Below are 60,948 nucleotides of genomic sequence, written 5' to 3'. Positions count from 1 at the left end.
TTTTCACACAGACATAATATGGTTGGTACACATCTTAGTGAAGAAGATTAGGACACATTCTGATGTTCATCAGCATATTCAAGTTTGTTCACTTTTATTAAGAGAAAAAAGCAGGTGGTGTTAGCATATAGTATTTGAAATTCATGTCTACATCACTTTATTTTATTCTTTCTGTATAGAAATATCAAACGGAATTATTTAAATTAAAACATTATAACATTAAATGCTCTTAATTCATACGTCAAGACAAAGTCCTTTCTGGCAAAATTCTCTGCTGCAAGATGGGTAAACTAAATGAGCATACTGGCTGCTTCACTTAGCTGACATCTCTCTAAAGGCTGTATGAGTAAGCCTGACACACTTTATCTCTCATGTTATCATCATCTACATGCTTTTGTTATTGTCTCCCGTGTTAAACTTTACAGCATCTTCAGTCAAAGGAATACGAGTGAAACAAAGTGTGGCACTGTAAATAAACAAAATAACTAGGAGAGAGGTTTAAGAGATGATCATAAAGGTTGTGTGCAGACTGCTTTACTTGCTATAATATCAGTGCACAAGAGCCATGTAATACACTATTTCAGGACCAGTTCTGTATTTGATGCTTGTCCTGAGCTAGGCACAAAGAATTACCAGCTATTCAATATTTCAAAAAGTAGAGTGTTGACACAGATTTGAAGCATCACAATGATTACAAAGTCATGGTGATACTTGAAATAGATACTCAAACATAGCAAGAAAATAGGTTTTAATTTAAGGAACCAGATTTCTTAAGCAAACAATTATAGAAGTTAGAGATTGGAAATATATTTTGTCACCCCATCCTTCTCTTCACTGCAGCAGGATGGTTCTTTATAACACAGTTCTATAGTGTTCTGCAGCAAAATTGTAGGAATGCTTTTTGTGGGGGAGGATATCCGCAGGGAAGTCCCCATACACCTGTCAGTTACACAGGACACTGTCCTAGCAATGGAACAGCACCTACATGAATTTGGATGGAGACCAGAATCCCAGAAGAGGGGAATCCATGACTGAATCACATAATTCAGGATCACACTCACTACCTGAGCACTGCTTGGAACGGGGAGGAATAAACTACAAACCCCAGGTCCCACCCAGTAAATTTCAGCATGGATATATATGATTATATAGAATAAAAACAAATGGCTCTTACATATGTTGTACACTATCAAATATAAAACAGAGATGCTAACTCATGCTAGTACATGAGTATCCTCAGATGAAAGGCTCCAAAAGTGCAGTAATTCTTACATATAAACAAATCTACAGATATTTAGCACTCTGTTTCTAGTTTCTCATGGATTCCCAACAGGGCCTGTTTCCAAATCTTATATATATATATATATTTATTTTTTTTTAATTTATTAGAAGTAAACTATAAAGTTCTAGGCAGATACATAAAAGTTTCTGGCTATGCTGACATAGCAGTAAGAACTGTATTGGGAGCATGTGTCCAGCTGCATACATAGGACAGTCCAGCAGCTGGAAATCAATTTACTATAGACACCTTTCACTACAGAGCTCGCTATTGTTAGTATACGTCTCATGTGATTCCTGCTCCCACTGGCAGCTGCCAAGACTCCAGATTCCTCCCCTGCAATGATCCTTACTGAAGTGTTTTTTTCAGCAAGTAACTTATACCCCAAATGCATAGAATCATAGAATGGTTTGAGTTGGAAAGGCCCTTAAGTTCATCTAGTTCCAACTCCCCTGCTACGGGCAGGGACACCCTCCGCTAGACCACATTGCCCAAAGCCTCATCCAACCTGGCCTTGAACACTTCAGGGAGGGGGCATCCACAACCTCTCTGGGCAACCTGTTCCAGTGCCTCACCACTTTATAACAGTAAAGAATGTCTTTCTAACATCTAATCTAAATCGCCTTCAGCTTAAGCCCATTAGCCCTTGTCCTGTCACTACACTCCCTCATAAACAGTCCCTCACCATCTTTCCTGTAGGCCCCTTCAGGTACTGGTAAGCCGCAATTAGATCTCCCCAGAGCCGCCTTTTCTCCAGGCTGAACAATCCCAACTCCCTCAGCCTGTCCTCACAGGAGAGGTGCTCCAGCCCTCTGATCATCTTCATGGCCCTCCTCTGGACTCACTCCAACAGGTCCATGTCCTTATCTTAAAGCTGGGACACACACAAAAACACAGCTGCAAGGGCATGTGAGTGAAACCACTTAAAAGCACAAACTTGGGCTCGGAGTGGTGGGTGCTGTGGCCAGTGGGCTGCTCCCCACTGGGTACCTGCTGGCTCTGGGTGTCCTGCTGCAAGTCTGGCACTTTCTGACAAAAGTTACCCCTTGTCCTATCACTCCGTGCCCCTGATAAATGCTCCCTCCCCATCTTTCCTTTAGGCCCCTTTTAAGTACTGGAAGGCTGCTACAAGGTCTCTCTGGAGCCTTCTCTTCTCCAGGCTGAACAACCCCAATTGTCTCAGCCTGTCCTCATGGGGGAGGTGCTCCATGTGTCCAGAATGGTGACAAGCTGTACTCAGACAAATGTTGCCCTTCCGTCTGCACCTTTACCTGAGCATCCTGTTCACTTTGACCCTATGCCACCTCCCAGAAGACATAACTGGATGTTTGCTTGATGATATCCTACACCTAAGGTAATCTGAGCTTGATTCTTCTGTGAACAGAAGTTGTAGCTACCATCAGACTCACTAATTACAGCATTCTTTTGTCATCAGTTTGCTACTGGCTTTGGAAAGGCCCCATTTCACCTCATACTAGCAGTTGGTCATTTCTTACAGAGGTCTAACACCAAAATCCCATGCAGTTTCATATAAACATAAGGGTTTCCAAACAAGAGGTGAGATGCCTTGTCCTATGGAGTGAGAGCAATTAGCTGTTTAAACTGAAATCAGACTTCATGTGTTCCAGTAGGCAAGAGTACTAGGAGAAAGGTAGAGCCTTTTTATGCAAAACATTTCCCCACAGCAAAAAAGTTTGATCAGCTCCATCAAAGTAATAAAGAAACACAGCAGCTGGTCTTGCAGTACTTAATCCTCTATTGTTCCTTTGATATCACAAGTATCATTATACTTAGCAGTATGCTGCCATTACAGCAATTTTCTTTTAAAAGCATGGCACTGGCATCAGTTGCCTAATGTATTATGGTGTCTTAAATCACACTTGGGTTAGTAGAGACAGAAGATCAAACACTAAGAAATAAAAAAGAAAACCTTTTAGCTGATCCACAGGTCACGGTAAACAACAAGGGTGTGGTTTATCACACCCTGATAATGCCCAGCTGACAAAAGGGTCCCCTGATACCCAGGGCACCATGAGGAAGATTGAAAGCAGCCTGAGAAGGTTTTAATTTGTGCTGAGAGTAGCCTGACTCATCCTGAATAAAACCTAAACAAATTGATAATCAGGACTATAGATTTTAAAAACTGAGGTAACAAAGTTCCTTATGTAAATGGGGGGTGGGTGTGGTTTTATTCCTTCCTTATCTTTCCTTACTACAATTTTTAAGACTATGCTGGGAGTAGTAGGATTGTTAGGTAAAATATATTCTTTCTCTTGTCTGTTTTAGATAAAAGAATACAACCATGGCTAAAGTATTTCTGCTACCATCTGTATTGTCACAAAATGAAAAATGTTATTTGTTAAAAAGAAAGAAAACTAATATTATACAAGCATTAACTAAAATGGAATTCCTTATGGTGCATTTAATAACGCTTGGGTGGCACATCTGAGAAAAGTGCTGGATGGTGTCAAAACACATTAGGTTCTTCACAAGGGCATAGCAGGTGTACTCTTTATCAATCTTGTCTTTATCAGTAAATTGTGCAACAACAAGAGCTTCTATCTAAAATGAGGGACTTGAGCTTTTGATTTTTCACCAATATCTGAGCTAGGTATGTTGCTGTCTGGTTTTTTTGCTGCTTCTGTCACCTTCTTTCTAATGCTAAATTAATCATGCAGGTGACCTCGCTGGTTTTTATTACGCACAGCAGGCTGTGTGAGCTATTGCTGGAAAAGTGTGACATTGCTCAACTAGTGGGGTCCTGTAATATGTTTTTCACTACCACTTCTAAGTACAGGCTCTATTTCTGCTGTCATGCACAATTTCTTTAATTTTCCATAAATTAAAAATAATTATGCTGTTAGAAGGAAAGTACAGCATAGTAAAATGTTCTGTAACTGCTTATAAGCAAAAGAGCTGGGGGCTTTTTAATCCAGGCCCCTGTTCGCTTTAAAATCTTGTTTTGCCTCAGCTTTCCATGATGCTGAACACATAGGAGGCATAATAATCCAGGTAACTTCCATCCCAAGACACCGAGTGAATGGGTGCATCAAACTGCAATCTGATAACAAGGGATTTGTAAAAATCTAGTCAAGTCTGAAATGGCACTGCATGACTGCAGTGTAGCTGTGTACTGCTACGTGAGTCCAGAGAACGGGCAGGAGGCCATCTGGAAACTCCAAACCTGTTGGTCTGATTCCCTAAATTTGCCGTAACAGTAAGGGGACTGGAGTCAATGAGCCTTTCTAGCTTACATTTTAAGTTCCTCTACATTTGTGGGCAAGAGTATGGCATTTGGGAAGGTAAGGCTACTTCTGCAGCATGGATCTGGCTTTTCATGCTCATGATGGATCTTGCTTAATTATGAATGAATTGTGTCACAAACTCTGTTCTCAACTTATTTTGGGAAGCATAAGTGAACTCTGCTCCTGAGGCCCCTGAAAAGTTCCCCAGTACTGGCTTTACTCTGTTCAGAGATGTAATGACCTGCAGTGGCTCCTCCAACCTAGTGCTAGAGCAGTTCCTGGCAGGCTCAGGAACTGAGAGCAAGGATCTTGGGGGGGGTTGGTAATTCATTGGGATATAGTAATGAGAAAAACCACCATAGTGCAGGAGATGGGAGAAAGAACTACTTTTCTAGTTGCATCAGTGCATGAAATGAAACTTGAAAACTTGAATTGTCAATGTGCAAAACACAAGGCAAATAAGATTTGAGGTAATAAAGCTGCAGTCTGATACCCATAATTTAGTGGGTTCCCTTGAGCATTGGACCTTGGTTGCTAACAGACAGCATGGCCATAGCAGAGGATGCTGAGACCCATCCCTGCCATTCAATCGGTTCTGCAGATTGCCAGCGTCGGCCAGCCAGGTGCAGCATGCTCGTGTCAAGAAGTGGGAGAGGGACTACATAGCTCTACCTAGGAAGGGGATTAAGTAGCAGTCTGCTCTGCCTTGAGTGTAAGACATGAACAGCATTTCCTAGTCGTTAAATGTTTAACTTGGTGACTCTAGTGTTTCCACCGTACTTCTTGAATGTGGCAGTTGATTATGGGATCAAAATGACTGAAAAAGGAGATTTAGAAGAAATTAGACCATGTCCTTTTAAAAGACATGCAGAAAGCTATTTTCAGGTTAGGCATAGAAAACACTTTGAAAAAGAGGTTAATTAGCATTTTCAAAGGACATCTGAAAACCCAAGACTATCCGACGATGTGGAGATGCCAATGCGGCCTGACAGCCTGCTAACAGCTTCAAAGGAACGTCTGGACAGATGCATGCAGCAGTAACAGAAACACAGACTATTTGCCTACCGGCAGTAGTTATAGCACTGGGCAACTTTAAATGATTCTGTGGATGCTTCAGACAACAGTCATTATTCTCTTGGAGGGGAGAGCCAGATAAATAGACCGGCATGCCTCTGATCCTGATGAGCAGATTTTAAACTTTGAAGATCAAAAGCCTTCAGGATACACTGCTGCGGAAGAAGAGGTGCTGATCTCCTTGGCAGGTGGGTGGGATGGGAGATGGAGGCAGGCTGCTGACTCGCTGGATACTACCCTAGCTAGCCGGGACCTTAACCGTACCCCTGTGGCCGGACTCCCATCAAGTGCAGACAGGTATCGCCTTTCCTTGCCGAGTGCGGGGAGGAAAGGTCTCGGAAATCCAGCTTCATTTTGGGTCAAAAAAGGGAGGAGAGGCGCATCCTGTACCGGGGACCGCTGGCAGCCGGCGCGCAGGCACCCAACGCGCCCACGGCGGCTCCCTGCGCGCCGGCTGCCAGCGGTCCCCGGTCCCTTCCCCTCCCCGCGGGGCGGGCTCGGGCCCCGCCGCAGCCTCCCCCCGCGCTCGCCGGTAGGCGGCACCGCCACCCTCCTTCCTCCTCCTCCTCCTCCTCCTCCTCCTCCTCACCTTCGCCAGGCGCCGCGTCGGGTGACCCAGATCGCGGCGGCGGTAGCGCCGCACCCGCCCGGTGAGGAAGGACGGCCCGGGACGGCGGCTGCGCTGCGCCGCGCCATGGGGATGTAGCGGCGCGGAGCGGTGAGTGCACGGCGGCGGCGGCGGGCCCTGCCGGTGGCCCCGCGGGTCGCCTAGCGACGGGAGGCGGCTCCGGGCATCACACCGCAGCCCCCTGCGCTGCCCTCCCCACCCGGCGGTGGGAGCGAAGTTTTGCCCCTTTGAATGCGGGACTCCCCCTAGGAAGACCTTGCGGCGTAAGGAAACTGGGGGGGATGCCGGGTGGTTTGCGTGTTTGGGTTTTTGGTTGTTGTCGTTGATTTTTAAAATTTTTTAATTAATTTATTTTATTTTTTTTTTAACGCCCCCCATCCTTTGTAATTCGCGAAGGGACGGCTGGAGGAGGCCGGCGCTGGGCGGCAGCCAGGCTCACGGCGCTGCGGCTCCGCAGTGTGCTCCGCGCCCTGCCCGGCTGCCCGCCCTGCGCAGGGGGCCGCCGACCTGGCTTGCCCCGCCGCCGCGGTGCGCAGCTGCCCTGAGGTCGGTGGACCTCAGTTACACCGAGATGTGGACATGATAATGATGATTTCTTTTTTTTTTAATTTTTTTTTTTTTTGTCATGGCACTCTCTCTTCTTCCCTACCTCCCTTTCATCCCTCCTCATGGTCATTGTGTGTTGAAGTTACACTTGCTTCTGAGTTAACTCTAGTATTGATGTCTGTGGTCTTTTATGTTTCTCTTTGTCCTCACCGTTTCTGCTTTTGTTACCATTTCCATGAAAATGACTAAAAGAGAGTAGCTAAAGTGTGTGTCAGAATGGGGGCGGGGGGGGGGACGACGACGACGACACCTTTGTCCCAATTCAGTCAACTCAACAGATCACAACAAGCTGGTGTTTATGACAAAGGCGTTTGAAACAAAGGAGCCATTTTAGAAACTGAAAGAAATTTATTTTGTGGCTTGCATGCTTTAGTAAATCCAGGTTTTCATTCTTCTTTCCTCTCGCTATCCTAATTTATCCTAAAATGAAGTAGAATAGAAGAAATGGCATCTCTTAAATCCTACATCATCCCTGTGCACTACAGCAAGCTTACCATTTGCCTTCTGTTTCAAACATTTCATTATGCATTTTTAAAGAACGTTATTTTGTACTGGTAGATCCTTGAATAGTTGAAGCACTTGAGTGTGCTTGTGATAAGAACATCTCGTCTCCCTAAAATGAGAACAGCAAAAGACTCGTTATGTGCAGTAATTTGGTAGGTGTTGCATACTTAGGTCTATTTAGAATTTTTAGCAAAGTGCAAGTACCGAAGAGACTTACTGATTCTTAGGAAAGCATGGTGACTTTCTTAAAAAATGTGGACCACTGTGTTTCCAAACCGAACAGGTGGAATTATATCCAGAAATATCTTTTTACTTGTTCAATTATCATAATTTGCATATGATTTTAAGCAGTATTTCAGCTAAAACTAAGGCAAAACCACATTGCTATAGCAATTGACTTATCACCAAGCCTAATAGATGCTCGGAGACGGGAAGCCTATGATTTTCAGGAGTTAAATCACATGACAGCATCAGATGCTGTATGTATCACTCTAGACAGAAAACCAGCAGAAAATACTTCCAGGAAAGCACTAAACACTGGCAAATCATGTAACAGAATACATTTGTTAACTTTCCTGCTAGTTCACTGATACACAGTAACACGTGTTCTGCCAGTGTAAAAGCCTGCTAGGGCTAAGCACACAACCAAAGTGTCTATGAACGCTTTGCCTGCTCGGCTCTGGAGGCCCGGCTGTATTAGCCATGGGGCAGCATCACATTAGCTGCGCTGACTCTTGTGAACCCAAGAATTTCCTCTGATCAAACATCTTTCTGTCACTCTTATCGGGGAATTGCAGCCCCTTGAGCTAAGCTATACTTAGGAGGGGAAACTTCAGGGCTGTGTTGCATTAGGTGGTTATTTTGTTATCTATCATCTCCCCTGCGCAAACAGAGTCTTGTTGCTGCTTGCAGTGATGAAGCAGAGAAAATGCTGTTGCACAAATGCTGGTGTGTGTAGGGCTCCAAACTGCTGCTAGTATTTAAATCATCTTGTATTTAAAACTGTCCAGAGAACCTGTACTTACAGTTAAGCTGTGATCAGCTATAACCAATGTTAACAAAAATACTGTTTAGTTGTACAGACAGGGCATAAGTGCTATACAGAGCCAGGCAAGCTTTATTTTTCCCAAGGGGTCATTTGAAGTGTTAGCAGAAAATTGCAAGAAGAGCAAGCTTGGGCTGCCTGGAGATCAAATCTTATTGGATTTAATGTCCTCTGGCTCATGAGACTCAAATTTATTTATTTTTTATTAACATCTGCTCAGCCTTCTTGATTGGAAAGCTTGTTTTATTTGACATTCCTTTGAAATCTTTTTCTCGGTGATGAAGGCCAAAAGACTGCATAAAATATGTTACCCTCCTTGAATGCAGGCTTTGAGGAGGAGGTAAGAAGAGTGAACTCCAAGGTAGAGTTTACTGGAATACTGGGAAGGAAGCCAGGTGGTGAGATTCCAGTCAGGAAAGAAGGATAAAATAAGGAAAAAATAAAATGAAAAATGAGGCTGATGTAAAAAGATGTGGAGAATGGTTGTGGTGGTGCAGGACTGAGGCTACGGTATGGGCTTAGCATCCTCAGCATCCGCGTAATGTGGTATGAGCTCAGCCACATAACTGAGCTCGAGTGCTGAACTGTACTGCACCGCAGGATTTGCTAAGCCTGAGCCCAAGGTGGAAACGCTGCAAATGCTGCTTGTTCCTGCCAGGCGGTGGAAGGAGTCGTCTGACAGCAGAGGCTGCGGGAGCAGCTTCCTGAGTCACTTCTCAGTGGTACGTGGGACTGCGTGAGCACTCTGCCTTTTCAAGGCAAAGCAAGCATTTTAGTGGTAAACTGACCTGTTTCACTTTGTCTTGAAACAAATTATGGATACATTTACACTAATGATTTGGCTTACCTCCAGCTTGAGTATCTGACACATCCTCTGCAGACCTTCTCCAGTTGCCTTGTGCTGGTTCAGGTCTCAGAGCAGTGTCGCTGCAGGAGACCTGAACTCTCCCAGTGAAACTAAACCAGGAGTCCTGCACTGGGAACACTTCCAGCTAATTACTGAGTCTTGTGTGAAAGATAGTGGTTTCTTAAAAGTACCTCTCAGCTGTAATTGAGTGAGCAGTTCTCATCCACTTTAGCTTAAAACCAGTGAAGAGCCTCACACCAAGTCTGTTAGCTTCAAAGCCTTCTGGCAGTTTGTTCTGGAGTGCTATGTCCCCTTCTCCTGCAAAACGGGAGCAAACACTTGTCAGCTGAGAGGCCCTTCAAGATAGTTTCCAGCACTTATAGTGGATATAGTACCTGAGTGGAGGCAAGTGGTTGGGTGTGGTGTTTTTAACATGTCCTAATCTATCTGCAGATCCTCAGACTGAGCAATTTGTTCTGGTTCAGCCAGCCACAGTCACAAATGTGCAGAGGAGCCTGGGGAACAGGAGAAATACAGGTGATGCAAAGACTGGAATTAAAAACAATGTGGAGATTGAGCAGATGAAATTGCAACTTGTTAGAGCAGGTTTAGGAGGTACAGGATGCTGTGGTCCTCATGATTGTCTATAGGAAACTGTGTGTACCTGTAAGCACTACCCTCTCTGGTGGTATTGTACCTGCAATTACTTCGCAGGTGGTTTTAGTCTTAATAGACATGTCTACATTAATGTTTTAGCTGAGATGGAGATTGTGGTTTTGAAGCAAATGTCCCCATTGTCCCTGTTTTTTGTTCTTCACCTCACTTTGTGGATGAGTCTTGGAGCACCTGAGAATAAATGAGAGGGTCTGTTTTGGGAGCACACCAACTGCAACCCGGCGTTCAATCCTGGGGACCAGGCTGGAGCTACTCCAGCCACTGTATCAGTTGTTTCATTTAAAAACACTCTTTCCCCCTGCCATCTATATCGTTTGAATTTCAAATGCTTGGCACCATTTTTTCCTCAGCAGACCCACTTCTGTTGGTCTGTGCTATGCACTGATGTAGCTGTAACTCCTGTGTTAGGTATGTATTTTGCTTCTTCAGGGAAGGATGCTCAGGCAGAGGGTTTAAGGGACAGGACCAAACAAAACTAAGAAAATGAGTTATATGAGGTCTCCACAGCTCTCCGTACTGTGCTGCTAATTCAATCACAGTTAACTGGTATCTTCTGAAGGTGTGTGAGGAAGAAAGGCTGTTTCTGTAAAGATCGCTTATTTGAAGTGTGTACAACTGGCTATCAATTTCACAAACGGAAGAGTTATTCCTTAGCCTATGTACCACCTGCCACACAAGCCCATACTGTGTGCCTGTGTCTGCCAAAAGTGAAGTGATAAATTTCACAGGATTCCAAAATTGTGATGCTACTGGGATCAGCATGTAGAGCAAGGGGTCCTGTAGCCAGTTCCAGATTGCACTGATAGCAAACAGAAGTTTAGCCACTGATTTTTAAAAAAAAAAAAAAAAATGTCAGTAGTCTTATTTATATACTTAAAACCAGAAATAAATCCCTACCTTTCCTTGTCCTCCAGCATACTTCGGGTATTGAGACTTGTCCATGGTGTAGCAACAAATTGTTACTGCACTGAAAATCCACAACTGGGTGGGTGTGCAGGTGATAGGAACTGGGCACCTTAATACAAAGCAGTCCTGTGGTCATGGAAACTGTAGTCCTCTTCCATAGCTCAAGTAGGCAGTTATAAGAGCAAATCTCTTATTCCCTCTCCCACTCTGCTTTCACAAAGCCACATGCATATCAACATTGGCTTGGATGTGTGCCATCAAACAGGTTGCGCCTCTGAAACGCTAAGATCAATGTGGGGTTTGTTAAATTTGGGCTTGCTAGGCCTTCACGCTGTCAGTGTTAAAGCAGCCTGAGGAGAACAGATGGATCAAAGGAGGAATGGAGGAGTTCTTGCTGAAGCATTTGCGGAAGGGAGAAGAGTGAGGAAGGTAGAGGAGAGATGGTGCTCCCAGAGGAAGATATGCAAAACAGGACATACCCTGGGCACAAATTAAGAAAATGCCATGCAGTCTGCCCCAACTATTTGGTGGGGGACCACAACGATATCTCCAAGGATCTGAGACAGTCATGTTCTTATCTGAACCTTGTTTGTCCTGAGCACCTACAATATGAGTATTTTGGATTAGGGCTTGTTGGTTTTTATACATATCTTTGGAGTCTTTAGGCACCTATATGCAAATGAGATGCCCAAGAACTGTAGGACTGAGGTTTCCCTTTCAAAGAGAAAAATGTTTCAGCATTAGGGTTTATTCATACTGCAGGCTTTTTTAGCTGCAGTGGCTTTTCTTCCCAGCCCACCCTTATTTATTGCGTTGTAGGGATTATTTGAAACTCTGAGGGATTTTTTTTCTTCCAGAGGGGAAGTTGAGTGGTGCAGCATGAGGGAGTGCTCTTGCTTTTGTGCATCTTGAACATCCAGTTAACATCATATGCAAACCAAGCAATTTGGGACTAGATGAAAGGTGAGATTGTGGTCACTGTTCAGTCCAAAAACCAACCAACCCACAACAAAAAAAAACACTGAAAACAACCAACCCACTGAATCTGGAGAACACTTGGGTCTGCACATTGGGTTACCATCTCAAGGATGAGATCAGTTCATATTACTAAATTATTATGGGTGTGTCTATGGCAAGTGTTCTGGAAACTTGTTTTACTTATTTTCTTTGATAAGTTTTTCTAACTATTGCTTTACATTTATGAGGTAAAGTGTAGGACTATAAAAATGCATGCCCCACTACTCTAAGTAGAAAAAGACGCTGAGGGAAGAAGACACTGTGTTGCATTGTGTTAAGAATAAGTATGTTATTGCAATGCTGCCAGTCATCGTGTCCTAGTTTGTATTCTTCCTGGCTCTGTTTTGTTCTTCTTCCCCCTCGGTAATGGTGTTGCAGGAACAATGGTGGTCTTTTCTCCTCTCTCCTCACATTGTCTTCTCCTCCCTTTCCAATCTTCTACTATCAAATCGCTGCCAGCATCCTTTTCTGTCTGAAAGTCAGACTGGTAGGACCGAGCAGGAATTGGCAGAGGGAAGGAGCACCATGGCAGCTCACCCTTCCCTTGCCACTGACTTTTTTTCCCTACAAGGTTGAGAAAGGGCATCTTGCGCGATTACCACAGAAGGATGGTTCCTGGGCCGTGCCTGACAATGTCTTTTATCAGTCTTGCTTACCAGCTTGTATAACTTTATTGACCTTCAAACCATTCTTTCTGTCTTTACCTTTTGCAGATCTTCATCGCATTTTCCTTTTGCTGTGTCATGTTAGAGGGGTGTTTGTGTTACTGTATCCCTCCTGGCTGTGAATGTCCATGACACCAAACTCCATCCTAGCTTTTCTCCACTACTTACAGAAGCAGTGCTTGCTTTTGGTGCTGATTGGAGTTAACTTTAGCTATAGAAGGGTGAAGTACATCTAAATACAGTCACTTTCACAGTTGTTCACAATCCTTGTTAATGGAAACTAAAATTTAGTAAGATACTTGTGAATCTTCAAGTTGAAGAGTCAACTGGTGGCTGCTGGTACAAAGTCCTGTCTGAACGACAGACTTTGGAAGATGACCCTAAAGTGATTTTTTTTTTTTCTTTTTTTGTCATATTACCATTCAAAACTTTTCCCTAAAGAAGGCTTTAAACCAGTTTCAGCCAAACCATGGAGTTATATTTGCAATATGCAGTATTTATTGTGGCAACTCAAGAAAACTTTCTAGTTTCTATCAGCAAATAGATTCTTTCTTCTACTTCTCACCCCAGATGTTGGTAAAACTAGAGCAAGCTACCCTGCACGTGTTCTTCTGGGCAGCAAGCACATAACCAGAACTTCTAGCAAGGTCATGTACTTGGAACCGTCCTGGTTTTCTGCCCCTTGGGATGCAGAACATCTCATTGAGCAGCAAACAGGAGATGAAATAGTAGGCCATGAAGTTTGCAAAAAACTGCAGTGGGATTTTTAGTTCTCTTGACTGCAGATTAAGTGTGTTGCTCATTTATTGTGGTTCCTCTGCAGATTGCAGGACCTCAGGCAACTAACAGCTGGTGCATAACACTTGCTATAGGATGCTCAGTTTCACAAATGTGGTGCTTCATGACATCATTATTCTTGAACCCGGTCTTAGGGAACAGTGTGCCTGTAGCATTACAGAAGGACATGCAGAAACTGTTATGTACCCTACTCCTGCATGCCTGTCTCAAAGAGCTCCACGGAAATGTTGTCACTTGCATGCCAAAGTAATCTGGATGCACTGATGGGAAAACTGGGCACCACATGAAACAATTTTCTGTTAGATCAGTATGCATTGTGTCTGACATTCACCAAGTTCCTGTGTAAATCAGTTGCTTTATGCTCCTCTAGCCTGAAAGCAGTGTCCAGCCTTTGTCCTGACACATCTGGTGTCCTTGTTTGGTTTTGTTGTTGTTGTTGTCAGTTAACAAAATAAATATGGAAGTCCTTAGTGCTACATGCTTTCAGGCTGATGCTTGGTGTGAGGTTGTGTTGATCTGATGGCTGGATTAACTCTACCTGTTCCAAGCAAATATAACAGATGTTGGAAAGGATAGAGCAAGCATCTCTGGTGTAATTCTACTGACATAGTAGAGATCTGCATGTGACCCATTGATAAGATGATGTTTCTTCCCTATAAACTACTGGGTGTTGGGAATTGGTAGGGCTCTAAAGCAAATCTAGACTTTTGGTAGCAAGTGAATACTTCATCTTTGCCTTTTACCTTGTACCCTCCTCTCATCTAGGCAATGAGGTGGAAACCAAGAAGGGAAGGCAAAAGAGCATCAGTCATTCACATTTGGAAATAATCGTTTTGGTTTTTTTCCATGAAGCTTCTGCAGTAATTAGTCTGGAAGCTAACCAGGCAGCCTCTCTGGATTTTATGCATCCAGTCTCGTAGGATTTATTCTAAACTTGAAGGAATGGTGCTACAAAGTGTGATGTTTTATTTAGAACAGACTTGCTTGCAGTACAAGCTGGTTTACGGTGTGTCTGGAAACAGAGCAAGTAGGCCAGAAACATTGCACCGCAAACCGTGTAGGCACACATGAACCACCTAGATGATACTGCTGTTCTCTTGGGTGTACTCATCAGGGGTCAAGTGAAAGTTCATGAGAAGTGGCTAAAAATTATGCCTTTCTATAATGCATGAAGGGGAAAAAAAAGTCGTGGGTTGAAAGCTGTTTGCAAGCATGAGACTTTATTTTTAGTTGATATACCATCTACTCAAGATTCTTCTGGATAAAATACACTTTCTTCAATAAGTAGAGTAAGCTTGTTAAGGATGGAAACATTATATAGAGAGACAACACTTGGATATTTTGATTCCTGCTGAAGTTAAGCATCTGACTACAGTTTAGAGTAGTCTGGGTGTAGAAAGCTTCCTCTCTGCTTTTTAACTTCGTATTTAGTATTAGAAATAGAATGTACCCAGCGAAGTCTTCACTGGTGGCCTGAAGTGACTTCACACATTTTTTATCCTGAACATCTTTCAACATTGCAATAGAGCAGAGCTAATAGAAGTTGGTAAAAGTAGATTATTACCTCTGCATGCAAAGTATGTCTCCTTTGCTGAATTTTTGGGATATAGTTTGGTTTAAAAAGTCAGGTACAGAACAATAGCTCTTTTCTTTTAAAGGGCAGAGATCAACAATGAACTGTGAAGATGCTTCTACAACGCTGAGTTTGGGGTTGATGTTATCTGCAGCAAACTTGGTTATAAATGGCAAAAATCTACTGAGGAATGGCAGTGCGTAGAGTTAACTGGATGGTGTCAGAGGTAACTTGCCATATGAGATCTGGCAAGTAAGTTTTCTTGAATCCAAATGCAGTCCTACATGACTGCCTGTTACAGGTGTTGTAAGATCCTTTGGATGATTCCTTGTTTCTCTTAGTTCTGTGAGATTATTTATCACTTTAAAGAGGTGGTAGTCAACTGAAGCGCTAAGTTAGGACTACAGAATTAGAAACTTTCAATTCTGAGGGGAGGGGGGTTTTGCGCTCCTTCTGCCCCAAACCCTGCTGTGATTTTAAGTTTTTACTCCGAGTCTTTCTTTGTATTGCTTAATTGTGTTGTGTGTGCTCGTGCTCACAGGTTCTTTTAGAGAGGACTAAAATTCAGTGAATTTTTACTTCATGTCTAGGCTTTCCCTCACTTTCTTAGTGAAATACAGAAACATAAAATGTCAATGTGTAATGGAGATTAGGAGAGGAAAAAAATCTTATTACCTGTGACAGTGTGACTGAAGTCAAGTCTTGCTTATTAGCTTCATCAATCAAGTATGACATTTTGTTCCAAGAATTTCTTCTAAAGAACGCTTGACGCTGAATACAGCCTCATCTCGGGCATACGGAAATGAAAATACCCTTCTGTACTGAGAGGGGAAACTGAACTCACACAAAACAGGCATCTGCTGTTGATCTTTGAGGTGGGTCCTGCCAGTGGATGCATCTGTCTGTGTCAGGCAAAGCCACTTCTGAACCAACACAAAGTGGTTTTGAACTCCATGGAACTGGAGTTTAAGATGACCTGTTCCTGAGAGCCTTTTGGGCAATGGAGCTGTTTCCCAGGATGTGGTCTGACTTGGAGAGGTCTACGCACTGTTCTTGCTATAACGGCAAGGGAGAGGGAAACAATCAACAGCAGTACTGATAACAGATATTCGCAGTGGGTGATAACAGAAAGCAATTCACTTATCTGAGGACCGACTGACTGGATGCTCAGACCGTCCTGGAGCTGCGCTGAACCCGCCGCTCCCCGACTAGCCCCCTTTCATGGTGAGCATGACAGTACATGGTATGGAATAGCCACCTGGCCAGCTTGGCTCGCCTGTCCTGGCTCCCTGTGAAAATTAACCCTATCCTCACCAGAACTGGACCACAAAGGGTCTCCAGCCCAACCTCCTGCTCACAGCAAGGTCAGCTCTGAGGTCAGGCTTCTCAGGGTTTCATTCAGTTGGGGCTTGAAACCTCAAAGGATGGAGGCTGCACAACCTCTCTGGGCCACCTGTGCTACTGCCTGACTGTCCTCTTGGGGAAAAATTTCTGCCTTATATCCACACTGAACCTCTCCTGTTTATGCCTGGTTGGTTTTCACCTTCCTGCCCTACACTGCAGTGAAGAGTCCATCCAAGACTTCTTGATGACCTCCCTGTAGGCACCAGAGGTGCTGTTAGGTCCCCCCAAAGCTGTTTCTGCCCCAGGCTGAACAAGCCTATCTCTCCCTCAGCCTCTCCCCATCATCTGAGTTGTTTCTGCTTAACTGTCTCCAGTCTGTTGGTGTCTATTGTGTATTGTTGGGGCCCAAAACTAGACAGTGTCTAAATATGGTCCAAAGAGTGCTGAGTAGAGGAAGATAATCCCTTCCCTCAATCTACTTACTGGCTCTGCTTGTGTTCATGCAGCCCAGGGTGCTGTGTCTGTCTTTGCATACTGCTGGCTTGTGGCCAGCTTACTGTCCACCAGGACCTCAAGGGACATTTTGTAACGTATATCAGCTATTCTTCCCCTTTCTAATTTTAGTTATTGCAGACTGGTATTCAGGATAGAGAAGCACTAACATCCCCATCAGCAAAATAATGGAATATACAGTAGCAAAACACTCTCGGTGACGTAAGGCTCAAGATTGTTGTTCCTCACAAATAAATGCACATAGGCTTTTGAGGTGACTGAAGGATAGGTGGCAACCCAGGGTGCTACTGGAAAGAGAAGTTGCAACCTGAAATCAACATCATGATGGTAGTTGGTGGCATTCAGCTCAGAAGCACCTACTTTGAAACTGTAACAACTAAACCTAAAAATAAGTGAATGAATGAATGATTTTTTTTTTTTTTCTCTGCACTCAAGGTGACTGATGCAGTTTCAAACATTTGGGGTTTTTGGATGGGATTTTTTTGGTTTGGGGTTTGGGGTTTTTAGGGGTTTTTTTTGTGAAGAAGAAAGTTTGGATGAACTGTAATCTAATGATCCACATAAACAAAGTCCTATATTCAGCCTGCTCATCTTAATGGTTCTGATGATTTGTCTCTTCAGCACAGCTATTCTTTCTTTATAATTAGAATAAAAGCCTTCCAAAGATGTTTGCAACATGCTAGGTGAGTCATTAGCTTGCAAGACAAACATTGTGAAGAAAACTAACTTGGTTTTATATTTTACTGTGCAAATATGGTGATTTATATTAAGTAACACAACTTTTTCCCTCAGCTGTATCTGCAGCTTTCTTGAAGACAAACAAAGCAAACCCTTATCTTCAGATAAAGAGGTGACTTTTATGACTTTTAAGGCTTACTCTTGACTTCTTTCAGCCTCCAGCAACTGTTAACCTTTCAGATTGATCCCTATTTTGCTATACTACTTAAAAGATCATAGAGTCACAAGAATTCAAATACTTAATGTTTATTTAAGGAAAGCTTCATTTATGTTTTGAGACAGATCTTGCAATAGTTTTGCTGTTCTATGTGATTGTAGTAGTAGTGCTTCTCTTCCAAGAAAAGCTGCAGCTAGTTTTAGGAGGGGAAATACCTGTCTGGTTTAAGATAAACTGGATGAAAAAACTGGCAGTGAATAGGTATGTGGGAGTGAGGAGGAGGTTGATTTGTGGAAGTGGTGTGGTATGGGATAAAATCCTGCAAGCTGAGAAACTCGAGTGTATCCTTACTCCATCATCCTCAACCAAGAGCCTTAGAACATGAGTCTTCATGGCAAAGAGCAATCTTTAAACATTGAGCCAAGAGGTTTTCAGTGGTAGATCTGTGGTTTTGGTTTAAGCTACTTGTAGGGAATTAATGAAAGATAGCTAACAAAGTCAAACCTACTTGTCTTTAGGCTTAGTCCAGCTGCATGACTTAAATTAGAAAAGGCTGAAAAGCTGCCTACAAAAGAAGAAGAGGGGAAGTATCTTGCAGGTTCCTCAGTGAGAAAATGTGAGTGTGTGTAAAATCATAGAATGGTTTGGGTTGGAAGGGACCTCAAAGATCATCTAGTTCCAACCCCCCCTGCCATGGGCAGGGAGACCCTCCACTAGACCACATTGCCCAAAGCCCCCATCCAACCTGGCCTGGAACACTTCCAGGGAGAGGACTTCCACAGCTTCTCTGGTCAACCTGTTCCAGTGCCTCACTACCCTCACAGTGAAGAATTTCTTCCTAACATCTAATCTAAATCTACCATCTTTCAGTTTAAAGCCATTATCTCTCATCCTATCTCTACAGGCCCTTGTAAACAGTCCCTCTCCAGCTTTCCTGTAGGCCCCCTTCAGGCACTGGAAGGCTGCCATAAGGTCTCCCCAGAACCTTCTCTTCTCCAGGCTGAACAAGCCCAACTCTCTCAGCCTGTCCTCACAGGACAAGTGCTCCAGCCCTCTGATCATCTTTGTAGCCCTCCTCTGGACTCACTCCAACAGGTCCATGTCCTTATCTTAAAGCTGGGACATTTTCTTTGGCTGCACAAAAACACAGCTGCAAGGGCATGTGAGTGAAACCACTTAAAAGCACAAACTTGGGCTCGGAGTGGTGGGTGCTGTGGCCAGTGGGCTGCTCCCCACTGGGTACCTGCTGGCTCTGGGTGTCCTGCTGCAAGTCTGGCACTTTCTGACAAAAGTACAGGAAGCCAAGTCTTCAGAAACTTGTATTTCAGTCTCTCCAAATCAGTAACTGCTGTCAGCTTCTCAACTATATTGTATAATTGTTGTGCTCTTTCTTTCAAGAAGCTCACAAACATTTATTACCTTGGTTATCTGTCACTTGTAGAAATCTTTTTTCTCCTCTGTGTCTTCCTTTCCCACAAGTGGACCATGAAAGCCTTCCTGATCTGCAGATATCCATCTCTTTCCTAAGAAAACAGGAGGCTGTAAGTGAACTCGCTCTCCCTGACCATAAATGTGGGGGGCGTTTCTAAGCATACCTAATGGCAAGTGACTGAAACTTTTTGGGCAAACCGTGAAGTGGTGTAAATGTAGTCCAAATCTATAGCTGCTCTTCTTGTTCACTGAGATGCTGTAACAACTTTACTGGAAGTAAAATAGAGTACTAGTTTATTTTATATGGGATTTTGTTGCTTTTTTCACTTAAAAGAAATCTATTACATTTTGAGAGGAAAAGAGGTCAGCAGAAATTAGATCTTGTGGCTCTACAGGTTTATGAAAGTTGAACTTACTCAGCTGTTAGTTGTGGTAACAATCTTTTTAAAGAGTTTAAACACTTCACAGAAAATCTTTACTCAACTCCCCTAGAGGATCACCTATGGAGGTGTGTGGAAAAGAGGAATGCTGCTCTCCAGTCCTACTTGTTTGAAGATGACTGTAAATTCTCACTTTCTGATTTGCCTTCCCAGTCTAGCCTGGATGTCCACAGCTTAAAGCTGTGTGTATGTGTGTGCCCACATGTGAATTGTTGCAGAATCACAGAGCATGGTATTAATCCCTATCCCTGTACTTAGCAGATGACAGCATTTACAAAGCCTGTCTGCCAGCCATTGAAGTACAATTTTTACCTTATGAACCAAGACAGCAGCATAGGCTTTCTGTACTTTTGTTTGTTCTGGAAGTCTTGCCTCTAGTCTTGTAGACCTTCTTGGTAGAGTCAGGTAGAACTTGATTGCTTTGTGCTCCAGTGGAGGAAACAGCTTTTGAAGCCATAGCCTTTCTGTTAACCTGGTTACGGGCTGGGTCTGTGCTGTAGGGGATTAGCTGTTGAAGCCTGCAGGGTGAACTGTTCCTCTCTGAGCTGGAGGGCTTTGATGTTGACTTTTGTAGCATCAGGACTTCACCTGTAAAGTTTCTTTCTGGTGACTTGCCCCCACACACACTCCCTTTTAATTAAAAGGGAGAGAGCAAGGAGAATTATTCTTGTAATTCCAAGGGTGGGCACTTAAAGAGATCCAAAACTGTCACTTTTAACCACTTGTCATGCCTTGCTGTGTCAGTTATGCTTTTTCTTTGCAACCAGTGACCTTATTTTGAGTTTAGCTTTCTCGGTAGAAGGCAGGGGTTTATGAACAGCAGTGTTGACTTCTTAAAATACAGCTTTTGAAACAGTCTAGTTTTTAATGAGCATTCAGGATGAATTTATAATTGGCTGTAGCTGGTAACTGTTCTTGAAGGGAGAGTATCTTGAAGCTCCTACTGTGCCACACTTGGATGAACCAATTCTGGAGTTCAGGCAAGTGGAACTTCTCTTTCCTTTAAAGCAGTAGTAAAGAAGCAGCAGCATCTTCAGCAAGGACCTTGATCAGAATCAAGAAGGAGCTGACCTTGGCAGCTGAGGCCGTGCTGGCCTCACTTTTAGAGGGGGTTGATTTGACAGCTTCTGACACTTCTGGCGTGTTCCTTACACTGCTGCCCTTATGGGTCAAATAGTGTGGTGAAGCTTCCTTTGTTCAAGTTGATGCTAAAAAGCTGAGACTCAGCTGTGAGAATCTTTCACAAACTGTATCTCTTAAACAGCGAATTATTAGACTGGAGAAGGGGACCAGGTTACATCCCCTCCAGTTTTTGCCGATCTCCTGTGCTCCCTGTGCTTGCTGTCATCGAAGACCTATCAAAAGCTGTAGCAGGAAGCATTAGGAGCCTGCCTTCTCTGTTCATTAATGAACCAGAGTTTGATGTTAGCATCTCTCTGCCCTTGCGAGCAGGTATCACTGCAGCCAGCACCAATTACAGCTGTATTCAGGGGACAGCAACATGATTCAGCCAGTCAAAAACAATATAAATGAATGAGGCTTTCACAGTTCAGGGATTATATATTTTTAGCAAGCTGTATGTGATGTAATACAACAAGATAGCTGCATTGTTTTGAACTTAAATGCTTGTTCTGTTCCTGTCAGCAGGCAACAGCATACTGTAAAACTTGGACGTTATAAAAGGGAAAGAATATGAGAACAATGTAAGGTTAGAAGATTTTTATCCCATCAGTGCTGGTAGGTTCTGCAAAAGAAAATAGATTTGAGGTTCTCTAGATTTATAACTTTGTGATAAAAGAGGCCAGATTTTGAAGGCATTCAAGTACTTTTCAGCATGCTGCATGCAGCACTAATGAAAAATGGGCTCTGAAATGATTTCTTCACAGCGCAGCTTTCATTCAGGCCTTTGTGTGTGGTTTGTGCTAGTACGGAGCTTGAAAGTGTGGTCTTGTTCCCTTCAAGTCTTGGATTAAGCTGTACCAACAGCAGACATGTGTAACAGTACTCTGTTTTCTGGCAGCAAGTAAAGATGTTTTATTGCCTTTTATAGGATATGAAGTACTGTAATCTGAGAAGTCTACATCTTAGTCAAATATCGCTTGTATGTGAACACTCCATTTTAGAAACCTGAAGTAAAGAGGTGGTGACTGGGGAGAGTCTGCAGTACACGGGCAGAGTTATATTTACGTTGTTTCTTCTGGAATTCTTCCTGTTCCTCTCCTCTACTGGAACTAAATGGTAATCATAATGAAAATTAACTGTAGGACACCAGAACTCAGAACGGATGGGCAACCTTGTCATCTGTATCTATTTTAAGACCTCATATGTATATTTTAATAAAGTTGGTCACCAGGAAAGTTGATTACCTCACATCTATAGTGAATTAAATCAGAGCCCAGTAGTAGCTCTTTGCTTACATGCTACTTTACTCAAGGTCTCAAAGTGCGGTTGCGAATTCTGGGGAACAGGAGGTTTTTAACAGCAGAGCAAGATGAGCGTCTCTTGAAACTGCCACTTGGAAGCTGCTGTGAACCAGACAGGTGCTTGGAGAAGACAAGAAGTGTTTGAAATCGTCTAGATTTTTCTTCAAGCTTTCTCACTTAATTCTGTAGTCTTATTCAAATTCTTGACTTTTCTGAAAAGGCACATGGATAGTATAGTCTGGTCAAAGTATGTACTCAGGCAAAAAAGTGTGAACAAATTATGATTTTTCATTTTGGTTTTATTGACATGAGATTTCTTAACATCTTTCCCATGTATATCGATAGATGTTTGTTTCAAGAGCAATTTAGAAAACTGAAGTACCACTTCTTTTTCTCTGTTAGTAAATAAGTCTCCATTCTATTTCTACAGCACTAATATCACCTGCAAAGAAGAGCTCATCAGTGATCAATAGATTACAGCTCTGGCAACATAAACCAAACCGTCAACATGAAACACTTCCTGAGGTAACTGTTCTGTATTTGTTTCAAAAGTGTTAAATTATTCTAATTACTTCTGTGCTGCAGTGAGTTAAGTGTTTTAGCGGTTACCACTCGTACTGAAGGTGTAAACTAGTTTATACTGGATTGCTTTCTGTTCACCTAGATTTCATTATTTAATTAGAGCTGTATTAATTTAAAATTTCCTTTCCAGTGCTTTATAGAAGCAAATAATGTGGCAACTGTCTTATGGGATTGGAGCAGTGATGCATCAAATCAGTAGTGCCTGATATGTGAGGGGAAAATAAGAGAAACAGCAACAGAGAACAATGCTTGAAAAATGTTGGGGGTTTTGTTCCCATTCTTGTCTCTGCTGTCTGGATTTTTGGAGTATTAGTTGTGAAAGTAGAGAAGGGGAGATGCTTGGTGAAGACGTGCAAATGTATTTGAAGCCAATTGTGCACAATTTGGGGAGAAATGTCTCTTACTTGCTCCTGTGTATGACGTGCATGTTGTTTTTCTATGAACCAGGGGTAGTATGGGGGACTTGCAGACACCAGCTGTAGGTGCAGAAAGCCCATGTTGTCTTTGTTCTGTAGTCAGTGGAGGGAGTTGAGCACTCCTAGAAACTAATACAGATCAAGAGCTTAATTTGTGTATAAACCAAAGAAATCATATTCTGTCTGGATGGGAAAAACGTTTTCAAGAGGGCTGAAACATATGCTTCTGTATAGAGCATCTGTCACTATATTTTTCTCTCTTTTTAGACTGTTTATAGCAAAGAATCTTATACACTATGGATATCAGCATCATTACCTCTAGGCTGATCATCTGTAATGATTTTGCTGCCAAGCCAGCCTTGGCTTAAGTATTTCTGTGGAATGTTTGGGTCTGTTTCTTCAGGTATCTTGGGCCAGCTGCAAAAGGACTCTCTAAGCAGGACATACACAGGTTAAAATTATAAAGCATCATTTATTTGCTAACACCCACAAAAGATGGCTAAGATTTAATGAGCCATTAGGCTGAGCATTAGTGTGCTCACCACCCTGACAGGCACCAGTCAGGAGGGAAAGGAGTGGTCCCTGCAGCTCTGTGGCTCTGATTCTGGATGCTCCCAAGTCTTCCACCAACTCCATTGATACCAGCCCAGTGACTTGATGGTTAACCACTAGCCTGGCTAACATCCCTGCAGTGCTTTTTCCCATTACAATTTTATAACATCCCATGTTGGAGCATTCCTTCTTGGATCCTGCTAATGATTTCCATCTCAGCAGCCCTGCCTCAGTATTTACCTTTCTTTCTCTGTACAGACTTGTTCAGTAGCCTGACCCAAGGTCACAAACTGATGCCATATGGGATCTGGGCTGTGAATCCCGCATAAATGGGACTCTACCATCCTGTGGGTGGGGTGGGAGCCTCCAGCTGGGGCCACAGAGGGTGTTACAGCTTGCCCCCTCAATGGCCTGGTATCTTTGGAGCGTAATGTAATTTTGCTCCCTCCTGATGGAGAAGCTGAGCTGCAGACAACTTCTAAGCTGCCAACTCTTCCCTGACTACAGTAAACGCTTTGCTTCTCCCTTTAAGCTGCCTGTTCTACTCTGCTTTGTTCTGGACCCTTGGTGGTTTTTTCCATGTTGGAGAAAGCATGCTGGTTTGAATATTTGGGTTCCTGAGGCTGTCTTGAACAAACCACTTCCTACTTCTCTTCATGGTGTTTATGAAGTCAGTGAATCGTAAAAGATTTGAGAAGTCTTGGTGGTGTTAGCTTCTCTGAAGTAGCCAAGGTAGATCCTTCTGAAAAGCAATTGCTTATCTAAATAGCACAGTCTAGTACTTTGTTACAGAAAGTCCAGTATTCCAAATGCTGAGCAGAAAGTCAGATTAAGGATGGGGTAGGGGTGGAGGGAGAACACAGAGCACCTCAAACAGGAAAACACTGCTGAAATAGGAAAACTGTTCTGTTTACTTACCAGCATCTGGATTTTCTTATTTTGTCTTAATCCTTTGACATGAACTGAGTACTATACTCCTCATATTTTTTAAATATAGAAGAAATATGGGGACATTAAGAAATAGACTGGGGTCACACTCCAAGAAAAGCACTTACCGGGGATAACGAGTTCTGTTGTATGTGTTCTGGTTGCAGGTTTGTGTGATGGGGAATAAGGCAGTGCAGTTTGGAGCTGCAGGGAGATCTATGTGCAAGACAAGGATATTAAGCCTTCCAGCTTGGAAATCAGCTGGAAAACAAACAAGTTACCATATATTGTGTCCCCTAGTGTTTGTCCGCTACCAACAGCAGCAGCTGCCCAGGAGCTTGCTAAAAGCATCCTTAACTGTTTGTGAAGATCAAATGCAGGGCTGAGTGTTGTGTACTGATGGCGAGGACTGCTCAGTGGCACAGTGTTTTCCTTGATGCACAGCGTGGAACAGACACTAGACTAGCTGATGCTGATGGCATAGATTATCTCTGTGTTTAAAACCAATGAGCTTCGTTAAGTCTACACAAACTGCAAGTCATCTTGTTGACTGCAACATAGAAAATGCCATAAAACAAATGGAAAGCGGAGCAAGGCTTTCATCTGTGAAGTTAAGAGAACCTCAACTGCTCTCTCTGTGTAGTGACAGTAGTTTACCTGCAGCACCTTCATGCAGCAAATATTCTCCTGGAGACCCAAGGAGGACTTTTAACAGTGTAAGAGTAAGAGAAGACTCTCACCTGTAGGCAGGCATGCCACTCAGCTCTGAGTTAGGTTTGTGTACTGGAGGCATGCTGTAGGCTCTGCTGCTACTGTCAAGTCTGCATATGCTGCATCAAGGCTCTATGACTGCTACTGGAGTTTGGCTTCTAAACAAAACAGTGCAGATGTGAGTGCGGATAATGAGGAATTAGTGTAATTTGCATGCTGCTTTTGCTGTGCCTACTACTTATCTGTTGGACTATTGATATGGCTTTTTATAATCAGCTTGACATCTCTTGTCTCTCTCTTGACATATTCTGTTTTGTATTTAATATCAGTGAATTGTCTTCCCCTCCCCCCCCCGGACCTTTCCATTTGAGAAGCCCTATTTAGTCTTCAACCATTCTGTGATCCTGTGGTTAGTGAGGTTGAAAGACAGCTCTGGAAATCATTGAGTCCAACCCCTTTGCTCAAAGCGGGGTCAGCTACAGCAGGTTGCTCAGGGCTGTGTCCAGTCCCATTTTGAGCATCTCCAAGGGTGCGGCCTCTCTGAACAGCCTGTTTCAATTGTTTGGTGAGCCTTACAATTTAAAAACAGTAACAAAACAAAAATAAAAAACCTCACCCTTATGTTTAAATATAATTCTGGCATTTCTGTCTGTGCCCATTGCTTCTTGTCCTGTCAGTGGACACCACTGAGAAGAGTCTGGCTTAGTCTTCTTTGCTACCCCCATCAGGTATTTCTGCACATAAATAACAATCCCCTGAGCCCCTAGCTCTCAGTTTGTCCTTCCACAACAGATGCTCCAGTCCCTTAATTACCTTCATGGCTCTCTGTTGGACTCTCTCCAGTATATTCATGTCTCACTAGTACTGGGGAGCCCAGCCCTGACCACAGCACTCCAGATGTGTCTCACCAGGGCTGAGTATAGAGTACGATCAGTCTGATCCACATATGAGCTCTAAAGGCCTCACATGAAAGGCAATGGAAAAGGTAGCACTGAACATTGACCGCCCTTCCACAATTGAAGCAGTTGCTTAGTTTTGTACAAGTAACACTTATACATCCCCATATTTAAAGGAAGTAAAAAGGTGTTTGCTTTGTGCCATTGACAACACTGGCTAAACTACGTTTGACATGAACGTAGTGATGAATTTTTTCCTACTGATATTTAGAACAATAGACCAGTATGCAATATCCCTTTAAAAACTTGTGGCATAATGTTTTATTGCTTTTAATATGTGTCAAAAGGTGTGGGGTGGGTGGCTTGGTTTTGGGGGTATTTTTTGTTTGTTTGTGTACGTGGGTTTTCTCTTTAAGACCTAGTCTGAAAGGTAGTCTTTACCTGTTCCAAAATGGCTTGACTCTGAAGTTGCCTGTCTTCACTGACAGTCACCATCTCTAACTGGAAAGTGAAATTGTTGTTGTAAAAGTAACTTAAAAAAATATGTCTTGTACATTTCTAACACAAAGCTCAGCCATTGCATGAGACAATAATTAAAAAGATATGAGAAGATACATGTTGTGGTACCACGTAGTAAGACTGCTTTTAATACACCGAAATCCTACAGCATTTGAACAATTGCAAAACTTCAAAATAAGTCCTAAATTTAATTGGTTGCTTGTGCAGTCTCATTTCTTAGTCTGAATTACTTTCTCTATTCCTGCCTTTCCCAGGCAGTATTGCACATCTGAATAGCGAAGAAAGGGGCTGTGCTTGCACAAATGGTGGCTGCTTTGACATCTAGATCTTTCATAAGAATATCAGTTTTAGACTGGGGGATGCTTAATGTAGCAGAAGTTCATCTCTGGCTTCTCATCTACCTGCTTTCAACAGCTGCTGCTTTCCAGTGGAAGGAGAAGCTTTTTTTAAACAAACAGTCCAGTGCTTGGAATAACCCTAAATCCCTAAATTTAGGGGAATGCTGTTGGCCTACAGGACTCTTACGTTCATATCTCTAATCCAAGGTGATGTCTAAATGAAAATAGATTTTAGGTTGTTCTAGGTTTCTTTTCTTTCTCAGCTTGCTCTCGTATGACTTATTCCTAAAGTCTGAAATATTCCTTATGAAATAGTAGAACTGTCTCTCAGTGAAATATTTGGTCTTTCAGTGCTTTCAGCTGTTGAAAAGGGGTTTTGAGGAGTCTGTCAGTGACAAGTCCACTTTGACTGTAACTTATCTTAAACATCTGAAATAATAACAACTTGGAGAACCAACTGTAGCAGACGCTTAGGTTTTTTCAATAAATCCTAGAAACTTGACACCTCCTCTTGATCTGCTGCAAAACAGTCTGTAAGCCCTAGCAGATTTTAAGCATAAGTTCTGTCTTACTGGAGTCACATCAGATAAAATGAAACTCAAGTCAGCAAAAAGCAAGAGCAGGGAAAGTGTGGAAAGCTGCTGTTAAAAACTACTCTTGTGTCTTCCTTAGTTGCCACGGTGACTTGCTTTCATGTCTAAATGGAGAGATAAGGTGGATTTCAGTTGTCAAGTCTGCAAAGGCACAGAGCGAAAAAATGTCTTGTGTTTTGAAGAAGCTAATAGCGGGTTTGCTTATGGCAGAAACGGTGACTGGTACATTACTTCTTGGTTGACCTTGTATACACACTGTAATTTATACAAATAAACCAAAGATAGTCATGTTAATTACCTCCTAACAGGGTAGTATCACTTGCTTACTCACATATTTGGACAGCTTGTCATCCATAACTAGCTTGTGTGTCCTTGACTTCTCAGGCCGTAATCAGAATTCTCAGGAAGGAAATACTGATCTGTAACACTTTCTTCTCTGAGCTATGTTCTTCAGGAAAAATAGTTGTGTAAGAGTCTTTCCTACCCATAGGACCTAAAACAGGAGACACAGGAAAGAAAATGATATGTAAATAGATTCAGTGACTTTTATTCAATTCTTTTAAACTAGTAGGTTGGGGGGTGAGGTGGGGTGAGGGGTGGTGTTGGTTTTTGCTTGCTTTTTCCCCTCCATTTTAAGTCCAGTCACTAGCATTGGGTATCTAGCTGAAGTTTTCATTTTGCCCAAAGTATTTGTTCTGTTCGTTACTAGCTCTAACTATACTAAGGTTCTGAAATCACCATGGGGGAGGAAATAAGCACCTTCTATTTTATTAGTTTCAAAAATTTTGCACAGTAATTAATGTCTACTTCCCTTCATGTCAGGGAAATACTGCATGTTGCATTATACGTACATCTTGCTATTTAGGTGAACATACCTCACACAGGGAAGAGCTTCACAGAAATATTAGACAACTTTGGAAACCTGTGCTCAATTTTGCTCCTATTTGTTTATCTTGGAGAAGGCTGGCTAGAGCCAATCATCTTTAAATAAAAAAACCATATTTCATGAAAATTTGATGTCATACTGTCATTGGAGAGAGATGTCAGTTCTAATAACCATCACCTGTGCCATTCCCATCACACTGACCCACATCAGTTGGGCTAGTTGAGGGCAAACCTTGAGACCTCTTGTAGAGAAGCACTTCTGTCCTTCTCTTTGCAATGTCAGGATGTGAAACTCCGCACTCAGTTCTTGGCTTCTTGCTGCCTGTGCTTTCTTACCCCAGGCAGAGCAGCACATGCTGTGGAGAACAGAAGTGCTGTGACTGCAGCCGTGTTACTCTTACCTTGTGCTCTTTTTGGCTCTAAATTTCTCTGTGTCTTGCAAGGATCCTAGCAATTGTAGAACCCCCTTTCTTCATGCACTCCCTCATGGAAAAGAGCTCTCCAGAAGCTCTGCTGAGCCCCGTTATTGCAGATATAGATCAGTTGCTTGCTTGGTTTTGCAACACTCCTGATAGCCCTTGCAAGGTACTGACTGCCTAATTCTTTTTTTGGTTAAAGCTGTTCTTAGTAGAAAATTAGAGCTGCGAAGTAGAGTGACATAGAGCAGGGAAGATACGAAAGAGTTAAAAGTAGAAGAGCAAGGAAGAAGGAGAGGTGAAATAGGTGCATATACCAGCCCTTAACTGATGTTTGCTAATTATACAGAAGAAAACTACATTTCTGTGGCACTGCAGGCTATTGCGGTGGTAGCTTTAAGCACTGGGTAGTATTCTGTAAGTGTCCTCCAGACATGCAAGGAAATACTTATTTCAGAATATTTTGTTGTTTTGATTTTGGATTTCTTGGAACTCAAGTAACGAGTAGATTTTTCTGTTGTATTGATCTCAGAGTTCAGTGACCCTTTCTGTGAGCCAAGTTGGGAGAACTATGCTGAGTTGCATTGGTATTGCTCAAGACGTACAGGTAGCTTCTGAAGTCCAAGCGATTGTCATCAATAATGGGGAATGTGTAACCCTGGCTTCTCATAGGAGGATGGCTGCATATGTTTCCCTTCATATGCGAAGACAACTGCCTGTTGATTAGGCCTGTGCACATCAGCATCTTATTATGCAGTTTTTATTTTGTTTTACCTGAATGAATGTTCATATGAACTCTTGTAATGCACTTTGCATGTATAAACACAAATTCGTAGGTCTGTAGAGCTTCATGTAGGACAGGAGGAGGAGAAGGAGCTTGCATTGGGATTGGGAAGAATAGAATGCAAGTCTGTGAGGAACACCTTCATTTCTGTAATACTTGTGTTCTTAAAGCTCACCTTAGGATCTGAAGTATCACTGTACATGACTACACGAGCTGCTAGTGAAGCACACTGTCTTCTGTGCTGAGAAAACCTTCAAAGACAATCAGGAAAAAAACTGTAAAAACACAGAAGAGATTGAGTAGGGAGGAGATTTGAAATCAAACCCTAAAACAAACCAGAAGCTAATGCCACTGTGCTGTAGTCAGACAAGTGGCTCATGCTGTGCTTCCATGTGGGTTCTTGTTCATGCTATGCTGTGTTTTGTTTTAAAGTTGCCCATGTCTCCACTTTGCTTACATGAACTGAAGCACGCAGCAGCTAAAATAAAAGTTGTCTTATTTAATCACTAGTGTGCTTTTATTACAGAACGTCTGCAAGCAAGAATTCCCTTTTATAAAGAATAACTCCTCGAAAACAAACTTGTGTTACATTTTATGCTGTTCATGTTACAAATGGAAGATTTCAACTGTTGTAAGCTTGAGATGGATGAGTAGAAAACTGAAGGTATCCACAAAGGCTAACTTTCTTCTGTAAGCTATGTAGTCAAAACTAATGTTTCTCTGCTTTATTAGTAATAGCTGCTAAGTATATTTTAGTGAATCACAAATGTAGTGTTTGTTTGCTGTAGTGACATTTTTTTAGTAGATGCATTTTTATTAGTTAATCTTTGTGCAAACCACAAAACTTCAGTGGGGAAAGGTGGTTGCAACCATGGAAGATGACAGCTCTATCCCTTCTAGAGTTTTTCCTTTGATTTGGGATTCTGTCATTGAGCCTAAAGACAACAACATATAATTCAAATGCACCTAACACCTTCCCCCTGCCCAGAAATTTATCCACATCACACAATGCAGTAATAAACAAGGTTTTGAGTAATGAAATGGGTTGTGGTGTTTCAGCTCTGGAGGCAATTAAGCATAAGCATGCACTTTCTTAAATGAGGTGTGGGTTTTGTGGGAGCTATCTTGCTCATTAGAAGGAAATCTTCTGACATGGGCTGTTAACACGAAGTTAAGTGAGTCTTTCCTCCCTTCTTTCTGTATAAATGAGTTCTCTGGGTAGTGAGTTGCTCTAACAGAGACCAAACCTTTGGAAACAAAGCAGGCCAAAAGAAAGCAAGTTTAACTTCTACTACAAATACATGGTTAAAACCCAGAACTCTGTTTTACTATACTCCACGTACCAGTTTAGCATGAATCTCTTGTATTCATTTCTCTGGACATTCAGCCTGAGTACAGAGCTGGAGGTTCAGGGATAGCTGTAGGTTGTGTTTGGATTCTTCAGGGATGATAGACTAGTCAAATCTGTGAAGGTTGATATGAAATGTCTACTGGAAAACCAAAGTGTGTTAGCCTGTGGGTTTTTCCAAGCCACTTTTAAAGACTGCGGTTGAAGGCATTAGTTGACTTTATATGAGATCGGCTCTTTACCTGACTACACTTCTGACTGTTGGGAACTTAAAGAATGGCTGCTTGGCTGATGATGGACTTGCCTCCTGATAACTGGTCTTGTTCTTAATACTGAAGGTAATCACCTGCTGTGAAGCATGTACAAACTCCTCACATAAGTGTGCTCTGGCACATCATGGTGGGGGACACCCCAAATATTTCAGTGTCAGGACCTGAAACATTTTTCTTGTCTAAAACTTGATTCTAGTGTGGGAGTCATTCCTCATTCTTCAGGTTTCACTTTGTATCTAAAATAGAAGCTTCCTGTTGCATAAAGACAAGGGGGTTGTCTGTGTGCTGGCATTTGGGAGTGTTAAGTGAATTAACTAAAAGTGTGAAAATAAAGTGGATGCTTTCAAAGCATGTTAAATACTTGTGTGGATGCTCTCCATTTAGACGTAAAATGGCTTTAGCTTCCTTAGCTTAATCCTCCTTCAAAGGGGATTAAACTAAAGTGAACATAAAGCAGATTAAACTCCTCTGTGGACATTAACATGAGTTAATTTTTCTTCCCTCCTCTGAATGTCCTTCCACACCATGCCCTTCAGGATGCTTTAGGAAGTGATGGAGCACTTCAGGCTTTATTAAAGCTGTAGCTGATTTGAGTATCTGGAATTCAGTATTTCAGAATAGCCAGTACACTCCATTGAAAAGGATAATACAGAGTCTCCTAACAAGTAACTGTCCTTTGAAAGCATCAACAGCATGTGGAGGAGATAATGGGCTAATGATGAATATGGGTACATACAGACTTAGAACATAATGGACCAAATTATTTTTGACCATTTAATGGCAAGCTAGAATATCAAAGCTGTATTTATATTTTCCTATAATATAATCGTAAAATACAATCACAGAGAGTTTGAGTTGGAAAGAACCTCTGGAGGTCATCTAGTCCACCCCTCCTGCTCTAGCAGGGCCACCTACAGCCAGTTTCCCAGGACCACGTCCAGATTGCAATGCTCCCATGATAGGTCTTTGCAATTGGCCTTTTCTGAGATGTGCTTCTGAACCCAAGGGCCCCGGGTGGATCCTGCCCGCCACCTCAAGTCCTGGTGCATCCCCCGGAGGTTGACAGATGGGTAACATGCCAGGATCTGTGCCTTCATAGCCATAGAAACAAGACAACTAAATTGTATCCACGTAAGTTGTAGCCCATGGAATCTGTGTTTTGGGGGGTGTATTGTAATTGCGGTAGCAGTATGTGGGCTTTGGTAGCAGCTGCAATGCTAACAAACTTTAAAATAGAGCGTTTCTCATGTACGCAGCCTTTCAGGCTTTGGTAGGATAGTTCAAATCACAGGATAGTTCAGGCTGGAGGGACCTCCGCAGGTCTCTGCTTCAACCCCCTGCTCACAGCAGGTCAGCTCTGAGGTCAGACCAGGCTGCTCAGGGCGTCTTCCACTCAGGGCTTAATAAATTCTGAGGAAGGAGACCGCACAAGCTCTCTGCGCAACCTGTGCTACTACCTGCCTGTCCTCATGGGGAAAAAGCTTCTCCTTATATCTAGGCTGAGCCTCTTATGTTTCAGCTTATGACTGTTGTCCCTCGCCTTCCTGCCCTGCACCGCTGTGAAGAGCCCGGCTCGGCCTCCTTCATGACCTCCCCACAGGCACTGGAGGCTGTCGTTAGGTCCCCCCAAAGCCATCTCTGCTCCAGGCTGAACAAGTCCAGCTCCTGCAGCCCTTCCTCACAGGTCTGGTGCTCCAGCCCCACCATCTCGGGGACTTCCTCTTAAATCCATCCAGTTTGTCAAAGTCTGTGTTTTATTGCTGGGGCTCAAAACTGGATGCAGTATCTAAATAAGGGCTTTCTTGGCTTACTGTCAGTTCTGTACTTTGAGAAACTGTGCAACATCAGCGCTGTATAGAAGCTGATCTTGGGAAGAGCAGTCAGTCCTCTGGACAGGTTCTTAAACACCTTCTCTCCTGAAACGGGGAAGCTTTGGTTTCCTTAATCATCACTTTTCACTCTCAGGGACCTGACAGGAGTGTCGATTCATGTGTGTCAGGATAACCAGCCACTCTGCTTGGAGCTGCTGGATGCAGAGGCAAAGCTAAGACAGGGTGTAGTGGCTCCCTGGACCCTCAGCAGCCATGACAACAGGGTGAATGTGCTCCCTTCTCCTGCAGTACTGTTCTCCCAAAGCGTTAACAGGAACTATACGACCTTTTATTTTTAGGGCACAGAGAGTTTTCTAGAAATACTCTTTTGAGAACCCTGGAGTTGATTTATTCTGTGCTTCCCGTTCTGGCGCTTTGTGCGTGTTTTTTTTGTTGGGTAAGACTAAAAAATATGATTTAACACTTACCAGGATAATCGTTTACAGTGTGAATGCTGCTTTTGTTTTAGAGGTGTCCTTAGGCAATGGGAATTTGGTGTGAGGAAGTATGTTCTGTTTGGGTGGTGACCTTGTTGAAACAAACTCTGCTCAGGACTCTTATTTTCAGGCGTCTTTTTTTGCCAGGATGTTTGTCCAGGTATGCCTGTACTTCTACTGCAAATGCTTGTGGCGCTGCCTGAAATTCGTGGTCAGGAAACTAACAGGTCGATGTGAATTGCAAAGGATCTGTTACAATACCAAACCTGGAGCTGCCAGAACTATGAAAATAGGTAACTGCAAAATACTTAGCTCTGCGTGCCTTTGTACCTTTCTGCATGTGCTAAAAATAGTATGACTTCATTCTTTTAAACAAATAAATTGTTAAATGAATCCAATATAAACTTAGTTTGTCTGACACAATGCTTTCAAATACTGTTCTCTTACAGAGGCATCACTGAAAGGTTCAAAAAGTAAGGTGAGTGCAAGATCACATCATTCACCGTTTCTATTGTGTCCTGTGCGGTTGGTTTGTTCAGTTTGCTGTGTGCTGACCACCAAAATATCACTCTGAGGTTTAATATGATTTTATATTAAAACCATCTTCTACTGAAGAGGGTCCTGTGTCTGCAATAGCAGGTATCTTCCAAAGTCAGGGAGGGTGTCCTGTGCTCCAGGGACAGGCATACTGAGGCACTGATGGAATCAAGGGGACAACAGGTCATGGAGGAGATGACGAGGGTGACATGTTGTAATTCGGGGTTTCTTGGCTTGATTCCTCATCCTATCTTAGAATTTCTGTAATCTGCAGTCAGTTAAGTGACTTACACACTTTACACCTCAGGTTTTCTTGTCAGGAAAATGGGGATAAAAGAGGCTGAAGGCAGCAGTACCTGGATAGCCAAGACAGCTTTGTTCTTTGCTTTCCTTTTAAATTTGTTAATAATTCACCTTATCCTTTCACTATAGCACTGGTTGTGCTAACCTAAATTATTCTCACAAAGCATATATGTTAAATAGCATCATTCAGCCGTTCATTTCTCTTTAGCACGAGAATCAGTGATGTTGAAAAGCTTACCTCAGCATTAGCAGAAACAATGTCACATAGCTCATAGTTCAGCGTGGTGCTTCCAAATATACTTCTAGCACAAACAGGGAGGCAGAATCTTATTTAAAAGCCTGCATTTAAGCAGTTGTGTAGTTTTGAGACAAAGCACCAGAAAGCTCAACCTCTCCATTTTTTGGAAGGCATTGTGGTTTTTGAATACTGAACTTCAGGGTCATCTCTACAATGACATGCAAGAGAAAGGAAAAAATGTTTTGTTGTGTTACTGCAATGTGTTGGAAGAGGGGGTGTCAAATGAAGGCTAGCAATGCCAGTGTAATTAGGCAGATGGTCTGAAGCTGATTTTCTTGATCAAATGCCTCAGTGCAGATCATCTTCACTGGCAGCTGCCCCAGAAATGCGATAGACTACGAGGCCATGGCGAAGCGACTCGACTTCTTATAGGGCCAGTGCTCTGAAACTAGTCAGTGGGGTTGAACAGACTGATAGGTGTGTACATATATTGAGTTGGGTCTTCTGGACTCTTGATCTAGAAGCTTTTAGGTGTCAAATTTACCATTGTTAACTTCTATTGAATAATGGCTTCCATAAGAATTAATATGTGTTTAAATCTCTTTTTAGCGACTGCAAACTTCAGTAAGTGTCCACCCTGATGCTATTGAAAAAACTATAGATGACATCATGGAGCTGAAAAGGATTAATCCAGATATAAATCCACAGTAAGTTCATGGTTTCCTTACAAAACAAATGGGAATTATTGATTTCTTCAGTGCCGAGGTCCATGGAGAACTGGTTCTCCATAGCTATTGTGGCACACAATTTGAAGATGAATTCTGTCTCTCAGCTTAAAACTCCAACTTAAGCTTTTCTGTCAAAAAGCTGATGGAAAAATGAATGATCTTTTATTGTGACTGTAACAGGCAAGTCCTGAGTCTCTTTAGCTGCTTCTTGAATTGTGCTGTCTTAGTGTATTGTTGATGCATTGATTTATGGGGGCCACTTCCCCAGGGATAAAATACCACAAGGCAGGTGGTCCTGGCAGTGACAGTGATGGCTTCTTAGCAAGGCTGTATGCAGTCTTTTGAGTGGGGAGGAATTCATCTTGTTGTAACTGATATAAACAGTATACTGGTTTGCATTTTTAAATTGCCTTTAATTATCCAAACACAAGTTTTAATGATACAACATAGCTGATATTCTTTCAATGCCACAAGATGTTAGTGGTAAGAAGAGACTGATGACAAACCATTAAATTTACAAGCGTGTATTTCAAGAGTGAACGATAACACTTTTGTGGTTGCCTTACCTCTCAGCCCCTAGCTTTTGTGACTGCAAAATTAATGAGAAAAAACTGCAGGATGTAAACGTGCACAGCTCAGAGCCTGGCCTGTGGACATCAGTAACTGCAGCATTAGCAATCAGGCAGGTTCAAGTACTCCTCAGTGTTGGAGCCTTGGGTAACTGGGTAGAATAATTCCAAGAAAAAACAGGGAATTCATTAAAACAGTATTTTGTATGACACTGGAGATGACCATCTGATTCTCCTCATGGCATTGCCTTTCGCCTCTGAAGAAATCCTGTCTTCCAGGAGAGACAGCGGAGGTACAAATAATTTCTGCTAGCTTGAATCAGGCCTCTGAAACTTAAGTTACATTTTGAATGATCTGGTCCTAATATTAAAAAAAAACAACAACAAAAAACTAAACAAACAAATGAACTATTTTTTGTTTAATCCAGGTGATGTTCATATGCTCTACGACAGAACAAATGCTCAATTGTTTTTGAACTAGGACCCTTGCGCTCCACATTTTACAGGACTGAGTCCTTCATTCCCATCCCCCCTCACACCCCATCCAGTTTGGTGAAATATCTTTACAAAACAGTGAGGAATGGTGGCCTGGGATGTGCAAGGTGGTGCCACATACATAGAAACGCACCCTGCTGCTAAATTGCTCCTTATATTAAATTAATCATAGTTCTGCTAAACTTCAAGCATCTACATAGAAGATTTACGGGTGAGTCCTTTATTTCATACTAAAGTTTTCTGAAGAAATTGCAGCAAAAGCAGGTCAGCTATTTCTTTAGACAGGATTAAGGAAAATGCATCAGCTTGGCTACTCTTGAACATAAAAAACGTGCATTCACAGTGTCTTGTTCAGAAGCTCCGGCCTTCCCTTGCATAGTAGAGACTTGAAATCTCCTGGGGTAAGGACAAGGGGTCATGTGTCACACTATATGTGTTTCTGCAAATCTGTAAACAGTCATTACTGTTAATGTAGCATCTTTGCAGAGCTGAACCAGCATCCCAGGGCTGTTTGCACTGAGCTGTTCTTGAAGGCTGTGGGCTGCCATGACCTGAAGAGGAGGAGGCCCATAGTAATTTCCCTTTATCAATGCCTCTGAGATAAGTGTGTATATTTAGTGGTGGGAGCAAGTAGGTTGAATAACCAGGTGACACATGCAGTCTACACTAACTATGGAAGCAGTCCATGAAATACTCCCAGTTTTGAACACGTCTCCATCTCATGGAGCACCTGGGCTGAGTGGTGGGGGTGCAAGCCCAGGCAGGTTGCTCCTGTGCTCTGAGAAGTGCCACCACCAGCACAGGGATAGCAGGGAGGAGGAGTGGGGCATCAGCAGCTCACCCGCATCCTCTGTTTGGCAAGGAGGAGAGCAAAACCTTCATGAAAAGGAGAATAGGGAAACTAATTCCATCCCTCCATGTTTGCACAGAGCATTTGACTGGCTTTAGATAAAGTGCAAACGTGGCTTGCTTTGTATATATTGTGCAACTTAACTTAAGAATATATTTATTTTTTAATATAAAATTGCTCTGCTTTGCCACTGCCCGTGGTGTTCTGCTCTAAACTACTCTGAGGTTATAGAGTAGTTAAAAACATTATGGCTGTGGTTTAGTAATGCACTACAGCAATTCACATGCAGTCTTATCAGGCTTTTCAGCTTTCGTTGAAATGCAACATTTCTGTAAAACTGTAGGGTATAGCAAGTGAAGCATGTAAAAAAACCAAGCAGCAAAGGAGGGAAAACACTGCATAGGTTATTCTGAAAGGGTTATAGCCACAAATAGCATGAAATTGCAGCAAGAGAAATGGCCTAATGATGACATCTCTGATGCTGTAGATTAATCCCAAAAGATAAGCAGTGAAAATCCTTCTGCTCAGAAAATTTAACAGTATTATGGAATAAACAAAATGTTTTAATATATCAAGCAAGACAGATGAGGAACCTGTGCATCTTAATAGCAGTGCAGCCTGGGTTCCACAGAGGAATGAGGGTACAGATTTAGCTGTGCCCTCCAAATTCATATTAAGTGTTCAGATAATTTCTGACATTATTAAAAATTAAAGGATTTATTCCCATATATAATTAAATATTCTTATGATGCATGGCAGTTGTGTACTGCATAACTTGTATTTAATAGTATAAAATCTTAACCTAAAACTGAATAAGCTGTCGTAATTCAAAGCCTTGGAAGCCACATGTAGGGTGAGGGTTTTTTGAGGTTTGGTTTGGGTTTTGGGTTGGTTTATTTGTTGGTTGGGGTTTTTTTTGGTGCATCAGGAAATCTAAAAAGGAAATGTAAAATCTGCATTATAATGAAAAGAGCCATTATAGTGATTGTTAATGTGAGACAAAAAAACCCGACTGCCTAGAGGCAGATCTTTGAACTATATTACTTCAGGTTTTTGGCTTCTTTGTGCTAGCTTTTGTGACATGGAGGCAAAATGAGTATTTTTAGCTTTTTGCTGAATTTCCTCTCCCCCTCACCCCGCTTTAAGTTCACATCTCTGGTCTTGGGGTATTGTTTGAGAAGCTGCCATTTGAATGAGGGGAAAGATTCAGTAATGGGCTTGTTTCAGGCACTCAATGCTGCTGTGTAGAGTTATTATGAGATTTCAGTGTGAAAATTCACTGTTCAAAGCTTTAAAAAACTCCAAATTTTATCATCTAAGGAAGGCACTAAATAAGACTATGCATTTCACAAGGCCTTGTTTAAGGTAATATTGATCTCTTGTAAATTCTCCTGTTGTAATTAAAATGTTAGACTGTCAATTCGTTGATGTAACATTACTCCTGTGAATTAAACGGGTATGTACGCAGTAGTGCTGTTTCATGGGTACATACGATTGAGTTGGATTATGTTGCTCCTTTCTCCCCCCCCGCCTCAGGTTGGGAGTATCTCTTCAGGCATGCCTGCTGCAGATTGTGGGGTACAGAAATCTGATTGCAGAGGTTGAAAAGCTGCGCAGAGAGCCTTACGATTCAGAGAATCCGCAACATGAGGAAATGCTTCTGAAGGTAGGTGCTTAAGAGCTGCTTACAGGGCGTCCTTTATTCATGTCAGCTCCAAATGACCTGGTTTATAAACCTCTTTAAAACATGGAGAGGTTTTGTTGCCTTACTCCATCGTGTACCTGTTTTAAGATAAGGCTATGCAGTGTCTTAATCTGGTCTGTGTGTAACACCTGCCAAGCAAGCGGCTCACTCCCTGGTTGATGAATGCATTTCCCTTGGCGGGACTATATCTAGGCACTGGATACCCACCTCTTACTGCAGATAACAGGTCTGTGCTATGAGCTGTGGAAAAGTAGCCCTATGTCCTACTTCAGTACACCTTTCCTCAACACGAGAAGGGTATTCTTCTCTCTTAACCAGAATGAACTTGATTTTTTTTCCTTCAATTTATTGTATTTTTGAAGACATGGTCTGTGTATCCCAATGGCAAACCTCTAGCTTTTATTGTGTGGGATGGAAGGGTGGGAGATGATGAATTACACATTTATATTTATCAAATATATTTTCAAATGAAAACAAAATGAAACCGTTCTTTAGATAATACATGCACAATGATGAAAACATACCAATTGGGTTTTACTTAATTCATGCTTTCAGGAAAGCCTTGCACTGGAGCAGATAATAAAAGTATTTTTTCAGGAAGATGATCTTGAAGCCATAAGCAGAGGGAGAGCTAGAGAGCTCTTATATTAGAAATAAACGAAGGAGAGAATGAAGAGGGGTGGAAAATAGTCTAATACCAAGAACCAGTATTCCTTCTGATCCTGTTTCTGACTGTAGCTAGTGCAAGATGCTTCAGAGAAATGGCAAGAAACATAGAATAGTGATAATCAGCTTATCTACAAGCAAAAATGCCTTCTTACAGAATTTTCAGACATCTTATAAAAACTTACCACCTGATTGGGTTTCTTTTTTTAAAATTATTTTAAACAAAAGTATTGAAAACTTAAAGACTACCTGTGCTTCTGTCCCCCTCTGACTTTGGCTGGGATTTTTACAGCACATGATGATGAAGCCGTTTTCCAGACTCTAGCTTGCAGTGTGGTGCTTTACACAAGTTACAGCGGGAGCTTCTGGATCTTTAAGCTTAGTTACTTGGGCTTCCAGGTACTTCCGAAAATCCCAGTAGGCATCTTAGATAAGCACTTACGGACGCAAATAACTATTTCTAAAAAAAAATGCCTCAAATGGTCAAAGACTTCCTGTGGGTGTCTGGAAAGCTGTCTTTAAGGTTGGCTCCTTGCTGGGAGGTGGGAGTCTCGCCGAGGAGTTGTCAAAATCCAGAGCTGCCCCTGAAGGAGTGCTGCTGTAGCCACCAGGTACAACGGGGCAGATGGACTCCTCCTGTTCAAGTCCTGCCCCTGTGAAGCCAAACGTGCAAATTTCTGGGGGTAGAGTGGGCTTTAACTAAAAGGACACACAGATTTACCCAATGAGGAAGCCTGTGTCTTGGAGGTGGGAGATCCAGGTGCCAACCTACAATGTTGATCCTTGAAAATACCAGGTACCTGGCTACAGGTTTAATGAGGGCCTTTGGCTCCAGGAAAGCATTCCTAAATATGTTGGGCATCTACATTGCCCAGAGAGCAAGAAGTTGGGTCTGAGGATGGGATCAGAGGTGGGAAGCACCGAGGAGCTGGCTGTGATCTACTTCCTAGCCACCCAGCCTGTGAGGGCAAGGTCCTGGTTCTTAGATGCTCCCGAGAACCACGTCAGCAATGATGTGTAGTCACGTAAGTGCTTTAAAAACGTAACTGTGAGAATAAAAGCAGAATGGAAACTGAGCGTTTGTCTGTGGGGAGATTAAACGGCGCAGCTTACACTGTAAAATTTGTAACGTTGAAGAAAGTACCAGTTTCACCATCTGCCTCCAGTGTAACCTGTGTATTAACACTTGTTTACAGCAGGCGTTTTGCTTTTGCAAATTCTCATGTCAAATGGAAATATGTCCAAGGGTTTAATTCGGTTTCCAACCCGCGCTGGGGAAGAATAGGCTGGTTGGTTTTCATTCCTTCTGGGTATTCTGCTAAGTGATCTCTGCAATGGGCAATTCAAGTTCCTAATGTCCATCATTTATTCACGTTTACCAGGAGGGCACTTTATGAATGAGAGAAAGATTAACTTAATGTGATTGAACTAATGAATAATACTGTATTTACTATCGATGAATGAACAAGAAAGATAGCAAATATGATTTAAATAGTGGTGCTTTATGCAATCATTACAAAGTGAAATTATTAAAGTTTTAACCTTCCTAAGGCGCTTCATTTTAAATGCAGTTAGAATTGCTAAAATTAATACAATTTCTTGGGTTTTTATTTGAGAAATGTGCATACAAGCTCTTTCCCTTGGGTAGACTTTGTTTAAGTGCATTTCTTGAAGTCCTACTCACCAATTCATGGTATATGGAGAACACCTGATTTCTTAATGCACTTTGGAAAGGGTGAGTTTGTGATGTGGCACATGAGGTGTGCAGAAAGGTATGTATTTGTCAGACATGTCGATTTAGGCTGCTTTTAGGTGCCTAGCAACATGATGCTTAGGCACTTAAGTCGCTGGACCTGTGGAGCTAAGTGGATTTATTCCAGCTGAGGATCTGGCTTGTTAAATCACTTTGTCCTTTTGTTTTTTAATGTGAGATCAATGAATGTTTCACCCCTTAGTTAAATATGAAGGTGGCACATGCTATTCTTGTATGGATTTTTTTTTTTTTTAAATGTTCGCCGATTTGCTTTTCAGCACTGTAGTAGCCAAGTCAGCACTCTTGATTTATAACCCTTCCAGAGGTTTGAAAAAAGATGCCAGAGGAAAGATTGCTGCAGAGCCTCAGGGACCTGGGGCTGATTGCCTGCCACTCTGTCAGTGATTTATACCCGAATTCCAGCCCGTTCCTGTCTCTGTGCTTATGGAGGCAGACGCTAGTTTGACGCACAAAGCGTGAACAAAACAAGTCCTTGTGCAAGATGTTACAGCAGCTGCCGATAAGGTCAGAAGGGCCTTGTAGGGCTGAAACATTTGCAGTACTTCAGAGTGGGTTGGGATTTCCCTCCCACCCTCCTCAATCCCAGAAATTTAATTTGACGTTACGTTTGGGGTGCTGGGATAGCAATGCAGTGATGTTACATCAGAACTTAACTTGGTTTAAAAAGAAGAAAAAGCCCTACTAATGTGTGGAAGTTTAATTATATTTTACCTGTAATCTTCCTAGTTGTGGAAATGCTTGAAGCCCAATTCACCACTGAAAGCTCGGATTTCGAAGCAGTGGTGTGAAATTGGTTTCCAAGGTGACGATCCTAAAACAGACTTTAGAGGGATGGGTCTCCTGGGCTTATATAACTTGGTGTAAGTATGTTTCTCTGTAGATGGTGTATGTGTGTCTGAAGTCATGAAAAGCAGCACTACTTGCAGATTTTTAGCAAGTCTCTGGGAATAGCTTATAAAAGTGTTAGGGACTTCATATTAAAAACTGAAAGAATTTATATGCTAGCGCAAATTTTTGGGGGTCTCCCTTCTCAAAGGGGTCTCCTTTCAGTATTCCTAATTCAACTCAGTAATACTGCTTGCTAAGCCCCTTTTTTTTTTTTAGTTTTGCTGTGACACAGTAAGTTAGCACTCTCTTCCCACAAGAAAGAAACTGTAAAGTATATTTTCACCAATATCTAGATCTCCTTAAACAAAATACCCTGGAACTGGGTAGGTAGGAGAGTTATGTTACTGCTCAGCTTTCTTGCTTGGGAATTGCATGCTGTATTCTTGAGCAAAACACTTGAAACGCAGCCACTGATGGCAGACTGCTGTAGTTGCACTACTTATTCAATTTCTGCCAATACCCAAAATTAAACAGTGAGTTTACATCACTGTTCCCTTCAGCCTCATGCACACCAGGTGTTGGTACCGTATCTGTGGTTGGTAATTTGGGAATCGATCGATGCCAGTTATTTCCTCCAGCCCTTCTATCTGCTGCAGGTTGTTATATAACTTAGAAACATTTGTTAAAATAACCTCTCCCCGTGAGAGGAAAAAGAAATATTTTCTGCTTTTACAGATTGAAGGACATAAATCATTCACTCTCTGTATGTCATTCTCTAGCTAAAGCTCAGCTGAGGATCTGGTCTCTTCACTCTGGCTTTGAACTTCCATTGGAGATGAATCCCTACCATGTAGTTCATTTCTTAGCCTCCTATGATAACTCTTATCTTGCTTAAAGAATCTGCCAGATCAAGAAGCCTGAACTGCTTTCTCTTGAGCTCGGCAGCCAACATGCTCTAGTAATTAGCAACTGATTTTGTGTAGGGCGGGTAGAAAGGGGACTCTGGTAATGCACATTCACTAACCGCTTATAGGATTGCACTTGTAATTTCAGGCTGCTTTTATCTTTCATTTTGGGGATGTGAGTGGTAGCTTAATGAATTTAACAAGTTAAATGCTACTCATACCGTGGCAGGGGGGTTGGAACTAGATGATCTTTAAGGTCCTTTCCAACCCAAACCATTCTATGATTTGAGCAACACAGGTAGTGACCTTTAAAAGGGGGTGTGTGGACAGCTTAGTATGACTTGAGATGCCTTTTTTTGTTGTGTTTCTTTAACAATTCACCCTAAACATATATATATCTGCAGGTATTTTTCTGAATGGGACACTGAGATAGCTCAGCAAGTTCTCTCTGATTCTCTTCAGCCTAAATACAGGTAATGCTTGACATCAGAAAAAATAACTTGAGAGCGCACTGTGCTGGCTGGTGTTTTGGGGAGGGGGTTGGCTTTTTCCTTTTCTTGGGCATATGCTTGGGTATTGCCACATTCTATCTGCTTTCAAGTGCTGATCCTGAAAACTGATCAATCCCAAGATACAAACTTGTATACTGAATTATAGAAATAGTTAAACTTAGTGTTAAATGTTTTCACTTATTTCGCTAATTTCAAGTGATTTTGTATTTTTATTTACCTTTCTTTTTGTCTTTTCATAATGAAGGGAAGTCACTAAGAAGGAACTAAGGTATTTTTTTTCTTTTCTCTTAGTTTCATGAGACCCTACATGTAAATAAAGATCAAACCATACTGCAATTTGGCATGTTATAAACTGAAAGTCTTTGTTGCAACACCAAGAGATCCATATTCCTTTCTCTAAAGTTAACTCAAATGTAGCTGATGGTGCAGCGCTGGGTACATCTGAGCATGCTGACATATAACGAACCTTGCTTGATGTAGCTGAAGCACTGTATTTTAGACCTATTGAGTACCAGGCTTAACTAACAAATTTTGGGTGACTTTTAGCTGTAGGAAAAAAGTCTGAGCAATGCCACTATGGTCACAAAAGCTGTGACTGACTTGATAATCAAAAGTAACCTAGGCCAAGTGTTTGTTAGCACACTTGAAGAGCCCTTAGATTTTTAATCACGTAGTCTGGCTGCCTTGACTAATGATGGGTCTAATCTGGCTAGTCCAATGTCCTGAGTGTTGAGAGATCAGATACATTCAAGTGGCAAAAATCCTGTGCTGTGAATGATTTGTGAATAGGAGATTTATTCCATAATTACTGAAGGGGACAGAAATGCCTCATAGCCAGTTACATGGTAATCAGTTGCCTCAAAAGACATTTTTCTTTTGCCAGTAGTGGTAGATATCCATATAGCAGGCCTACATCTGAATCCTGTGAAGCTTTTGATCTCCTCAGTATTTCGTCACTGAGTTCCCAATGGTAATTCTGTGACAAAAAACTCTTGCAGGGTTGAGGGGGATGTAAACCAACAGACCAATTTGAGCCTGATAGCCCTCAAATTTAATTTATGTGGGGGTTCTTTTATATATTAGCATTCACTCTCTTCCTACAAGCATCCCCCACAATTCCAGTCTGGCCTTTATGTATTGTGTTGCCCATGGACGACTTTTATAATGTATGCTGATGAGCAGGGATCATCATGATACTTAAGCATCGTTATAGAAAATATCCAAAATTTTTGTTTAACTGAATTCTTACATGGGAAACCAAACTATACTACCCAGATGCTGAGTATTCAGCGCCGGGGCAGCAAAGCAGGGAATCACATTAGTGTTCTTCATTTACATGTTTGATTACCAAGGACTGTCTTGGAGTGCTGTGTGAGCATGTGCAATTTCTGTCCTTTGAAAGAGCATTTGGATAGATGCTGGTGGTGGTGCCCGCGGTGTTCTTCCTGGTGTGGTTGCTTAGCAGCCGTGCTGGTTTGTGATGTGGTCATGATCGACATGGTTTCTATTTGTGTTGAACTGTATTGCTTGTCCACATCCTACAAGTGCCACCTTTATTATTCAAAGTTTGCTTGGGGTTTTTTAACTGATGTTACAAAGCTGCAAAGATGGCTAAGACTGTAGACAATGAGTATATTCCTGTACACCAAACCATTTAAGAGGAGAAGTTTTGTCCTCCTACATGCCACCTGGTAACGATTGTGTCAGGATGGGTACGAACCTATTAGCATCTTTAATACTTAATGGAAAAAAAATTTTAAATACTATATTTATTTGAAGTTCCGGGCATTGTCTTTAGTGTAATATATACTTATCGTAGTTCAGGTATAGTCCAAGAAAGACACTTTCATGCATAGCTGTCTATAATTTGGGATCTAAACCATGCAAGCTCTGATTTACTTTACTAAGGCAAAATTCCCATAGGCATGTCTAAGTTGTAGCCCACTGGTTAGGGTTGCTTCCCTGCCTGCTTTTAGCTGCTGCTAAGTGCCAGCAGTGATTTCTGCTAACCTTGCTCCATTCCAGTAGGTAGAGTTAGAGTCTGGTTAGTGGGATGTCGGCTGACTGGTTGCATCAGGCAGCTCTTTTAAAAGAAAATGTTGAACAGATATTTAATCTAAAGTTAGACAGTTCCCTAAGTAATTCTGTTTTAAGGGAGCACCTTCTGTGTCCTTGAAAACCTATACGTTACTGTGCCAAATAATAGGAAATACTCTTCCTTATTTTTGACTGTTGTGTGGTTTCCAATTTGGCTGAACATAAAAACTTTCTATCAGAGGTGTATTTTTCATGCTTGCCTCCTCAGGTGAATCACGCCTACAGTAATGAGCGTCACGTATTTCTTCAAGAATGCAAGAATTGTCTTTGATTAGTTAAAAAAAAAGTAATATTTTCACCTTTTTGTGTAGCTCAGATTTAATTGAGGTGGATCATCTTTGTGGTCAGTATAGAAAATAACTGCCTTTTACTGAGAGCATTGATGTCGGCACATACTTTGTAATGATGAGATAAGTTTATCAGTGATGCTATAAAGCCAGTTATCCATTTCAAGTCTTTTTATACCAATCCGTTCAGTCAGAAGCAGAGTTAAACATGATAACCTCACAACAGAGGTAAAATATCCTGGTCAGTCAATGTTAAAATATCAAAGAAATTGAAAGAAAATATCTGTCAATTGGCAATGCATGGCACTATCTGGATTTTTTGGTTTTGTTTCCCCGCCCAGCCAACTCAGCAAAGCTGAATGGGAGAAGAAAAAGTTTGATAAGGCAATCGGGTAAGTCAAAAATCTTTTTAAAGCTGCTGCAAACACAACGGTTAACGATGATAGTGTATATTTGAGAGGCCAAAGGTGTTTCCTGGTCACTTTTTAAAGGTAATTTCAGTGTACATACTAATATGTATTGTCTTAACAACATCTTGATTTTGATCAAAGATTACAGGAAAACCCGTTTGAAATAAGAATTAGGAAAAATAGCCCCAAAATGCTGTAGCAAGGAGAAGCTTTCTCTCTGTGCTATGAATAGTGCAGTGATGAATATCTGTTTAATTCTTCTTAACACATAATGTGATCAAGTCTCACTTCTTATTGTCAGAGACAGGCGCTGATCTGCTTTCAGCAAAGTATAATAGGAAAGAAATAGTAGTGAGGTTTTTCTTCTTAGGCAGTGGATTTGGTATAGCTGCATTATTCATGAGTATGGAACTGGATGTTCCTTATGAGTGTATCTGAAAATCTGTAATACAGCATTTTAATGCCCACATTTCATTTTTCTGTGAAACTTGCCATTAGGCCTCATGTTGCAGTTAACTTCTGGATTTTTTTCCTCCTAAAATATTTCAAAGGTTTAAAAAACAAAAAAAAAAGGAAAGTATTTCAGTTTGCTTGATATAGATAATTAAAAAAATACCTAGGATAATCTACAGAAGACAGCTGTGTTTGGAGGAGAAAAAAAAACCCACTGCATAACTAAACAAGTTTGCCTTTATCACTAAATTTCAGTGTGGGATATTATATGTTTTCTTGGGAAACAGGCTCTGCCAGACATGTCAAGTTCTTTATGCAACAGGCTCACAAATTAAGAAGTAACTTCAAATTTCCAAGGTCTGTTGTGTCTAAATATACTTCCCTTGCTGACATCTCTTATCAGTACAGAGTTTTGTTTCATGAGTCTGATTTTCTTATTTCTGTTTCCAGCATACTCTTAGTTTTTTGCTGTTTTCAGGTCTGTATTTCTAGTTCTCTGTTAGGAAGAAATCAGAGGTGACTCAGCTGGATCTTTTTCACAGGCTTTTTAGCCATATGAATGTCTTTATAGGACTGATTGTCAAAACCCGATGTTCCTAGCTGTGCGTAAAGAATTCCAGTTGGGCAGATGGGTTACAGTAGTAAATGACGGGTCACCCTGCAGACACAGCCACGATGTGGAGTGCTTGCCCCATGTCAGAGGCGAGCACAGGGATGCCCAGGCTTCTTGTTATTCCATATGAATGAATCTGTGCTGCTCCACTGAAAATGCTGGCACACTGATGAAACTCCTGTTTTCACTGTGACCACATGTTTCACAAGGGAAACGCTGCCATTAGAGTGTACAAAGCAGGCAGGATAAATGCTTTTCTTGTTTCCTACACACACACTTTGGAAGCTCACAAAGGAGAGAATTAATACACCTCAGTAGCGCACAAAATCTGCAGTGTCGTCAGTGTTTCTTGTAGTGTGCTGAAAGAAGACAAACTCTCCACAAATGTTGCTGCTTTTTTTTCTTACAGCTACTCTTTTGCTATTGTGGGCATTAACATCACAGACCTCGCATACAACCTGCTTGTGAGTGGAGCTCTGAAGACCCATTTCTACAATGTTGCTCCAGAAGCACCAACACTAACTCACTTTCAGCAGACGTTCTGTAAGTGGTGGGGTGGGGGGTGGGAAATACATACCTTGTACTCCTGCTAATGCTTTCGTAATACCCGTACTTTAAAAAAAAAATAAAAATCTGCTGACACAGCACAGGGACTGTCATACTAGTCTTGCTCACCTGTCTTTAGGATGCTTGGATTCAGTTCTTAGTTGTGATGGATGCCTCTAGCAAACCAAGGGGTAAAACAAAGAAAACAAAACAAAACCCCAAACAAAAAACCCACCAAGTGCCTGAACAAGTGACCTTCCTATCTTCTTAGATTGGTTTTAAATAATAAGAAGAAACTAAAGGTACTTCAAAGAGCTTCTATAGATTGCTTCCCCATAAATCCAACTGTCTTAAGATATTTACATCTACGTTCAAGTGTTACTCTCCACCCTTTAGTAGAGTTGTCCCCCCTCAAAATAATGCTTTCCCAGTCCTTTCCCCTGACCTGCTGTGCATCCTTGCACAGCGGGAACAACACTTCTAATATTTTTCAGTGTTTAGGCAAGAAACTGATAAGAAGAAGTCAAGATGTACTGTTTTCCACGTTTATGACAATTGCAAAGGTTTTGTTCATTGGCTTTTTGGGTTTTTTAAGATTGCTATTTAGGTAACATTTTTTTTGTTTGGCAGCTATAATATTTTCTTATTGCTTAACTGGGTAAATGGCAAATATTAGTGTCCTGTGCATCTCTTTCATTAAATAGTATAGGCTTTTCAGAACAAGGATGCTATTTAATAAGACCCAAAATCTTATGTGGGCAGCTATCATACTGTAGCAGGGCTCTCCCTTTTATGATGGTTTCTGGGTTGTTGCCCTAGATAGGCTGGCTGGTAGGAACTCTGGGCAGTTTAGTTGCTAGGCTTTTGGTTTTGGTGGTGGTTGGCTTGATAAATAAAAAAAGACAGATAAGTATCTACCTAAATATCCACTTATGCATCTTCAGGTCATCTTTTCATTGGAAGGGTTACTCTGTTTTTTCCCCAAATTTCTGACATGCCCATGGCCTTGTGAATGGATGTGTCTGGTATGATTGGTTTGGCTCCCATATCTCACGACCGCTAACCCTTGTTCTCATGGGGGACTTCAACTTACCAGACGTCTGCTGGAAATACGATACAGAGAGGAAACAGTCCAGGAGGTACCTGGAGTGTGTGGAAGATGATACCTTCCTGACACAGCGGGTGAGTGAGCCAACTAGGGCAGGTGCCCACTGGACCTGTTGTTTGTGAACAGAGAAGGACTTGTGGGTGATGTGACAGTTGGAGTCCGTCTTGGCCATAGAGACCATGAGTTTTCGATTCAGAAATCAGAGAGGTACAGAGGGGCGTCAGCAGAACTGCCACTTTGGACTTACGGAGGGCAGGCTTTGACCTGTTTAGCAGCCTGGTTGACAGAGTCCCTTGGGAGGAGTCCTGGAGGGCAAAGGAGTCCAGGAAGGCTGGACATTCTTCAAGAAGGAAATCTTAAAGGTGCAGGGGGAGGCTGTCCCTGTATGCTGAAACACAAGCCAGCAGAGAAGACGGGCCTGATTGAACAGAGACCTTTGGCTGGACCTCAGGAAAAAAAGAATTTACGACCTTTGGAAGAAGGGGCAGGCAACTCAGGAGGACTACAAAGATGTCATGAGGTCATGTAAGGAGAAAATTAGAAGGTCCAAAGCCCAACTAGAACTTACTCTGGCTACTGCTGTAAAAGACAATAAAAAAATGTTTCTATAAATACATTACCAACAAAAGGAGGGCTAAGGAGAATCTCCATTCTTTACTGGATGCGGGAGGAAACATAGTGACACAGGATGAGGACAAGGCTGAGGTACTTAATGTCTTTGCCTCAGTCTTTAGCAGTAAGACCAGTTGTTCTCTGGGTACCCAGCCCCCTGAGCTGGAAGGCAGGGACTGGGAGAAGAATGAAGCCCCCACAGCCCAAGGGGAAACGGTTAGTGACCTGCTACACCACTTAGACACACACAAGTCTATGGGGCTGGATGGGATCCATCCACTGAGGGAGCTGGCGGAAGTGCTTACCAAGCTACTTTGGATCATTTATCAGCAGTCCTGGCTAACCGGGGAGGTCCCAGCTGACTCAAGGTTAGCCAGCGTGACACCCATTCACAAGAGGGGCTGGAAGAAGGATCCAGGGAACTACAGGCCTGACAGTGTGACCTCGGTGCCAGGAAAGGTTATGGAGTAGATCATCTTGAGTGACATCACGTGGCATGTACAGGATAACCAGGTGATCAGGCCCAGTCAACATGGGTTTATGAAAGGTAGGTCCTGCTTGACTAACCTGATCTTCTTCTATGACAAGGTGACCCACTTAGTGGATGAGGGAGAGGCTGTGGATGTTGTCTACCTGGACTTTAGTAAAGCCTTTGACACCATTTCCCACAGCATTCTCCTGGAGAAACTGGCTGCTCATGGCTTGGGCAGGCGTACACTTTGCTGAGTAAAAAACTGGCTGGATATCTGGGCCCAAAGAGTTGTGGTGAATGGAGTTACATCCAGTTGGTGGCCTGTCGCAAGTGGTGTTCCTCAGGGCTCAGTGTTGGGGCCAGTTCTCTTTATCAATGATCTGGATGAGGAGATCGAGTGCACCCTCAGTAAGTTTGCAGATGACACCAAGGTGGGTGGGAGCATCGATCTGCTTAAGGGTAGGAAGGCTCTACAGAGGCATCTGGACAGGCTGGATCAATGGGCCAAGGCCAACTGTATGAGGTTCAACAAGGCTCAGTGCCAGGTCCTGCACTTGGGTCACAACAACCCCATGCAATGCTACAGGCTTGGGGAAGAGTGGTTGGAAAGCTGCCTGGTGGAAAAGAACCTGGGGGTGTTGGTTGACAGCCGGCTGAATATGAGCCAGCAGTGTGCCCAGGTGGCCAAGAAGGCCAACAGCATCCTGGCTTGCATCAGGAATAGTGTGGCCAGCAGGACTAGGGAAGTGATCATCTCCCTGCACTCGGCACTGGTGAGGCCACACCTCGAGTACTGTGTTCAGTTTTGGGCCCCTCCCTACAAGAAGGACATTGAGGTGCTGGAGCGTGTCCAAAGAAGGGCAACGAAGCAGGTGAAGGGTCTAGAGCACAAGCCTTGTGAGAAGTGGCTGAGGGAACTGGGGTGGTTTGGTCTGGAGAAAAGGAGGCTGAGGGGAGACCTTATCACTCTCTACAACTACCTGAAAGGAGGTTGTAGCCAGGTGGGTGTTGGTCTCTTCTCCCAAGTAACAAGTGATAGGACAAGAGGAAATGGTCTCAGGTTGTGCCAGGGGAGGTTTAGATTGGATAATAGGAAAAATTTCTTCACCAAAAGGATTGTCAGTCATTGGACTGGGCTGCCCAGGGAAGTGGTCGAGTCACCATCCCTGGAGGTATTTAAGAGTCGTGTAGATGTGGTGCTTAGGGACATGGTTTAGTGGTGAATTTGGTAGTGCTAGCTTAATGGTTGGACTTGATGACCAAAGTCTTTTCCAATCTAAACAATTCTATGATTAAATGATTCGATATCCTATTCTTGGCTCTGGTTTCTTGCCACATCTGAAATCCTCTGCCACTGAATTGGGGGGATAGGGAAAAGAGACATGTTTGAGTACCTTTATAGTGTCCTATTGCCACTGCCAAAGCCTTAGCTGCAGGAAGGACTGTTCTGCAGGCTAAGCCTGGGACTGTGCCCCAGGACCAGTGTGTCTGCTGACCAGCATGGCCAGTCCATCATGACAACGCTGGAGGGAGAGCTGATTTTGACAGCACTTCCCTCTACAGCCCATTCATCTACAAGTTATGAAGGGGGATAAAACTTGTGCAGGTCTCTGGGCCTGCAGTGCAGTAATGGGCCAATAAAGGTGGTGGATGTTCCTACAACACTCCGCCTGCCATCCTAGGAAAAGCCTGAGGTTATCAAATGGACTTTATTGCAGAGAAAGCATCAACAGACGAACTTTCCTGGAGCTCTTTTTTTTATGGAGAGTAAGTAATGTTCCCATGAGGAAATATCTGTGAGGCAGAACTTGAATATAAACAGAAGGCTGGTGGAGCAGCATCAGCAGCATCTTCCCCTGCCTTTATACTCATTAGTTTAATGTTTTCATTCATGTATCCATATGTCAAGACAACTGGTGACTTCTGGTACTCATTACAAGAAGTTCTGCCAATGTATAATATTCATCAAATTCTGGGTTTGTCCAAAATAGGTTTAGTCTTGTCACTGCATAGTGTTGTGAGGTGTCAGACCTCAGCGAACAGGATTCTCTGTGTAAATCATAATTGTTAATTGTAGGTTTCTTTCTTAGAATATGATCGTTACATACTGTAGTTATCTCTTCTGCTGCTTCTTTTTTATTATTTTGTAGGCTACTTAATGCATGAATTCCACAAATTCTGGATTGAAGAGGATCCACTGGACATAATGGAGTTCAATCGTGTCAGAGAGAAATTTCACAAGCGAATCTTGAAACAGCTCCAGAACCCAGAGATGGCTCTGTGCCCTCATTTTGCTGCATCGGAAAGTTTAATCAATATGTAGTTACTCACTTGATTTTATTTGGAAACACTTTTTCACTCTTGTGTTAGATCACTGTTTAGACCATCACAGCATACTGAATGACCATGGCAATTGTATGCATGTTTTTGGTGCAGTATTCATCTATTTTTGTCACATGTACTAGATCCCCTCCTGCCTCTTTTGTTGGGGATTTCTCATTTTAAATGGGTGCTCATATTGCGGCATTATGCAGTGTTACATTCTGAATTGATGTTTGGGTATCAGAGTTTTTCTATTTTTTTAGACTTTCCTCATAATTCAGCATTGACAATTGAATTGTATTTCTCTAGCTGTGTTTTTGTATATGTGGAATAAGTAGCTGGATCTTGTATTGTGAAAGCTTTTTAACTTCTTGGTATGTTTTAAGATAACTACTGGCATTTCAAGCGAAATACATATTTGGACCTCGTCTAGAAGATAATGTGTGTAATTTAATCTGATGCAGGTAAACACATTAAAGTCCAATTTTGTCCATGCAGCCATATATGCTTAATGCAGAATTAATGAGGCTTATGAGATACAAGTTTCAGTGAGAAGAGTTTATGCAGAATTACAATCAGACTCCACAGCCGCATGAATACCGAATGGTCTGGTGATGCTAATACGTTCACGGTGAACTTACAAACACACTCACAACTACTGGATACTGGCAGGGGCCAAAAATTATATCATCAGGCTGTTGTCACCAACACCACCATGCTGAAGCATGGTCTAAATTCCTGCACATTCCTTTGAATCTACAGGGGTTAGTATTTTGTGTCGCATGTTGGAAGGCAACATGATTTCGTTGCATTGTGCTTGGTGAATTCAGGGGAGTAAAAATATATATATATTTTTGAACTACTGAAAATGTTGCTTTGGTAATCAATTCAGTTCCTAAGAACTGGGAGAAGTAATTGATTAGAAGGTTTAGAGCAAAACCACTTGAGTTTCCCAGACTACTTATACAAAAAATCAAGAATGGCAAACTGCCTTTTTTCTAAAAACACAAATGAGCAAAAGTGTCTGACACTAAGATTGTGTAGTATATTGAACAGCATCTACCATGGCATTTCATACCCATGGTATTTTTTACCTTCTAAGCAATCAATTTTAGTATTATATGTTTGTGTAAATCACTTGCATATGGAGATTAAATTGAGTAGTGTCCAACTACTTGTGAATTATATGAATAAATTATATGTCATTCTAAACTGAAGCACTGTGGGTTTTATTTTTGAGATATGCAGTAATATGGATGAAAGCTATTTTTCTTGAATGGATCAGGTAAAAGGGGATGTAACAGTTTTGTGGTATTTCCCTAGTCTGAAGAGTGACCTGAACTTCCTCAGATCAGGTTCTTTGTACCATTTGTAGTTACAGCTTGGGCCGTCACTTTATAAGGGAAAAATAAAGCAATGGGAGTGGTTAAAGTTCTTGGAAAACTCCTTCTTGGATATAAGCCCTCTCATTTCTTTGCTAAAATGTAAGATGGGGATCAGGACTTCACTGCACGGCTGGGAACTCACACTCAGTGTGGAGTTAATCAGCAAAACTTTATGCGTTGCGATAATTAGTCTTCTCCAATGAATTTGGAAATATGGAACTGGAAGTATTAACTATTGCATATTTTGCATGAAAATACAAGGAATAAAAACTGCATGTTTAACTTACTACCATTGATTTTGGAAAATGGTTATTTATAATCATTAGATATCGAGGACTTCCTTGCGTCATTCTTGAAGCTTCTAAAATAAGTTTCTAGCGACAGTCTTCATTGTTTCAAATCTTAGGCTCTCGCTTTCCTTCCCTGCACCACCCTGACTTAGGTACCTTCTGCAATTTGTTAGGCTACGCTGGTTTATTTTTAATATTCTGCAGTGGTGTTCATGGAGTTGGAGGGGGGAGGGAGGCACGAAGGTCCCAGCTACCTTCTTACTGGTGTGATCTTCTCAGACGTTATGCCTTGTCTCAAGGTGTCAACTTCAAATAAAATCAGAAAATGTCATCTGGCTCTGTGTCAGATTGTGTCACTATAATCTAGCTGCTTTGGGTGATTGTTTCTCCTGTCTTGCAGGGAGATGGATTTAATGACGCAAAGTGTGAAATTCCTCCTCCTGTGGAGCCCCTGCATGCTGGTGCCTACAGATCTTATCGTCCTGCCCACTTGTGCTTCAGCTTTGGCCTCTGACATCTATGCTCTCAAAATCCTTGTCAAACCTGGGGTAGAGAATGTCCCTCGTGACAGCCAAACTGGCTGTGTGCTGCTGGGGGGGGGGATGTCTGTCTGGCGCTGCCTTCCCTCCTCCTCAGGAATGGCTCTTACTGTGATGCAAACCTAACCTTTTCTTTAAAAAATTAGAAGTTACTCTATCACTGATACATCTCCAAACTGACCTGTGAGGAACTGGATGCTGCTTTCCCTAAGAAGGAGAAAATGAAAGAAACAGGGTGGGAGCTGGGGGAAGTATAAAAAGTTGTTTCGAGAAAGTTGAATCAATATTTATAGTCACCGCAGGGTGCAGATTTTGGTTTAACTAAGAGTAGAGAAGATTTAGGTTGAATCTTTTGGAAAAACTTCCCACAGCCTCATGGTTCCTACACTTCACCTGACATCTCCTCTCCCAGACGTTCCCGTGAAGCTGGCCGGATGCCTGCTGCTGGGAAAACATCATCCCTGGCCCTGTGTGGCTCGAAGGGGTTTTGTTTTGGTTTTTTTTGCTTGTAGCTTTTTTTTTTCCTTTGGGGAAAGGAAAAATATTTTTGCTGAGGTTCTTACTGGCTCTTTTGGAGGGTACTTTTTCAAATGCTGGTGGTATTTCTGTGTAGTATTTTTAGAAGCAAACAAACCCTGTCTTATCTACGCAGTTTGTCTTGGAGAATTGTATCTCCTGGCTGTTTCCTGGAGCAGCGCTGAAGCTGGACTGGAAAATTTCCTGTCGTGTAGAGGGTAAAGGGGATTAACCCATTGTCCTCGTTAATGGAGGAGCCATCTTTAAAAGCACCTGTACCTGCCGTGTGGCCTGAGCTGTGTGCCCTGCGGGGCACAGCTGGTAGTGATGGTTTAGCGGTGCTGGCTGAAGCACTTTGCTGCAAGTGGAGCATTTTCAGCATGTTCCCAGTTGAAATAAGTGTTGTTATGTGGAGCAGGAGGCATGTGAACAGAGTGCTGATGCTCAGTTTAACGAACCCAGATCTGATGCTACCGACCCAAAGAATCAGTGGTAGCACAACACACACATTGGTTTCCTTGTGCAGTTGGTATCGTTGTTTCTTTCCTAATGATTAGCTTTTAACATTTCATTTGCTGACTTGTCCATTTTTGTCATAATGTGACCTGTGGGGTTTGACCCTTCCACAGGGGCAGCCAACCTTGGAGGGTTGTCCACTACTGGGGTCTTGCAGATTGGAATCATTCCTGCATGAGCTCCAGAGAAAAGCTCTGACTGCATCTCTGCCACTTGGATCTGACGGAGATAGGAATTAGTTACAGCCTGAAACAGTTCTATAAATGTTAAGTTCATGTGTTTGGCAAGCACTGTTGGGAAATAGGGGAACTCTGTATATTCTTCCCTCTGTCTCCTAGTTGGCTCTTGACAAGCTTGACATCGTCAACATATGACCATTTTGACATCACAGAAAGACTCCTCTGTGAATGACTCTCACAATCTCTGATTTTCAGACAACTGTTTTACTCTCCTTGTATCTTGCTAATGGCCTTGCTTTTCACCTCTTACTCCTCATTTGGAATTTGGTCCAATGTGAGCTGGAACTTTGCACTAATGAATCCTCCAGGCTGCACTGAGAGAAAAACAGTTTGGTTCCCCTCTGTACACTGTATCTGCAGCATGGTGCAGCTAAAAATCACATGAATTATTAAAATAGAATTTTTGCAGAAAACAATCCTGAAACAGATAAAAAAATGAATTATTCATTTTTTTCCTTAGTTTGCGGCAGTGCAGGTTTCCTATAAGACTTGCCGAAGATTAAACAGGAATCTTCCTACAAGATCATGTAGGAACACAGCAGGATTGGCTTTGTGCTTTCCCCTGTGAGCAGCACATAGAAATCAGGTCATTACTTATTCTAGTAAAGGAAACTGTTCTTCTTTATATAGAACTATAATTAGAAAAAGAGATTTAGCTCTAAAACCTCCAAGCAAGAACTGGGTACAGCAGCTTAGATCAAAATGAACTATGGGGAAGGGCAGAGGGTTTGTTACTTGTGGTGGTGTCTTTCTAGACCTGGGCTCCACTGTATTGAAGGATTGCAAAAACATGTAACTAAAGGTGGCATGTTCCCCAAAGAGCTTACAGTCTGCAACAAGGGCGGTGAGCAAGACGTGGACCATGGGGTCAACACCTACCAGCACAGCTGGCAGCTCAGCAAAGCAGAGCGGCAGAAGAGGAGCTGGAGAAAGGGACACAAGGAAGCTGTTTATGGGCAGTTTTTCCCAATTGCAAGGGCAACCAAGGAAGGCACGTAGAAATGACTGTGAAAAACCTAACCTAAGGACAACGGGGCATGGCACTATGACATACTAGAAATGAGGACAGACATTTGGATACAACATGGCTGAGAAGGTCCTTGAAAGAAAAACATAGTCCGAAATGAGAGAGTGTGTGTTGAAGAAGGGATTCATGGAGATGCTGTTGTGATAAACACGGGGCTGGTGCAGTTGGCACAGAGAGCTCAGCAAGGGCTGGGTGCCAGGGCCCTGAATGGATCTGAGCATGACAACACTGCATGGTCTGGAGCCTGAGAAGATAAGGACAACCTTGGGGGCAAATTTTACTCCTGGATATGTATAAGAAAGGCTGTGCTTCTCAAGAGAGGCCAGTCAGGAAGTATCAACAAGATACAACCTAGATGTAAAGCCCTAAAGAGGGGTTAGGGACAAAGTGGAGCCCTTGGTCATGGTCCAGAGACAAAATGGGAGTGTTTCCCATGGCTGGAAAGAACTTTGTAGGCACGTCAGGCTTAAGTGGAGGAGAGTTGTTAGGAAATGGTGAACAACTTGGGAGTGTAATATGGACATCAGGATAAACGTCTGGAGCAGAAAGAGCTCTGTGACTCATCAGTGGGGCAAGAACTGCCAAGATTGTGCTTGCAAACGAGATTAACCAAGGAGAAAATATTGAAGCAGGAATAAAAAAGTAGATCAGTGGCAGAACCGCATGGAGAGTCCCACGGACAAAAGAATCCTTCACAGGACTTGTAGCAGTAATGATTGGAAAGGTGGGAGGCAGGAGAAGACAGAAACTAAGGGGAGACCAAATTTGAGAAAACAGCCATGGTCACGTGTGTCAAAGACATTTGACAGCTGAGCACTCTGTCTTTTCCCTGGTGGTGTGCTCTATTCTGAGCAGATTCCTTGCAATTCATCCAGTAAAGCACTCGTGACTTGCCCATCTTGCCACAGGCCAATCATCCATGCATACACCCAGCAAAAACAGCACCAAAATCCTCAAAAGCTGTAAACCAGCTCAGCCCCTTAGCTTTGGTCACCTGCCCTTGTCAAACCAAGGCATCCTTCTGGCAAGACTCATTAAGCAAGCATTATTCAAGCACACAAGCCCTCCTTGCCTGCTCAAAGGCAGGTGTGAGTTTTGCTGAGTTGCAGACTGACTCCTGGGAAAAACTCAATATTTTTGAGTTGACTCAGTCCTAACTGATGGGAATGGCACGTGTTCTGCACCTCATGACACAGAGGCTGATCCAGCCTATGAAAACTGCCTGCCCACCCTGGTGAAGCTGTCCCTGCTTGACCTGGTGGTAGGAGGGGATGCCAAAGGGGCAGGATGCGGAAGAGGTGAGGATGCAGTTTGCTGCTTCTCTTTGATAGCGGTATTTGTGATGCTGATTTGGCTCTGAATGATCTCACATGGTCCTTTAAGGTGTTGTGACTGTCATCATCTGCCTCTTCACTTTCTCCCAGTTTTCCATTCACATTGGTTGGTTTGAATTTAAGCCAACTGCCATACACTTTGCCTTGAGTTTCCACGTTTCTGTCCCCACTGCCCCTTCAGCTTCTCTCCCTTTCACCCTTTGTTGCACGCATTTGGCAGAGAACCATTTTGCAGAGGATGTGGGTGTCACCTCTCCATATCTCTGTGGACAAAAAAGAGCAGGAAAAGAAGGGTGGGAGCAGAGGTCTGAGCAGGTGCCAGCTGACCTGGTGAGCCCCCTCCTCCCATCCTGCCCTGGCCCAGCTTGCAGGGGCCGCTGGCACACCGGGGGGGGGGGAGGCAGGAGGGTTGCTCTAAGCTTGGCCATCTCAAGGCTGCTGCCTCCAACTGCTTTGTTCCTTTTATGAGAGCTGTGGGAAAGGGGCACGAGCATCTGGCTGCATGGGGAACACAGAGCTGCTCTAGCTCAGCTGCTAATTTAGTGCATGGGGTTGTTCTGCCTTTAAAGCACCGTCAAGTTCCCACCAGGCCCTCTCCAGGGAGAATCAGCTCCTTCTGTCTTGCAGAATAGAATTTATTTTATTTTATTGTCCATGCTTGAGACAGGCCTCAGTTAGTGTAAGTCATACCCGCTGTTGTGAAGTTGTGCAAATTTACATCAGCTCCAAATCTGGCTAGAAGAGATGAATCCAGCAACAGCAAAGAATAGGGGACCCAGAGCCCCAGCAAGGAGACATAATCCCAGCATGATGCTCTACTTCATTTGCTGGATAAAAAGGCAGGTCTGAGGGGGATGTGAACATAACTACTTACTGAGTGGGTCACAAAGTCTTCTGTGATCAGCGGTATGAGTGCCCTTGCATTAAATCTCGACTAAGCATTCATATCATGGGAGACTATTTGAAAAGCCAGTCAGTCACTTTCCTATCATGTAGAAATATCAGTGATTTTGGAGCACTAAACTAATTTCTAATTCTAATAGAGATCCAAAAGCTACAGAGAGACTGTGCAGTGCATTTGGGAACCTGCAGTGGTTCAAGCCATTTTGGAGATGTCTGAACTGCACTTCAGTGCTTCATTCTATATTCTTAATTTGCACCTATAAATGCAAATTAAACATCACTGTCTAGCAGCAGTATCTTTTGTGATCCTTTTAAATTTATTATGGATGTCTATAACAACTGCCTGTGAGTCTCATACATAGTGGTAATTAACTTCTATGCCAGAGTTCTATCCTGTTATTTTTCAGGCACAGCAATGACAGCTCCTAGACATTTGAATGATGGGAGTTAGAGACTCTCTTCCTCCCAGAGTGAAAATTGCCTTTGGGGGTAGAGCATCGTGGGAGGTAGTGCTGCCTCTGCCATTTGGGTTAGGTCATCTGTGATGTTATTGGAAATTTAATCCATAATATAACCCTAATATCAAATGCCTCAACTTCAGAGAGGGAGATAAGCACAAGAAAAAATGTTTATAAGAACATGTACCTATCTAAAAAAAGATGAGTCTGAAATATCCACAGGCAGTTGGGAACTGCAGAATGATGCATTACCTGCATAAGCAGTGGGACTTCTACATCTGTCTTGTATTCTGCCAGGAGTTAATTCCAGGGTACCTCAGTTCATTGCTCTTAGGATCAAAGCAGTTGTAATAAATTTATTTTCTTCATATCAAATTGCCTGTAACAAACACTGCAATGGGACACCCCCCCACCCCCCCCCCACCCCCCGTGTTTGAGAGAGTGCAAATTTTTGTTAACAATCCCATATAATATCAATGTATCTCAGTAAGCTGCTGTTGTGTGACTGATTCCCAATAGCCATGCTCCAGCCAGGACAAGTAACGCTTTGCACATCAGAAGGAATTCAGTTTCACAAAATCCCTGTACATGGACAAATAACACCTACTTACCACATTTGGGGAAAATTAGGTACAATGGAAAATAATCTAGTTTTTAATTGTGCTACTGCATGGGAGAGGCCTGAATTCCCAAGCTCTCCTTCCTTGCTTCAGCCATGAGGAAGCTTTCTCCAAAAAACAAATAGGATATCCTCTGAGAATGAAATATCTTGGTTTATAGTCAGTGAGTAAAACTTTTGGGTAGGATCTCACCATATTGACTCAGCTACTGTAGCAGCCATTTCTCTGACATGGCTGAAGTTTGTGTTATTCAATATACTACCAAGCATGGAAGACATTGTCTTGTCTTGTTTAAAGCCATCACATCATCATTCTGCAACACTTCAAATCTGACCCTTAAGTGACACCTAATGTCAGATTCCCCAGGCAAAGGGGGCAGCTTTCTCTGTTTAATGCCTGGTACATTTTCCAGTTTCTAACAATAACGAGTTAACCATTGTGCCATTGCCTTCTTTGGATTTTTGTCTCTGTATCTATTTCTTTCACTTGCATTCTCACCTGCTCCAACCAAAACTTCCCTTTGAAAACTTTTCATCTTGCAAGGCTTCCATAATCTAGTCTTCACCACTGACATCCCTGGAAGTGTTCAAGGCCAGGTTGGATGGGGCTTTGGGCAACCTGGTCTAGTGGAGGGTG

At 42.4% G+C, this 60,948-nt stretch overlaps 1 protein-coding gene across 3 annotated transcripts; it reads left to right on the top strand.

The window, feature by feature from the left end:
• Nucleotides 1-6,091: 6,091 nt before the first annotated feature.
• Nucleotides 6,092-53,702, top strand: ELMOD1 (ELMO domain containing 1). Of its 3 annotated transcripts, none has more exons than XM_075742307.1 (12): nt 6,092-6,316; nt 22,339-22,433; nt 33,603-33,748; nt 33,905-33,933; nt 35,143-35,240; nt 38,712-38,841; nt 42,047-42,180; nt 43,458-43,526; nt 43,810-43,833; nt 46,291-46,341; nt 47,835-47,968; nt 52,314-53,702. In XM_075742307.1, the coding sequence occupies exons 2-12, from the start codon at nt 22,417-22,419 to the stop codon at nt 52,484-52,486; spliced, it is 1,005 nt and encodes a 334-aa protein (XP_075598422.1). In that variant the 5' UTR covers nt 6,092-6,316; nt 22,339-22,416; the 3' UTR covers nt 52,487-53,702. The 3 variants fall into 3 exon arrangements, with proteins under 3 accessions (XP_075598422.1, XP_075598425.1, XP_075598423.1); XM_075742308.1 differs by lacking the exon at nt 6,092-6,316 and adding an exon at nt 6,362-6,489; XM_075742310.1 differs by lacking the exon at nt 43,810-43,833 and having other exon boundaries at nt 6,112-6,316.
• Nucleotides 53,703-60,948: the final 7,246 nt, after the last annotated feature.

Source organism: Balearica regulorum, chromosome 1 (assembly GCF_011004875.1).
Source record: "Balearica regulorum gibbericeps isolate bBalReg1 chromosome 1, bBalReg1.pri, whole genome shotgun sequence".
Lineage (NCBI taxonomy): Eukaryota > Metazoa > Chordata > Aves > Gruiformes > Gruidae > Balearica > Balearica regulorum.
This window is presented reverse-complemented; position numbering and strand designations above follow the sequence as displayed.

What these genes read in the sequence shown, in the direction of transcription:
- ELMOD1 (XM_075742307.1), top strand. An exon ending in TGCCAGAACTATGAAAATAG is followed by an intron (nt 33,749 to 33,904) that starts GTAACTGCAAAA and finishes GTTCTCTTACAG; the next exon opens with AGGCATCACTGAAAGGTTCA. An exon ending in CTGGGCTTATATAACTTGGT is followed by an intron (nt 42,181 to 43,457) that starts GTAAGTATGTTT and finishes ATATATCTGCAG; the next exon opens with GTATTTTTCTGAATGGGACA.